Genomic DNA, 60948 nt, shown 5'->3' on the forward strand with positions numbered 1-60948 from the left:
CTGGGGATGGAATACAGAGGCATTTGACCTCCAAGCTACACCCCCTGCCCTATTTTAATTCTTTATTTTGAAACAGGGTCTCACTGAGTTGCAGAGGGCCTCACTAAGTAGCTGAGGCTGGCTGCAAACCGTGATCCTCCAGTCTCAGCCTCCCAAATGCTGGGATGACAAGAGTGCGCCACCACGCCCGGCTTTCCTAGATTTAATAATTTACACCTCACGGGGTTGTTGGGAAGCAGCACAGTGGATCATCAATCAGCTGGGTTTAAATTTATTAAACAATTTAAAAATATATTGGCAAGCTGGGCGTGGTGTCGCACGCTTATAATCTCAGTACTTGGGAGGCTGAGACGGGAGGATCACGCAGGTTGGAAGCCAGCCTCAGCTACTTAGGCTCTCAGCAACTTAGTGAGACCCTGTTTCCAAATAAAACACAAAATAGGTCTGGGAGTATAGCCTGGATTTAGAAAGCCCCTGGGTCCCAATGCCAGTACCACAAAAAAATTATATATATATGATAAAAATCACATATATATGATATATGATAAAATGTATACAAATATATTTAAATATAAAATATATATAAAATATATTAGCATATATTAAATACATATAATATATTTATATATAAAATTATATATAATATATAATTTATATATAGCACATATTAAATACATATATTTATATATAAAATTATATATATACATACATACATACATACATACATACATACACACATACATACATACAAAGGCAGGCATGGTCACACACACCTATAATCCTAGTAACTGGAAGGCTAAGAGGATCAGAGGTAGCCGGCGTGGTGGTGCACCCTTGTAATCCCAGCACTCGGGAGGCTGAGATAGGAGGATCCAGATTCCCAGCAGCCTTGACTACTTAGTGAAGCCCTCTGCAACTCAGTGAGACCCTGTTTCAGAATAAAGAATAAAAAACTAGGGCTGGGGTTGTAGCTTGGAGGTACAATGCTTCTGGGTTCCATCACCAGTACTGAAAAAAAAAAAAAAAATCATAGGTTTAAAGCTAGTCTTAAGCTGGGCGTGGTGGCGCACACTTGTAATCCCCGCGCTTGGGAGGCTGAGACAGGAGGATCGCATAGGTTCGAAGCCAGCCTCAGCTACTTAGTGAGACCCTGTTTCCAAATAAAAAAATATTAAAAATTGGTCTGGGAGTATAGCCCAGAGGTAGGAAGCCTCTGGTTCCACCCCCAGTACCACCAAAAAAAAAAAAAAAAAAAAAAAAATTAAAGCTAGTCTTAGCAACCTAAGATCCTGTTTCCAAATAAAAAATAAAAAGTTGGGTGTGGTGGCGCATGTCTGTAATCCCAGTGTTTGGGAGGCTGAGACAAGATGATCTCGGTTTCTAAGCCAGCCTCGGCAACTTAGCGAGGCCCTCCACAACCTAGTGAGACCCTGTTTCCAAATAAGAAATAAAATCAGGCTGAGAGTTAGCTCAGTAAAATGCCTCTGGGTTCAATTCACAGCGCCACACACACAAAAAATTAAAAGCTGGGTATGATGGCACATGACTATAATCCCAGGACATGAGAGGCTGAGGCAGGAGGATTGCAGCTGCAAAACCAGCCTTCCGTGAGGCTCTCAGCAACTTGGCCACACCTGTTTTCATATAAAAAATAAAGTAAAAAAATAAAATAAAAATAAAGTAGAAGCTGGGCGTGATGGCGCACACTTGTAATCCCAGTACTTGGGAGGCTGAGACAGGAAGATCACAAGTTCGTAGCCAGCCTCAGCTACTTAGGCCCTCCACGACTTAGTTGGACCCTGTTTCAAAATAAAGAATAAAAAAATAGGGTTGGCGTATGTAGCTTGGAGGTAGAATACCCCTGGGTTCCATCCCTGGTACTACAAAAAATACATAAAAAATAAAATAAGGAGCCAGGCAGGGTAGCTCACACCTGTAATCTCACTACTTGGGAGGCTAAGACAGGTTCCCGGACAGCCTCAGCAGCGAGTAATGAGATTCTCATTATCTGAGAGAAACCCTGTTTCAAAATAAAGATAAAATAGCACTGGAGGGTGTAACTCCAAGGCAGAATTATCTTTGGAGTCAATCCCCAGCACCTTACAGATATAAAAAAATAACAAGAGCCGGGCGTGGTGGCGCAAGCTTGTAATCCCGGCATTCTGGAGGCTGAGACGGGAGGATCTCAGTTTGCAGCCAGCCTCAGCTACTTAGTGAGGCCCTCCGCAACTCAGTGAGACCCTGTATCAAAATAAAGAACAAAAATAGGACTAGGGGTGTAGCTTGGAGGTAGAATAGAATGTCCCTGGGTCCCACCGCAAAATAAAATAACAAGCCAAGGTTAAAGGAAAATTTGAATATTTCGATTTCCAGCCCCCTACAGCCCAGCAGTGAATAACGAAGCATCCATGGGGCGTGGGGTGGGACGCGTCTGCGAGGCTCAGGAGATGAGCTTCCAAGCCTTTCTCACTCGCCGCCCGGCCTGATGATTAATAGGACCCAGGAAGAAGCCGCTGTGTGCCTAAGTGTCAATTCCCGCGGCGCAGGCCTCTAAACATCTGAAGGAGAAACAGTTTGTTAATTGCTGTCTAGACAGTTTATTGCGGCAATAAGATCAAAACCCAGAATCCTGAGGTTTGTGGTATGAATCATATAGACTAAACAGTTGTTTTATTGCATTCACGGAGGACTGGATTTATCGCTTTGCTGGGTAATAAAATTCTTTTGGGTGGGGAGGGGGTCATCCGAAATCATTCGAGGCCTTTTACACCCCTCTGTGGTCATTCCGCCTCTTTGGGCTACTAAAATGTGTTCTCTCTCACATCTGAACTCACATCTGAACTCACATCTGAACAGTCCATCGGGCATCTTTTTTTTTTCAGTACTGGGGATGGAACCCAGGGGCTTTGTACCTCTGAGCCACACCCCTAGCCCTATTTTTTATTTTTTATTTTGAAACAGGGTCTCACTGAGTTGCAGAGGGCCTCACTAAGTAGCTGAGGCTGGCCATGAACTGCGATCCTCCTGTCTCAGCCTCCCGAATGCTGGGATTACAAGTGTGCGCCACTACGCCCGGCTCTTACCAGATATCTTGTTGTGAACCAGTAAAGCCCTTGGGCCGGGCGGGGCTCCATGTATCACTTCGGGGAGCTCCTGTGGTGGGCCGGGGCTGGCTGGGGTGGTCTTTGCAGCCCCTGAGGTGGGCCGGGGCCCCAGATGGCATAGCTGTATCCGTTCCCTCAGGGAGGTGATGGGTAACTGGACGATTCCCCGGGCAGCAGCATCTTGTCTGGTTTGTTGGCCGAGACAAGGCCCCGCTTGATGGATTGTTTCTCACCCCATGAACCTGTTTCTGGATGACATGGATTGAGCTGCTGCTTGTAAGGGGCCTCTGAGACCCAGAAGTGGACACCCCAGTTTGCAGCCCCACACCCTGATAGCCTGCAGAGTTAAAAAGAGTACGCCTGGCCACTTGACTCAGTGGTCACAGTGTCCGGGAAAAGAGGCTTTTTTTTTTTAAGTTAAAAATGCATTATTTTGCCTGACCTGATGGTGCACGCTTATAACCCAGCGCTTAGGAGGCTGAGACCAGAGGATCCCTCAGGTTCAGAGCCAGCCTCAGCTACTTAGTGAGACCCTGTTTCCAAATAAAGTATAAAATAGGTCTGGGAGAATAGCCTGGAGGTAAAAAAAAAAAAAGCCCCTGGGTTTCACCCCCAGTACCACATAAAAAAAGAAAAATGCATTTTGTTTGTTTGTTTGTTTGTTCCCTGTGTGGTGGCGCAGGCTTGTCATCCCAGCATTTGGGAGGCTGACAGAGGAGGATCGCGGTTCATGGACAGTGCCAAGTACTTGGCGAGGCCCTTTGCAAGTCAGACCCTGTTTCAAAATAAAGAATAAAAAAATAGGGCTGGTGGTGTAGCTCGGAGGTAGAAGTCCCCTGGGTTCCATCCTCAGTACCACAATTAATTAATTAATTAATTAATTAAAGAATTAAAAAATAGGGCTGAGGTTGTAGCTCGGAGGTAGAACTCCCCTGGGTTCCATCCCCAGTACCGCCACCGCCACCGCCACCAAGAAAAAGGAGGAGTGTCAAAAGTGTTTGAGAACAGGCCGGGCGTGGTGGCGCACGCTTGTCATCCCCGCGCTTGGGAGGCTGAGACAGGAGGATCGCGCAGGTTCAAAACCAGCCTCAGGTACTTAATGAGGCTCTCGGCAACTTAGCGAGACCCTGTTTCCAAATAAAATATAAAATAGGTCTGGGAGTATAGCCCGGAGGTAGAAGGCCTCTGGGTTCCACCCCCAGTACCACCAAAAAAAAGAAGTGTTTGAGAACATGTTATGGTTCAAAACATCATTACTCCCTGCTACAATGTGTAAGCTCTATAGACCAATCCCCACTCAGAGCTCAGGGGAACCCAGTTCCCAGGGAATGGCCCTGTCGCTTCCAGCCACCAGCCAGAGAGGAACAAGACCCTAGCTGGGTGTGGCGGTGCGCACTTGCCAGCCCAGCACTTCGGAGGCTGAGAAAGGAGAATCGCAGGTTTGCAGGGACTAAGGATGGAACCCAGGGGCATTCGACCTCCGAGCTACACCCCGGCCCTAGTTTTTATTCTTTATTTTGAAACTGGGTCTCACTAAGTTGCAGAGGGCCTCACTAAGTAGCTGAGGCTGTCCGCGAACCGCGATCCTCCGGTCTCAGCCTCCCAAATGCTAGGATTATAAGCGTGCGCCACCACGCCTGGCTCGCTCTCTCTTTTAAAATATACTTTTATTGATACACTATAATGTCACGTCATAATGAAGTTCAGAGTGATATGTTTAACTCTCTGTTTTTTGTTTGTTTGTTTGTTTGTTTGTTTGTTTGTTTGTTTTTGGTAGTGCTGGGGGTGGAACCCAGGGGCTTTCTACCTCCGGGCTATACTCCCAGACCCATTTTCTATTTTATTTGGAAACAGGGTCTCACTAAGTTGCTGAGAGCCTCACTAAGTAGCTGAGGCTGGCTTCGAACCTGCGCGATCCTCCTGTCTCAGCCTCCCAAGTGTAGGGATTACAAGCGTGTGCCACTGCGCCTGGCTTTATATTTCATATTTCTTTCTTTTATTTTTTGAGGTATTGGGGATTGAACCCAAGGGCCATGGGCATTCTACTTCTGAAATATACCCCAGCCTTATTTATTTATTCATTCATTTTTTGCTTATTTATTTATTTATTGAACCCAGAGGCATATTACCTCCAAGCTACATCCCTAACCTGATTTTCTTTCTTTCCTTCTTTCTTTCTTCTTTCTTTCTTTCTTTCTTTCTTTCTTTCTTTCTTGCTTTCTTTCTTTCTTTCTTTCTTCCTTCCTTTCTGTGATACTGGGGATGAAAGCCTGGGGCATTCTATTTCCGAGCTACAACCCAGCCCTATTTTTTATTCTTTATTTTGAAACAGTCTCGCTGAGTTGCAGAGGGCCTCACTAAGTAGCCGAGGCTGTCCTGGAATCGCGATCCTCCTGTCTCAGCCTCCCAAATGCTGGGATTACAAGCCTGCGCCACCATGTCCGGCTCCAATTTTATTCCTTATTTGGAAACAGGGTCCCACTAGTATAAGAGTCTCACTACTTGCTGAGGTTATCCTTGAACCTGCGATCCTCCTGTCTCAGCCTCTCCAGTACAGGGATTTCAGGTATGTGCCACCACGCCCAGCCTGATTTTATTTCTTATTTGGAAACGGGTCTAACTAGATTGCTGAGAGCCTTGCTAAATTGCCAAGACTGGCATTGAACCTGCGATCCTCCTGCCTCCGCCTCCCGAGTACTGGGATTACAAGCATGCACCACCACGTCCAGCTGTTTTATTCTTTTCTTTTTTTGTGGCTCTGGGGACGAAACACAGAGGCATTCGACCTCCGAGCTCCATCCTTTATTTTGAAACAGGGTCTCACTGAGTTGCAAGGGGCCTCACTAAGTAGCTGAGGCTGTCCACAAACCACGATCCTCCCGTCTCAGCCTCCCCAGTACTGGGATGACAAGTGTGCGCCATCGCACCAGGCTTGGATTTCATACTTCAGTCTTTGTTCTCCACAACAGCAGTAGTCAGAATTTAAGGGTCACTGACCACTGCGCTGCGCAAAGGCCCGCTCACACTACCTGTGTTCTCTGCCGTGTAACACACACGGATCCACCGCAGGCCCGTTTTAGAGCCCAGCAATCGCAGGCGTGGGGCGATGGCCCAGCTACCCACGTTCTCATAGAGGGAAGAGCAGGGCTGAGACTCAGATCCGGGACTCCTGCAGCTGCTTTTTTTTCTCTATCTTTCTTTCTTTCTTCCTTCCTTCCTTCCTTCCTTCCTTCCTTCCTTCCTTCTTTTCTCTTCTTTTCTTTTCTTTTCTTTTTGTGGTACTAGGGATGGAACCCAGGGGCGTTCTACCAGCTACACCCCAGCCCTATTTTTTATTCTTTATTTTGAAACAAGGTCACACTAAGTGGCAGAGGGCCTCACTGAGTAGCTGAGGCCGTCCGCGAACCACGATCCTCCTGTCTCAGCCTCCCGAATGCTGGGATGAGGAGCGTGCGCCGCCGCGCCTGCCTCCTCTGCCTGACTTCTTAGGCTCCACTTCAGAGAGTTTATCCTCTGAAATTCCAAAGATGGAGAAATCTGAATTGTTTTCCTGAAGGCCACCCACTGGTTCTTCTGGAATAATGTATAGTAATTTCAAAGAGGAGACAAGGCAGAGGCCTAGACAGGGAGCAGAGCCATCGCACACGTTTTTCTTTACCCTCTGTGTTGCCATGGAGATAGTATCTGCCTGCACCAGTCACCAGTCCTGGCCAAACTGGGTCCCGCCAAGGTTGCCTGTTGGGATGCTCTGGAGAGCATATTTGGAAAAATAACAGAAAATGTCATTTTCTGGAAAATAAAAATTAAACAACAAGAAACAGAAGTGGTGGGAAAATTTTCAGAGTCCAGGGATACACAGAGTTCTTAGACTTGGCCCCATCTAAAAGAGAAAAAAGGAGCCGGGCATGGTGGTGCATACTTGTAATCCCAGCATTCGGGAGGCTGAAACCGCAGGATCGCAGTTTACAGACAGCCTCAGCTACTTAGGCCCTCTGCAACTCAGTGAGACCTGGTTTCAAAATAAAGAATAAAAAAATAGGGCAGGGGGTGCAGCTCGGATGTCAAATGCCTTTGGGTTCCATCCCCAGACCCGCAAAAAAAAAAAAAAAAAAAAATAGCCGGGCGTGGTGGCGCACGCTTGTCATCCCCGCACTTGGGAGGCGGAGACAGGAGGATCACGCAGGTTCGAAGCCACCTGCGCTGGCTTAAGAGACCTTGTTTCTAAATAAAAATATAAAATATGTCTGTATAGCCCAGAGGTAGAAGGGCCTCCAGGAACCCCAGTACCACCAAAAAAAAAAAAACAAAAAAACAAAGACTAAAACAAGACAAGGATGGGGGTGTAGCTGGAGGTGGAATGCCCCAGGTTCAATCCCTGGTACCACAAAATATAAAAATAAAACACTGAAAGTATACCCCTGGATTTAGTCCCCAATACCAAACAAAAAGCAAACTAAGCTGAGTGTAGTGGTGCAAATCTGGAATCCAGTATTTGGGAGGCTGAGACAGGAGGATCACAGATTTGAGAACAGCCTTAGCAAGTAGTGAGACACTCATCAATCTAATAAGACCCTGTTTCAAAATAAAAATAAAATAGGACCAGGGTGTAGCTCTCTGGGTTCAATTCCCAAACACACACGCGCGCGCGCGCGCGCAAACCAAAACAAAAAGGCAATCCCAGCAGCTGGGCATGGTGTAACTCCAGCACTTGGGAGGACTGCAGGGTTGAGGACAGCCTCAGCAAGTCATAAGACTCTCATCAACCTAGCGAGACCCTGTTTTAAAATTTAAAAAAAAAAAGGGCTCGGGGAGTAGTGTGGAGGTAGAACAGCCCTGGGTTTAATCCCCAGCACCACACACACACACACACACACACACACACACACACACACACACGCGCCTACTATAGGGTCTGGCACTGTTCAGCCTGATGTGTTTTCCCACTCGGTAGCACCCCAGCGTTAGCACCCTTAGTAGTTCCCGTCGGCTTTCTCATTCCGTCTCCCGCTCGTATCAGCCCGAGCACAGCTGCTTCCAGCTGCAGAAACATAATACCATATGACAGACGACCATAACTTATTCTGACAGTTTCCTCTAATGGACATTTTGGTTGTTTCCATTACAGTATTTAGCTTTTACATACAGTATAGCAATCTATTTCCTTCAGCATCCATCATTTGTCATATATAGTTTTTAGTGGGTCTGAGGATACATGTCCAGAGGAATAGCTGTTCGGTCAAGGGCCATGTACATCTTTGGTTTTAGTTTATGCTTTCGAACACTCCCAAGGAAGCTGGACCAATTTCACTTCCTGCTCGGCCCGGCCATATATGCCAGGTCCTACTTCCCCCAACTTGCAAGGACCGTGCCTTCAAACTGTTTGATACCTGTTAATCTGCTGAGTGGAAAAAAGGTCGGTCTGTCTGTCTGTCTGTCTGTCTGTCTGTCTGTCTCTCTCTCTCTCTCTCTCTCTCTCTCTCTCTTCAATAGGGATCGAAGCTAGGGGGGGTGGTTCTACCTCTGAGCTACACCCCAGACTTTTTTTTTCCTTTGAAACAGGGTCACTGAGTTGCTGAGGCTAAACTCCAAGCCTCCTGTCTCAGCCTCCTAAGTCCTGGGATCACTGGTGTGCACCACCACACCTGGCTAAGCCTTTTTGGTACCGGGAATGGAACCCAGAGCTGTCCTACCTCCAAACCACACCCCGAGCCTTTTATTTATTTATTTATTTTTTCTTCAGTACTGGGGATGGAACCCAGGGGCATCCTTCCTCTGAGCTACACCCCCAGCCCTATTTTTTATTCTTTATTCTGAACAGGGTCTCACTGAGTTGCAAAGGACCTCACTAAGTAGCCGAGGCTGTTTGCGAACTGTGATCTTTTTGTCTCAGCCTCCTGAATGCTGGGATTATAAGCGTGCGCCACCAGGCCTAGCCATTTTTTCTTTTTTCTTTTTATTTTTTTGGTACTGGGGATCGAACCCAGAGCTATTCTACCTCTGAGCTACAAGTGAAGCCCTATTTCAAACTAAAGTATAAGATAGGAGCCAGGCATGGTGGTACATGCTTGTAATCCCAATACTTGGGAGACTTAAGACAGGAAGATTTCAGGTCAAGATTAGAGAGGCTCTCAGCAACTTGGTGAGACCCTATTTCTTTTTTCTATTTTTTCTTTTCTTTTTCTTCTGTGATACCAGAGCTTGAGTGTCTTGCTAGGCTGATGAGTCTCACTACTTGCTTGAAGCTGTCCTCAAACCTAGGATCCTCCTATCTCGGCCTCCCAGGTGCTAGTATAACACGTGTGTGCCACCAAGCCCTATTGGGACCCTTTTCAAAATAAAAAATAAAATAGGGCTGGGGGTGTAGCTTAGAGGTTGAATGGCCCTGAGTTCCTTCGACATATAAATTAAAAAAATAATAAATTTCAAGTGTATATAAACAGCTGTGTATATACACAGGTACAAACCTACACATTACCTGTATTATACCATATAACAAACCTCATAACTGATGGACTATGACAATTCTATCACAGAGTTTGGTGGGCTGCTTATTTCACTGGGGCATTTAGCCTAAACAATGAGACATTCATTGAGAAAGTGTTTACATGAATTTACAAATGGGGATTCCTGACCTGATAACACATGCAGAAGAAAAAGGCAGGCTTCCGAGTTGAACTGAGTAGGACTCAGAGTGAGAGCACACTTTCTTTCCTGGGATCCCGAATGCTAAGTAGAAAGGCGAGGACACCCCAGCTGTGGATTCTCTCCGGCTTCTGGAAAGCTCTTTTGTTGAGGGATCGCATTGTATGCTAAGTTAGGGGGCTCAAGATGATCCCTTCACAAAAGCCCTTTGTTTGGGGTTTCTTTCTATAAACTGGCACTCAGTGAATTACCTCCTTGGAAGCCTTTCTTAGGCGATTATATTTACCTAAGCAACCATTATTTTCTATCTGTTTTTCTTTTTAAATTTTCTTCAGGCATAACTCAGATCTCAGGACAGCATGGGAGAGAAAAGGAAATTACTATCTAAAAAGGAATTTCTGCTTCCACATTATGAAAATGATAGATTATTTTTTGGTGATGCTGAGGATTGGATCCCAGCGCATACTACCACCAAGCTACACTCCCAGCCCTATTATTTATTTATTTATTTATTTATTTATTTATTTATATTTATTTATTATTTATCTATTTTGCGGTACTGGGGTTGGAACCCAGGGGCATTCTACCTCGGAGCTACACACTTAGCCCTATTTTTTATTCTTTATTTTGAAACAGGGTCTCACTGAGCAAAGGGGCCTCACTAAGTAGCTGAGACTGTTTGCATACCTTGATTGTCCTGTCTCAGCCTCCCCAATCCTAGGATTACAAGTGTGTGTCACCACGCCCTCCTATTTATTTATTCATTCACTTATTTATTTATTTATTGTGGTGGTACTGAGGATGGAACCCTTCTACCTCCAGGCTACACTCCCAGACCTATTGAGGAGGTAGAAAGGAAGTAGGCAGATAGGGAAGTGGCCTCCATAGAAAAACTTAATTTCCTGAGGGGCAATGAATACTAATTAACTTCCAAGGCTCCTAAAAGAGACCAGCTCTTCCAAGGTTCAGAGATAAGAATGACCAAAGCTTCACAAAACCATCTGTTTACTAATCAACAAACCCAGGAGACATCACTGGAGCAAGTCTGACACCTCAACTGAAAGGAGACCCCTCAAAGGACATGCAAACACCCTATGCAAATTTTAAGAACTGACTCCAAGTAATAGAAGACATGCAGAGATATATAAACCCCAAGAGCAGCCACCAGGACGGTTACCCACTCTGGGAACCCCTCCCCTTTGGGGAGCTTTTCTCTCTTGCAGGCCGCGTTGGCTTTGAGAGAAAGTGTGCAACTGACGGCACGTGGCCCGGGATACACTCCGGTAGTGCCCTGAAGGCCTCTGCTGGACATCAAGGCCGACCAGGGCCCCTAGGGGTGACCTGCACTTCCTTTCTGGAAGATCGTGTGGACTCTGGGAGAAAGCAGCTTGTAACTGAAGGCATTCGGCTTGGGCTACCCTCAGGTATCGTTCTGAAGGCAGCTGCTGGACTCCAGAGTCCCGACAGCCCTTAGGGGCGTTCTGCCACTTTCCCCTATTCCCTGCTGCTTCCAACAAACCATTTACTCCCTTCGGAAACAACGAGTTTCTTCTCAAGAAACCCCGTTTCATCTTAAGGAAATGCCGTGTTTCTTCTCAAGAAACCTCGTTTCACTATTTTTATATTTTTTATTTGGAAACAGGGTCTCTTAAGTTAGCAAGGTTGGCTTCAAACCTGCGTGATCCTCTTGTCTCCTCCTCCCAAGCGCGGGGATTACAAGTGTGCGCCACCACGCCCGGCTATTATTATTATTATTATTATTTTTTTTTTTTTTGGTGGTACTAGGGGTGGAACCCAGAGGCTTTCTACCTCCGGGCTATACTCTCAGACATTTTTTATATTTTATTTGGAAACAGGGTCTCACTAAGTTGCTGAGAGCCTCACTAAGTAGCTGAGGTTGGCTTCGAACCTGTGCGATCCTCCTGTCTCAGCCTCCCAAGCACGGGGATTATAAGCATGTGCCACCACGCCCAGCTGGGCTATTTATTTATTTCAAACAAGATCTCACTAGATTGCTGAGGACCTCAATAGGTTGATGAGGCTGGTCTTGAACCTGTGACCCTTCTGTCACAGATTCTCAAGGTTTAGGATTACAGGCATGCACCACCACATCCAGTGAAAGTGTTTGTTTGTTTGTTTGTTTGTTTGTTTGTTTGTTTGTTTGTTTTGAGGTACTGGGGATGGAACCCAGCAGCATTCTACCTCCAAACTACAACCCCAGCCCTATTTTTTAGTCTTTTTATTTTTTGAAACAGGGTCTCACTGAGTTGCAAAGGACCTTGCTAAGTAGCTGAGGCTGTCTGCAAACTGTGATCCTCTGGTCTCTGCCTCCTGGATGCTGGTCTTACAAGCGTATGCTACCATGCCCAGCCCTTTATTCTTTATTTTGAAACAGGGTCTCACTGAGTTGCGGAGGGCCTCACTAAGTAGCTGAGGCTGGCCGAGAACCCGGATCCTCCCGTCTTAGCCTCCCGAATGCTGGGATTACAAATGTGCGCCACCACGCCTGGCCAGTAGATGTTTTTAAAAACTCTATTTCCCTAATACTGAAACCACATACAAAGGACCTGTGTCTTCCCCAGGCCTAGAGAAACTAGGAAATGTTCTGAATTTTGACTTATTTTCCCTTCTCCACTGTTTCCGCTTACTTTGTTAATTTTGCTTTGATAATGAAGGTGCGTGTGGGGGATCCAGGTCATTTCTCTTCATAAGCATCACCCTAGAGTAAGCTCTTTATTATTGTTTTAAAAAGAAAGGAAGCCGGGCGTGGTGGCGCACGCTTGCAATCCCCGCGCTTGGGAGGCTGAGGCAGGAGGATCACGCAAGTTCGAAGCCAGCCTCAGCTACTTAGTGAGGCTCTCAGCAACTTAGTGAGATCCTGTTTCCAAATAAAATAGAAAATAGGTCTGGGAGGTAAAAAGCCCCAGAGTTCCATCCCCAGTACCACAAAAAAAAAAAAAGAAAGAAAGAAAGAAAGAAAGAAAGAAAGAAAGAAAGAAAGAAAAGAAAAGAAAGGAAGGAAGGGTAGAAAGTATTAGTTTGTTTTTTTACTTGTTTGTTTTGTGGTACTGGGAATTGAACCCAAGGGCATTCTACCTTTGAGTTATATCCCCAGCCCTATTTTATTTTTATTTTGAAACAAGGTCTCTCTAGGTTGCTGAGACTCTCACTACTTGTTGAGACTGTCCTCGAACCTGTGATCCTCCTGTGTCAGCCTCCCAAGGACTAGGATTATAAGTATGCCCCACCATGCCCACTGATTGAGAGTTTTGCCTTGTTTTGTTTTTTGCAACTGGAGATTGAACCCAGAGGCATTCTACCAGCAAGCTACCCCCAGCCTGACTTTATTTCTTATGTGGAAAAAGATTCTCACTAGGTTGCTGAGAGCCTCGCTAAATTGCTGAGGCTGGCTTCGAACCTGCGATCCTCCTTGTCTCAGTCTCCCAAGTACTAGGATTACAAGTGTGTGCCACTGGGCCCTGCTAGAGAATGGTTTAAAGGCAAAATTATGGAACTTGTTATTTTAAATTTTGGTATTGCCTCTAAAGAAAACTGGTGGGACCTTTAATAAAATAGAAGCTGAGGCAAGGAGGAAGGATAATAAGGACCTGGAAGGCGTGTGTGTGTGTGTGTGTGTGTGTGTTCGTCCGCCCGCATGCATGGAGGATGGAGAGGTCCCCGACCCCCTTTGCATGGGAAAACCAGCCCCTGGATTATTGCGTTCACAATGAGTTCCCCAGATGTGGCTCCCAGGAGGGAGGCTTCTCATAGGGATAAAGAGAATCCCCGGGGCTCCGTTTGTTTTGTTTTGTTCTTGTTTAGGAAGGTTTTGGATAGGTGATACATCCAGGTGGTTCAAGTAATCACGGGGTAACAAATGGTGATGCTGGTACCACCATCCTGCGGGCCTGCGGGCCCTGCCTCCCTGCACATGGTCAGCGTGACTATTTTGTTGTTGTTGTTTATTTGTTTGTTTGGGTGGTACTGGGGGTGGAACCCAGGCACTTTCTACCTCCGGGCTATCCTCCCAGACCTATTTTATACTTTATTTGGAAACAGGGTCTCACTAAGTTGCTGAGAGCCTCGCTAAGTAGCTGAGGCTGGCTTCGAACCTGCGCGATCCTCCTGTCTCAGCCTCCCAAGGGCGGGGATGACAAGTGTGCGCCACCACGCCTGGATTTTTATTTTTATTTTGAAACTTAGTGAGACCCTGTTTCCAAATAAAATATAAAAAAGGTCTGAGAGTATAGCCCAGAGGTAGAAAGCCTCTGGGTTCCATCCCCAGTACCACCAAAAAAATAAATAAATTAATTAATTAATTGAGCTGAGCGTGGTGGCGCACACTTGCAATCCCAGTACTTGAGAGGCTGAGACAGGAGGATCGCAAGGTCCCAGCTGGACCCAGCTCCTCAGGCTCGCTGCAACTCAGTGAGACCCTGTTTCAAAATTAAGAATAAAAAATAGGGCCGTGGGTGTATCTTGGAGGTAGAATGCCCCCGGGTTCCATCCCCAGTTTCGGAAAAAAAAAAAAAATTAAGTCAAGAAACCTAGAAGACAAAAAACCGTTCCCCACTCAGAAGGGGGGATCCCCAAAGGAGAGGGACCACTGAAGCTTTGTGAGGTGAGTTTTTCGGCCTTACTGAGGTTCCCCGTCTGACTGGTCAAAATTGGGTTTTGGGGAGCTGATGCTGTCTGCGCAGTTAGCCCATCATTTGAATTGAGGGCTGGAGAGGCCTGATCTCCTGGTACCCCGCGGGCTCTCTACTCCCTCCTCACCTCCCCCACCTCCCACGAGGTGATTCAGATGGTCGGCTTTATTTATTTGTTTATTTATTTACTCTTACGTATTTATTTTGCTACCGGGGATTCTTCATTTGGAAACAGGGCCTCACTAAGTCGCGGAGGGCCTCACCAGGTAGCTGAGGCTGGCCGTGAACCTGCGATCCTCCCGTCTCAGCCTCCATAAGCCTGGGATGACAAGCGTGCGCCACCACGTCCGCCTGCCAGAAGGCCATTTTGAATCCCTCCTGTTCCAGGCGCCACCTCAGCACCAGGGTTCCCGGCCTGCACCGCCACTCCTGGTGTGTTCTCCTGTTTTTATACAAACGCCGGCACACCGTGCAGGTGCGGGCAGCTTTGACCTGTGGCCATCCCCCTGACCACAGTACACTCTCAGGAGGATCGCAGTTCAAGGACAGCCTCGGCTACTTAGTGAGGCCCTTTGCAACTCAGACCCTAATGAATAAAAAAATAGGGCTGGGGGTATAGCTTGGAGATAGAATGCCCCAGGGTTCATTCCCAGTACCGCAAAAAAAAAAAAAAAAAAGGCACAGTGGTACATGCTTGCAATCCTAGTACTTGGGAGACTGAGACAGGAGGATTGCAGGTTCGAGGACAGCCTCAGCAAGTAGTAAAACTTTCATCAACCTAAGTGAGATCCTATTTCCAAATAAAATATATAAAATAGGGAAATAAGGCTGGGAATGTTGCTTGGGAGTAGAATGTCCTGAATTCATCCCCGATAACACACACACACACACACACACACACACGGCGTAGTGGTACAAGTTTGTAATCCCAGCGCTTGGGAGGAGGCTGAGAGAAGAGGGTCGCAGCTTTAAAGCCAGCCTCTGCAACTTACAGAAAAGCTTTCTGCAACATAGTAAGACCCTGTTTCCAAATAAGAAATAAAATCAGGCTGAGGGTGTAGCTTGGAGGTAGAGTGTATCTGAGTTTAATCTTTAAAACCAAAAAACAAACAAAAAAACCCCCACGTAGCTGATTTCAGGAATTGAAGGCATGTAGGGTTAAGAAGAGAAAACAATGCTTAATTCCAGAGATGGTTAAAGAATCATCTAGGATAGGTGTGGTGGCACACCTGTAATTCCAGTATTAGGAGGCTGGGACAGGAAGACTACAGGCTGAAGGCCGCCAGCCTCAGCAATTCAGTGAGACCATTAATATATATATACATATATTATATTATATACACATGTATATATGTGTATATGTATATACATATATGTATGTGTATATAAATATATATGTGTGTATATATATCAGTATATATGTAAATATATGTGTGTATATCTAAGTATATATGTAAATATATGTGTGTATATCTATGTATGTATATGTATATGCACATATATATGTATGTATATGTGTGTATGTATATATGTATATATATGTATGTATATGTATATATGTATATAAATATGTATGTATATAGCCAGGCATGGTGGCACGTGCTTGTAATCCTGGTACTTGGGAGGCTGAGACAGGAGGATGGCAGGTTTGCAGGTTAGTGACAGCCTCAGCTATTTATTGAGGCCTCTACAACTCAGTGAGACCCCGTTTCAAAATAAAGAATAAAAAATAGGGCTGGAGGTGTAGCGTAGCTCAGAGGTAGAATGCCCCTGGCTTCCATCCCCAGTACTGCCCCCCAAAAATTATTTAAAATTTAAAAAAAAAAAAAGGGCTGGAGGTGCAGCTCAGAGGTAGAATGCCCCTGGGTTCAAGTCCTGATTAAAAAAACAAATACCCACCTGCCCCCGGACGCGATGGCAGCCTCCTGCTTCTTCAAGTAGAGACTGGGCAGCCGCCGGCCCGCAGGCTGCAGTCGCCGAAGGCCATGGGCCGGCAAAGCCGGGCCATTTATTCTCCTTTCTTTACCCGGTTCCTGTGTTTATCCTACTCAGTTTAGTTTAATGCACATCCCCTATACACATCCTCAGGAATGTTTATGGAAATTCTTTATAAGCAAACGGCTTTATTTCCCTTGAGTAGCTGCAGAAACAAAGCAGAGGTCACTTTTTTTTTATTGACAGGCTTAAACACCTCGCCACGGCCCCCACCCCGCCGCGGAGACCCGCGCCCCAGCCCACCCACGCTTCCACGGGCAGCGCAGCCTGAGGACAACCCTTGCCTGCTCCGGACGCCCTGGGATTCCCAGCCCCCAGCCATCCTTCCGACACAGGAATCTTTTTTCTTTTCTCTCTCTCTCTCTCTTTCTTTGTGGTATAACCCAAGGTATTCTACTTCCAAGCTACAACCCCAGACCTATTTTATTTTTATTTATTTATTTTTATTTTTATTTGCAGTACTGGGGTGGAACCCAGGACTATTCTACCCCCGAGTGACACCCCTAGCCCTATTTTTTATTCTTTATTTTGGAACAGGATCTCACTGAATTGCAAAGGGCATCACTAAGTTGCTGAGGCTGTGCGCCAACAACGATCCTCCTGTCTCAGCCTCCCAAATACTGGGATTTCAAGCGTGCATCACCACGCCTGGTTATTTATTTATTTATTTATTTATTTATTATTTATTTTCAGTACTGGGGATGGAACCCAGAGGCATTCTACCTCTGAGCTACACCCCAGCCCTATATTTTTATTATTTATTTTGAAACAGGGTCTCAGTGAGTTGCAAAGAGCCTCACTAAGTAGCTGAGGCTGGCCTCGAACCATGATACCCTGTCTCAGCCTCCCAAATGCTGGGATGACAAGCGTGCGCCACCACGCCCGGCTCAAGGGTGACATTTTAAAACATGGACGTAATAACAAAATGAACCAACTGGGTGCGGAAATATTTCAATGATTGTAGCCTTCCAAATGGAGGAAACATCAAGAAATATGTAGGTAGCCAGGCGCGGTGGGGCACGCTTGTCATCCCCGCACTTGGGAGGCGGAGACAGGAGGATCGCGCAGGTTCGAAGCCGGCCGCGCTGGCTTGAGAGACCCTGTTTCCAAATAAAAATATAAAAATAGGTCTGGAAGTGTAGCCCGGAGGTAGAAGGGTTTCCAGGAAACCTAGTACCACCAGAAAGAAAGAAAGAAAGAAAGAAAGAAAGAAAGAAAGAAAGAAAGAAAGAAAGAAAGAAAGAAAGAAAGAAAGAAAGAAAGAAAGAAAGAAAGAAAAAAGATATTTGGTGAGTCGGGCAGGGTGGCACGGACCTGTAACCTCAGTATTTAGGAGGCTGAGACAGGAGGGTCACAGGTTTGCACCCAGCTACTTAGCGAGGTCCTTCGCAATTTACCGAGACCCTGTTTCAAAATAAAGAATAAAGCCGGCCATGGTGGCGCACGCTTGTAATCCCTGCATTTGGGAGGCGGAGACAGAAGGATCACGATTCTCAGACAGTTTCGGCTACTTAGCGGGGCCCTTTGTAACTCAGTGAGACCCTGTTTCAAACTAAAAAATATGAAATAGTGCTGGAAGTGAGGCTTGGAGGCCCAGTGCCCCTAGGTTTCATCCCCAGTACCGCAAAATACTAATACTACTACTAATAAAAAAGATTAAAAAGTTGGGCTGGCAGGGGTAGCTCAGAGGTAGACCGTCTCTGAGCTCAATCTCCAGTTTTGAGAAGGGCGTGGTGATTCACACCTGTAATCCCAGTACGTGGGAGGCTGAGACAGGAGGATCGCAGGTTCCAGGAAGCCTCAGCAAGTAGTGAGACTCTCATCAACCTAGTGAGACACTGTTTCATAATAAAAACAAAAAATAGGGCTAGAGGTCTAGCTTGGAGGTAGAACGCCTCTGAGTTCAGTCCACAGTACTGAATAAATACAAGTAAGAACCAGGCGTGGCGGCGCACGCTTGTCATCCCCGCCCTTGGGAGGCTGAGACAGGAGGATCGCACGGGTTCCAATCCAGCCTCAGCTACTTAGTGAGGCTCTCCGCAACTTAGTGAGACCCTGTTTCCAAATAAAATATAAACTACGTCGGGGGTATAGTCCAGAGATAGAAAGCCCCTGGGTTCCACCCCCAGTACCACTAAATAAATAAACAAATAAATAAATAAATAAAATTTACAAAATAAAGAATAAAAAATAGGGTAGAGATTGTAGCTTGGAGGTCGAATGCCCCCGGGTTCCATCCCCAGACCCACAAAAATAAATAAATACAAATAAATAACAAATCTCTAGTTAATAATAATAATAATTAATAATAATAATAATAATAATAATAATAATAAGGCTGGGGAATATAGTCAAAGCAGAGGTAGAGTGCCCCTGAGTTCAACCCCAGTAACACAATAAATAATAAATAAATAAATAAATAAATAAGAAAGAAAGAAAGACTGAGAGTTTAGCTTGGAAGTAGAACATTCCTGGATTCAATTTCCAGTACCAAAAACTCCCCCATAAACAGAAGGAGATGTCAGCGGACCAAGGGATGGATGCCCCTCCTGTAAGTCAGCCTTCTGCGGACAGACCAGAGACCACGCAGACTGTACCAGAAGGGGCAAGTTTTCCCCCACACTCAGGCTGTCCCCGAGGCTAGCCCTGCCTAGCGGATGAACCCCATTTCTTAAAAATCATCCTCTCCCTGCTGGTTATTTATGCTGTTACCCTTTTGCAAGAACCATATAAAATATTTTACGTGCTTTTAAAACTCATAAATGTAATGAGGCCAAGATGTCTCAGCAAATGCGCGCAATGGACAAATCCCGCCGAGATCGGCTCTACGCTGACACTGGGATGAAAGCGCCTGTCCTGACCCCCATGTGACGCGGGCGCCAATAAATCCATCCCCCGGCCGCAGGGCTCCCAAGATGTCCAGACTGTGCCACTTGAAAAGGGCCCCGTTCCTTCATTCTCTTGGCTGCTCACCCCTCACAAGCACTGACTGCTGTTTACATCCCCGCTTGCACGCCGGGCACGGTGGGCACGCTTGTCATCCCCGCGCTTGGGAGGCGGAGACAGGAGGACCGCGCAGGTTCGAAGCCAGCCAGACCCTGTTTCCAAATAAAAATATAAAATAGGTCTGGGAGTGTAGCCCTAAGGTAGAAGGGCTTCCAGGAACCCTAGTACCACTAATAATAATAATAATAATAATAATAATAATAATAATAATAATAATAATTAATAATAATAATAATAATAATAATAATAATAAATCCCCGCTTGCAATCCCCGCATTAGAGAAGAGGCTGAGACAGGAGGATCGTGGTTCGTGGCCATCCTCAGGTACTTACTGAGGCCCTTTGCAACTCAGTGAGCCCCTGTTTCAAAATAAAGAATAAAAAATAGGGCAGGGGGTGTAGCTCAGAGGTAGAATGCCCCTGGGTTCCATCCCCAGTACCACACACAAAAAAGTCAGAACTGGACATGGTGGTGCACACCTGTAATCTCAGTTCTTGGGAGGCTGAGACAGGAGGATCACAGGGTTTTTGTTTTTGTTTTTGTTTTGTTTTGTTTTTTTTTGGTGTTACTGGAGGTGGAACCCAGAGGCTTTCTACCTCCGGGCTATACTCCCAGACCCATTTTATATTTTATTTGGAAACAGGGTCTCACTAAATAGCTGAGAGCCTCACTAAGTAGCTGAGGCTGGCTTCAAACCTGCGCAATCCTCCTGTCTCAGCCTCCCCAGCGCAGGGATTACAAGCGTGCGCTGCCACGCCAGGCAGGATCACAGGTTTTGTGGCCAGCTTCAGCTACTTAGTGAGGCCTTGCATAACTTAGTGAGACACTGTTTCAAAATAAATGATTAAAAAAAAAACTCAGCTGGGGTGTCGCTGTGAAGTAAAATGCCCTTGGGTTCAATTTCTTTTCTTTTTTTTTCTTTTTCTTTTTTTTCTTTTTCTTTGCAGAACTAGGACCTTGCTAAGTAGCTAAGGCTGTCTGTGAGCCAGGATCCTCCAGTTTCAGCCTCCTGAATGCTGAGATTACAAACTTCTCCCCCTCCCAGCCCTATTTTTTATTCTTAATTTTGAAACAAAGTCTCACTAAGTTCCGGAGGGCCTGGCTAAGTAGCTGATCCTCTTGTCTCAGCCTCCCAAGTACTGGGATGACAAGTGGGCTCCCCCATACCTGGTCCTGGGTTCAATTTCAATCTCTAGTACCATACATTAGAATAAATAAATACATACATAAATACATAAATAAATAAGGCTGAGGGTACAGCTTGGAGGTAGAATGCCCCTGGGTTCAATCTCCATCTTTATCTCACACGCACGCGCTCGCGCGCACGCGCACACACACACACACACACACACACAAAATAAGTTAATAAAAAGTAAAATTGGCTGTAGCTCAGAGGTCAAATGCTACTGGGTTCAATTTCCAGTACGACCACAAAAAAATAAAAAATAAAAAAATAGAAGTGACAGGTCCTGGGTGCTCCCTGTGGAGCACTGGCCCTGGGTCTCTGGACAGGCTGCAGGAGTTGGTCCTGGGCGATGCAGAGGGGGAGCCCTGGGGAGGAGGGCTAAAGGAGGGGCTTTCTGGGAAGGCGGGATGTGTGGGGCCCTCCTGAGTATCTTGACGCTGCTCAGACGGGGATAAGGGCTGGAGATGCCTGTGGATGTCGCGATAATAGCTGGAGGCCCCTCCGGGAGACAGGTGCAGGGCAGCTTCCGCCGAGGGACGGGGGACTGGAGCGGCCGGCCTTTGATGAGCCAGGCTGTGAGAGGAGAGTGAATGTGCAAGTAGCTGGAGGGGAGAGGGGCCAGCACAGGCACTGTGTTAAAGATGGAAGAGATTTTAAATGCCGGAGGGAAGGATACGATTCAAAAGGGAAAACCAGCCAGACGTGGTGGCCCACGCCCGCCATCCCGGTACTTGGGAGGCTGAGACAAGACGATCTTGGGTTCGTGGCCAGCCTCAGCTACTTAGTGGGGCCCTCCTCAACTTACTGAGACTCTGCTTTAAAATAAGAATAGTAGGAGCCGGGCGTGGCGGCGCACGCTTGCAATCCCAGCATTCGGGAGGCTGAGACAGGAGGATCACAGTTCGCGGACAGCCTCAGCTACTTAGTGAGGCCCTCCGCAACTCAGTGAGACCCTGTTTCAAAATAAAGAATAAAAGAGCTGGGGGTATAGCTCGGAGGTTGAATGCCCCTGGGTCCATCCCCTATACTACAAAAAGAAAAGAAACAAGAAAAAAAAGGAAAGGGAAAAAGAAAAGAAAGAAAAATAGAAAGTAAAAGAAAGAAGAAAAAAGGAAGCAAAGAAAGAAAGAAAGAAAAAAAGGAAAGAAAGAAAAAAAGAAAGAAAGAAAGAAAGAAAGGGAAGGAAAGAAAGGGAAAGAAAGACAGGAGCTGGCGGTACAGCTCAGCAGTAGAATGTTCCTGGGGTTAATCCACAGGACCAAAAAAAAAACAAAAAAACAAAAAAAAAAAAACAACCAGGGGAAACCTTGAGCATGCTGGATCGCACCTGTAATCCCAGTGCTTGGGAGGTTGACAGAGGAGGACTGCAGGTAGAGTGCCCCTGGGTTCAAACCTCAGTTCTGCAGGGAAAAAAAAAAAAAATTGAAGCCAGGGGCATTGTATTTTCAAGCTACACCCCCAGCCCTATTTTTTATTTTGAAACAGGGTCTCAGTGCGTTGAGGAGGGCCCCACTAAGTAGCTGACGCTGTGCATGAACCTGTGGTCTTCCTGCCTCAACCTTCGAAGTACTGGGATTACAGGTGTGTACCACCACAGTCATGAGGCGCATTCTACCCTGACATAGACCCCTTGCCCTATTTTATTTGTTTTACTTTTGAAATAGGATCTTGCTAGGTTGCAGAGGGCCTTGCTAAGTTGCTGAGGCTAGCCTCAAACCTGAGCTCCTCCTGTCTCAGCCTCCCAAGTACTAGGATTACAGGCATGCACCACTGCATTGGGCCTGCTCTGCCGTCTTATATAAAGGACTGCAGCAAGCCGGGCGTGGTGACGCACGCTTGTAATCCCAGCATTTGGGAGGCTGAGACCGGAGGATTGGGGTTCGAGGACAACCTCAGCTACTTAGTGAGGCCCTCAGCAACTCAGTGAGACCCGGGTTTCAAAATAAAGAATAAAAAATTAGGGCTGGGGTGTAGCTTGGAGGTAGAATGGTCCTGGGTTCCATCCCCGGTACTGCAAAAAAATAAAAAGTCACTAAGGGTTCTCGCCCCACCTGTGAGGTCCCTTTAATCAGAGAGTGGGCCCTGGAGGGACTGATGGAGCTGGTTTCCTCTGAGCTCTGGGGAGGTGGCCAGAACCCAGTGACCACCATCTTGCCTTCTCTACACCCTCCTCTGCAAGCGTCCCAGGCAGTCCATTTCCAAGGTAAATCAGGTCCCATCACCCCTGCTTAAGACCCCCAAGGGGTCCCCATAATGACAGTGACAGACCCTTAAGACCACTGTGATCTGCTCATTGGCCACACACCTCGCACGGCAGTCCTCTCATTTATTTTCTTTTTTCTTTCTTCCTTTTTTTTTTTTTTTTTTTTTGCGGTACTGGGGATTGAACCCAGGGACATTCTACCTCCGAGCTGCACCCCCAGCCCTAGTTTTTATTCATTAGGGTCTCACTGAGTTGCAGAGGGCCTCACTAAGTAGGCGAGGCTGTCCTCGAACTGCAATCCTCCAGTCTCAGCCTCCCAAATGTTAGTATTACAAGCATGCACCACCATGCCTGGCTAGCAGTCTTTCTTCCCTCCTCCTCCTCCTCCTCCTCCTCCTCCTCCTCCTCCTCCTCCTCCTCCTCCTCCTCCTCTTCTTCTTCTTCTTCTTCTTCTTCTTCTTCTTCTTCTTCTTCTGACTGAGCCCAGGGAAAGGCATTCTACCTCCAAGCTACACCCCTCAACCCCGTTTTATTTTATTTTATTTTTTATTTGGTGACAGGGCCTCCCTAAGTTGCAGAGGCTGGTCTCGAACCTGCGCTCCTCCTGCTCAGCCTCCCAAGTCCTGGGGTCAGAGGCATGTGCACCCTCAGTGGACTCCTTCCCAAGGTTCCTGAGCTCATTTCTGCCGCGTTGGCCATGCTGTTGCCTACAGCGTTTCTCCACCATTCTCCACCGCCGCAGGTCTCAGCTTGGAGGATCCCTCCTGTAGGTCACAGCTGAGGCCCTGTCACTCTGACTGTATTACCCCAGGGTTTTCTTCACGATTCACATCAACAACTGGCGTTTACTTCATCTGCCTCTTTGACAATTTTCGTTTTCTTTGTGGTAACTGGAGATGGAACCCAGGGGCATTCTACCTCTGAGCAACACCCCCAGCCCTATTTTTTATTCTTTATTTATTTTATTTTATTTTATTTTATTTTTTTTTTTGCGGGTCTGAGGATGGAACCCAGGGGCATTTGACCTCTGAGCTACACCCCCTGCCCTATTTTTTATTCTTTATTTTGAAACAGGGTCTCACTGAGTTGCAGAGGGCCTCACTAAGTCATAGCTGAGGGTGTCCTCAAACCATGATCCTCCTGTCTCAGCCTCCAAGTACTGGGATTACAAGTGTGCGCCACCACGCCCAGCTCTTTTTTTTTTTTTAACTTTTTTGCTTTTTTAACTTTTTTGTTAAAATCTGAGACACAAACATACACATTGGCCTACCTGGAGTCAAGATCATCCTCCTGTGGACGCTCCTCATCTTGTCTCCCTGGGAAGTCTTTGGGGACACCACAGGCGTGCAGCTGTGGTCTCCTGTGATACCCAGGCCCCGCTCAGGAGGCCTCCTCCAGGCCGCCCCAGGCTGCTCTGCAATTAACTTTACATATACACATATGTAGAAATACAGCCGAATACGAAGCACTACATAGTGTATATTAAGTGTTTTGCACTATCTGTGTTTGTGTGTGTATGTACTATCTGTGTTTGTGTGAGTGTGTTACTGGGATGGAACCCAGCGGCCTTCTACCTCCAGGCTACACTCTCAGACCTATTTTATGTACAGAGTCTCACTAAGTAGCTGAGGCTGAAGCCGGGTGCGGTGGCGCACGCTCGTCATCCCAGCATTCGGGAGGCTGAGACAGGAGGATCCAGGTTCGCAGCCAGCCTCAGATACTTAGGCCCTGTTTCAAAATAAAGAATTAAAAAAATAAGGCTGGAGGTGTAGCTCAGAGGTAGAATGCTAAACATATGTATCAAAGTTAATCACCAAGCAAGCATGGGATGGAGGGAGGGGGAGGGAATGGGATGGGGCCGGATGAGGGCCAATTGGATGATGTGTGCTTGTATATCCTCTCAGTCTTGTATTCCAATGTGAGGTATGATTACAATGCACCAATAAAAATAAATTTAAAAAAATAGGGCTGGAGGTGTAGCTCAGAGGTAGAATGCCCCTGGGTTCCAGCCCCAGTACCACAAAATAAGTAGCTGAGGCTGGCTTCGAACCTGTGCGATCCTCCTGTCTCAGCCTCCCAAGTTACTGGGATTACAAGCGTGCCCCACCATGACCAACAAGTGTTTTGTACTATACATTACTCTACCTGCTAGTCTAGTCTGTGTGTGTGTGTGTGTGTGTGTGTGTGTGTGTGTGTATGTGTGTGTGTGTGTGTTACTGGGGATTGAACTCAGAGGTGCTCTACTTCTGAGCTACAGCCTCCCCCCCCCCCGGAAGCCCCTTTTACTTTTTGTTTCAAAACAGAGTCCCACTAGGCTACTAAGGGTCCTGCTAAGTTGCAGGCCTCAGGCCTACGATCCTCCTGTCTCAGCCTCCCTAGTACTGGGATCACAGGCGTGCCCACCACACCTGGTTTCTTCTTAATTTTTTATTTTGAAATAGGGTCTCACTGCCGGGCGTGGTGGCGCACGCTTGTAATCCCCGGTTGAGACAGGAGGATCGCGCAGGTTCGAAGCCAGCCTCAGCTACTTAGTGAGGCTCTCAGCAACTTAGTGAGACCCTGTTTCCAAATAAAATATAAAATGGGTCTGGGAGTATAGCCCGGAAGTAGAAAGCCTCTGGGTTCCACCCCCAGTACCACCAAAAAAAAAAAAAAGAGGGTCTCACTGAGTTGCTGAGGCTGGTCTCGAACCTGTGATCCCCCTGTCTTAGCCTCCCAAATTGTGGGATAATAATCTATGCATCACCACACCTGCTCTTCTTTTTCTTTGTTTTTATTTTTAATTAATTAATTAATTAATTGGCAGAACTGGGGGTGGAACCCAGGGGCATTCAACCTCTGAGCTACACCCCCAGCCCCATTTTTTATGCTTTATTTTGAAAAAGGGTCTCACTGAATTGTAAAGGGCCTCACCAAGTAGCAGAGGCTGGCCGTGAACCTGCGATCCTCCTGTCTCAGCCTCTCACGTATCGGGGTGACGAGCGCCCGGCTGCTGGTCTTTTCCAAGTGGCCACTGTGGCCGGTGTGTTCACACCAGCATCGCTGACTGTGAGCGGCGCCTGGCTCCGCGGCCGTATGACGTCACTGGCCGGCAGGTGCTTCCGGCCCCACGATGCTGGGGTGGACCGCACGGTTCCATGGGGCATAACACAAGCTGGATTTGCAGAGGCCAATGGGATTGACCAGGGTCCCTTCTGCCAGGGAATGTCTTTTCTAGAAGGGAACATGTCCTCAATTACGTCTTTCACGACTCCAGCCCACTCCAGCCCCTCCAGGGCAGAGCCAGTGTACCAGCGGGCGCCATTTCCACTCGAGCCACCGTGATGACATTAATTGTTCACACATTTGAGGCCATGAAACACTTATGTTTTTTCACCTCTAAATTCCCACTACTGGGTGCTTGTTTGTTTTTTTGTGGAACTGAGAATTGAACCAGGGGCATTCTACCTGCAAAGGACACTTCCAGCCTATTTTAGTTTTTGCGATCCTCCTGTCTCAGCCTCCCAAGTGCGGGGATGACAAGCGTGCGCCATCACGCAGGCCTGAGACCCTGTTTTGAAATTAAAAAAAAAAAAAAATAAGCCGGGCGTGGTGGCGCACACTTGTCATCCCCGCGCTTGGGAGGCTGAGACAGGATGATCGCGCAGGTTCGAAGCCAGCCTCAGCTGGCTTACGAGACCCTGTTTCCAAATAAAATATAAAATAGGTCTGGGAGTGTAGCCCTGAGGTAGAAGGCCCCTGTGTTCCAACCCTAGTACCACCAAAGGAAAAAAAATATAGTGAAATTAAAAAAATAATAAAATAGGTCTGGGGCTGTAACCTGGAGGTGGAAGGCCCCTGGGTTTTGTCCCCAGTACCACAAAAATAAAATAAAGTAATAAAATAGCCGGGCGTGGTGGACACGCTTGTCATCCCCGCGCTTGGGAGGCGGAGACAGGAGGATCGCGCAGGTTCGAAGCCAGCCGCGCTGGCGTAAGAGACCCTGTTTCAAAAATATAAAATAGGTTTGGGAGTGTAGCCCGGAGGTAGAAGGGCTTCCAGGAACCCCAGTACCACCAAAATAAAAATAAAAATAAAAATAAAAAATAAAATAAATAAATAAAAATAAAAAAGACTAAAAATAGGCTGGGGGGTGTAGTTCAGAGGTAGAACGCCCCCGAGTTCCATCCCCAGTACCGCAAGAAAGAAAAAAAAAGAAAAAATAAATTAATTAATTAAATCTTTCTGTTCACAGGGAGTGTGCTTTCTAGAAGTTCCTTTCTCTCCTCTCCTCTCCCCTCCCCTCCCATCTCTCTCTCTCTCTCTCTCTCTCTCTCTCTCTCTCTCTCTCTCTCTCTCTCTCTCTCTCTCTCCCCACCTCTGGTTTTTGCCCTTTCTTATTTTCCCTCTTCAAGCCTCCCTGCCTCTCCTGGGCTCCTGGTTGCCCCCTCCTCCCCATCCTCCTCCTGTGCCTCCCTCCCTCCTCCCTCCCTCCAGACAAGAGCCAAGACGTTTGTTTACTTGAGCCTGAGCCAGGGGTTGTGGGGGAGAAGTTAAAATCTCTCCACACATTAAAACAAAGGAAAGATCATTTTATTTTCCCTCTCACGGGGCCAGAAGATGGTCCTCTCTCACCCACACAGGGCGTTTCTAGGCCAGTTATCTTAACAATGATCGCCCTTTGTTTTTCTCTCCGAGCCAATGAACATTCTTAATTGCCTGGCTCAGTGTGTGTGTGTGTGTGTGTGTGTGTGTGTGTGTGTGTGTGTGTGGCAGAATTCTCAGAGACAAGTTTATTTTCAATTATAATTTATATTGCAAAGACAATATTTATAACAGTAAACTTTTCAGTGTGCAGGCTTTTAACTCTGTTATGATGGTGAAGACTTATGTTGAACTTACAAAAGGGCCTACTCAGTAATATATATATAATTTTTTTTTTTTTTGGGTGGGACTGGGGGTGGAACCCAGGGGCTTTTCTACCTCCGGGCTGTACTCCCAGACCTACTTTATACTTATTTGGAAACAGGGTCTCACTAAGTTGCTGAGAGCCTCACTAAGTAGCTGAGGCTGGCTTCGAACCTGTGCGATCCTCCTGTCTCAGCCTCCCAAGCGCGGGGATTACAGGCCCGGCTGATTTTTTAAGGACAAAGTTCACATTCGATACTTTTTCAGTGGTAGAAGGATTTGAGCCTACTGGATTGAAGGGGGACCTGCAGCCTCTGAGCTACACTCTCAGCCCTGTTTTATTTTTTAATTTTTTTTTTTTATCGTGAAAAAGTGTCTCACTAGGTTAATGAGAGTCTCACTACTTGCTGAGACTGTCCTCAACCCTGTGATCCTCCTGGCTCAGTCTCCCAAGTACTGAGGTTACAGGCGTGCACCACCATTCCTGGCAGAGCCTAGTAGATTAAACAATAATAATAAAATAAATTAAAAAGGCGGAGACAGGAGGATCGCCGGTTTGCTGTCAGCCTCAGCAACTTAGTGAGACACCGTTTCAAAATAAAATTAAAATAGAGCTGGAGGTACAGGCAGATATAGAAAGTCCCTTGTTTCAAAAAATAAAAGAATTGGCCGGGCGTGGTGGCGCACGCTTGTCATCCCCGCGCTTGGGAGGCGGAGACAGGAGGATCGCGCTGGTTCAGAGCCAGCCACGCTGGCCTAAGAGACCCTGTTTCCAAATAAAAATATAAAATAGGTCTGGAAGTGTAGCCCGGAGGTAGAAGGGCTTCCAGGAACCCCAGTACCACCAAAAAAATAAAAATAAAAATAAAAGAATTGGAAATCACCTAGTGTGATAGTGTACACTAGAAATCCCAGTACCTGGGAGCCTAAGACAGGATGACCGCAGGTTGGAAGCCAGAGCCAGCCTTAGGAATTTTATGAGCCTCTAAGCAATTTACTCTATTTCAAGCCGGGCGTGGTGGTACACGCATGTAATCCCAGCGCTTGGGAGGCTGAGACAGGAGGATCACGCAGGTTCGAAGCCAGCCTCATCTACTTAGTGAGGCTCTCGGCAACTTAGTGAGACCTTTTTTCTAAATAAAATATAAAATAGGCCTGGGAATATAGCCCGAAGGTAAAAGGAAAAGCCCCTGGGTTCCACCCCCAGTACCAGAAAAAAATAAAAAAAAGATAAAATAAAAAGACTATAAAATATGTCTGGGGGTTTGGCTCAGAGGTAGAATGGCCCCGGGTTCCATCCCCACTACCAAAAAAAAAAAAAAAAGATAAAAAGATTCTATTTTGAAATAAAATATAGAATATGGCTGGGGTGTGGCTCAGAGGTAGAATCCCTCTGGGTTCCATGCCCAGCACCACATAAAATAAGTATTAATTAGGCTGGACGTGGTGGCGCGCGCTTGTAACCCCAGCATTCGGGAGGCTGAGACTGGGAGGACCGTGGCCCTCTGCAACTTAGACCCTGTTTCAAAATGAGGAATAAAAAATAGGACTGAGAGCGGGCGTGGTTTCACAGGCTTGTAATCACAGTGTTTGGGAGGCTGAAATAGAAGGATCATAAGGATGGCACAGGTTCGAAGCCAGCCTCAGCTACTTAGTGAGGCTCTCGGCAACTTAGTGAGACCCTGTTTCCAAATAAAGTATAAAATAGGTCTGGGAGGATAGCCTGGAGGTAGAAAAGCCCCTGGGTTCCACCCACAATTCCACAAAATAAAATTAAATAAATAAATAATAATAAATAGGGCTGAGAGTGTAGCTCGGAGGTAGAATGCTCTGGGACCCATCCCCAGTACTGCAAAAATTTAAAAAATTAAAAATTAAAATAAATAAATAAATAAATAAATAAATAAATAAATAAAAGTAGCAGAAAACTTTGATGAATGGTTTTGGAAGTCAGTATAGAACTATTTCAGAACAAGCCAGAACAAACAGGGAACGGAATGGGAAGCTTTTTAACACCAAAATTGTTCAATCAACTGAACCTTCGACTTGTTTTTGAAAATCTATACATTTCTGTTGGCCAGTTACGCAATCCGCGAGCGGGCTGATAAGCGTGCTTTGAGGATGAGCCCTCAGCCCGGCCATTCTGTCGCCCAGGCTCCGGTCTTGCACAAGAGCTCGCAAAGGGAATAAAAGTCGTATTTAAAAAAGCTCATCGGGGGTCGTGCGTTTGTGCTACACCGGCGCTCACTAAAGAAAAGACTCAAGATAACACGGGCCTTAAGGGGGAGAGGTCCAAAATTGGAGCGAAACTGTAAGAACAAGGGTGTTCATGGAAATGTTATCTATCCTGAAGGAAGAAAGGAATTCAGATGTATTCCCGGAGAGGGCTGAGTGAATTAAAATTCCGTCCACAAGAAAAGTTGTATCACAGGTCTGCAGAGATTCGTTTTATGAGGGGAGAAGAGGCTTACGATACCTCGTTCGGAGGAATAAACAAAATTCCAAAACATTATCTTTCCCTAATCCGCAGGGGAAGTAGATAAATTACTCAAATCATGACACTAGTGAATATAATTGTGCAATTGCACCAATTGTGCAATCTTTGGGAGGAAAGGTCAGAATCCCGAGGTTCCATTTTGTCGGAAGGTTAAGCAGCTCTTTGGAACAGATAAGAGGATTTGATTGTGATTTAATACTTAACATTTTATTGGAAAGTATTTTACTATTTAAAAAATAATAGACTGAGAATTGGGGCGCATACCTGTCACCCCAGTACTTGAGAGGCTGAGAAGGGAGGATTGCAGGTTCCAGGCCAGCCTCAGCGATATAGTGAGACCCTCGGCAACTGAGTGAGACCCCCGTTCCTAAAGAAAAAGTTTGAAGAAAAGGCTGGGGGTAGAATGCCCTTGGGTCCTGCTCCCAGCACCCTAGACATACACAGAGTAAGTGCATGCCAAAGTGGCCTTGAAATCATATTACCTGTAGATTTAGCGTCTCAACTGTGATACTATTGACATTTTGCCAAATGTTCCCTTTGCAGGAAAGGCCGCACCGCCCCCGTGGAAAACCACCCCCGTGAATGTAAGGAACCAGCATTCCCCGCGGCATGTCTGAGCAGGAGAGTGACCTAAAGGCCACGGAGATGGACGCGCCTGGGCTAATCGAGGGACTGAGCCACCGGAAGTCAGAGCATATTTTTTTTTTTTTTTTGGTACTGGGGATTGAACCCAGAGGAATCTACTTCCAAAGCCCATCCTAGCCTTTCTTTTTAGTTCTTATTTTGAAACAGGGTCTCCCCAGATTGGTAGGCTCATCTGGAACCTGCAATCTTTTTTCTTTTTTTTTTTTAAGTATTTGCTTTCTTTTTAAATTATTATTATTTTTGGTGGTACTGGGAATTGAACTCAGAAATATTCTACCTCAGCCGGGCGTGGTGGCGCACGCTTGTAATCCCCGCGCTTGGGAGGCTGAGACAGGAGGATCGCGCAGGTTCGAAGCCAGCCTCGGCTACTTAGTGAGGCTCTCGGCAACTTAGTGAGACCCTGTTTCCAAATAAAAAATATAAAATAGGTGCGAGAGTATAGCCTGGAGGTAGAAAAGCCCCTCGGTACCCATTCATATTCTCTCTCTCTCTCTCTCTCTCTCTCTCTCTCTCTCTCTCTCGTTCTGAAACAGATCTGGCTAGGTTCCTGAAAATCTCACTAAATTGTTCAGGCTGGTCTCGAACCTGCAATCCTCCAATCTCAGCCTCCCAAATACTGGGATTACAGGTGTGCATTGCTGCACCCAGCTGAACTTGTGTGTGTGTGTGTGTGTGTGTGTGTGTGTGTGTGTGTGTTGAGCCCTGGGGCATCCTTCCTCCAGGCTACACTCCCAGCTCTTTTTCTTTTCTGTGTTTGGAACAGGAGCTTGCTAGGTTGCTGACTGTCTTGCTAGATGGCCGAGGCTGGTCTGGAACCTGGGATCCTCCTGCCTCAGCCTCCCCAGCTGAAGAGCCCGCAGGAGCAGGCGTGCTTCCTGGTGGTCCGGCCCTGCTTTGATGAACTTGCTAGAAGACTCTTATTTTAAGGACACAGCTGTAGACTTCACTGCATTAGCTGCAACCAAGATTAAATGGAGCTGAGATTGTTCAATACCAATTTGGAATTGATGAAACGGTGACAAGCGGGGCGATCCAAACGGGGGGGGGGGGGTGTCATCTGTTAAGTGGCGATTATTGCAATTAGCCGACTCAGTAGACATAAATCATGCCTGCAGAAGGGCTTGGGGCAGGACACGCAGACAGTGGACATTTGGCCCCATAATAACGCGGTCCCATTAAAGTACACGCGTGAATTCTGAGGCCACACTAGCGCAGCTTCTAAATCCCCGGCATCGAGCCTTGCCTTGGAAGGAGGAAGATAGCAAATCGATGAAAGTCCGGAGTCTCCCGGAGACTGGACCATCTTGAGAAAAAGGCCACTCGATGCTTCCCGAATCCCAACCTGACGTTTCCCAGACTAAAGTAGTAGCTGCTTCTGGGGGATCGGGGCGGGGCTATGTTTCCTGGCACTAAGAAATAGGACCCAAAGTGGTAGATGGTGATTTATACAGCCCAACTTCACCACTGGGTCATCCCAAGCTGGCGCTGCATCCTCTCTCCTCTCTCCTCTCTCCCTCTCTCTCCTCTCTCTCCTCTCTCCTCCTCTCCTCTCCTCTCCTCTCCTCTCCTCTCCTCTCCTCTCCTCTCTCTCTCTCTCTCTCTCTCTCTCTCCTCTCCTCTCCTCTTCTCTCTCTCTCTCCTCTCCTCTCCTCTCCTCTCCTCTCCTCTTCTCTCTCTCTCTCTCTCTCTCTCTCTCTCTCTCTCTCTCCCTCCCTCCCTCCCTCCCTCCCTCCCTCCCTCCCTCCTGAGGGTTAAATCCAGGAGCATTCTATCTCCAAGCTACAACCCCAGTTGTTTTTTTCTTTTTTTTTCTTCTTCTTTTTTTTTTGCGGGTCTGGGGATAGAACCCAATTGTGGGCCACTAAGCCTAGCTTTTATAATCACATTGTGTGTGTGTGTGTGTGTGTGTGTGTGTGTGTGTGTGAGATGGAACCCAGGGGCTTTTCTACCTCTGGGCTATACTCCCAGACCTATTTTATACTTTATTTGGAAACAGGGTCTCACTAAGTTGCTGGAAGCCTCACTAAGTAGCCGCGGCTGGCTTCGAACCTGTGCGATCCTCCTGTCTCAGCCTCCCAAGCGCGGGGATTACAAGCCTGCGCCACCACGCCCAGTTTACAATCACATTTAAATCCTCTATTATAATAAAAATACATTTAACACTGGGCGTGGTGGCACTTGCTTATAATCCTAGTACTTGGGAGACTGAAAAGGACAATTGCAGGTTCAAGGTCAGCCTCAGCAAATAGTAACCTAGTGAGACCATGTTTCAAAATAAAAAATAAAAAAATAGGGCTGGGGGTGTAGGTCAGAGGTAGCTCCTGGGATTAATTCCCAGTACCAAAAAAAAAAAAAAAAATTATCATCTAGCCAGGTGTGGCGGCCACACTTGTAATCCCAGCCATTTAGGGGGCTAAGACAGGAGGATCGTGGTTCATGGCCAGCCTCAGCTAGCTAACTTTAGTGAAGCCCTTTGCAATTCAGTGAGACGGTGTTTCAAAATAAAGAATAAAAAAATAGGGCTGGGGGTATCGCTCGGAGGTAGAATGCCCCTGGGTTCCATCCCCAGTACTGAAAAAAAAAAAAAAATTGCCATCTTCTCCATTTTCAAGTGTTCAGGAATGTCAAGTAATAAACTGGGTGTGGTGGCACATGCTTGTCATCCCAGTACTTGGGAGGCTGACACCGGAGGATTACAATTTCAAGGCCAGCCTCAGCAAATAGTGCAACTCTCTGTCAACCTGGAGAGAGCAAAATAAAAATTAAAAAGGACGGAGGGTGTATTTTGGAGTTAAAAGTCCCTAAGTTTGATCACCAATATAAAAAATAAAGCCAGGCAGGCATGGTGGTGCACACCTGTAATCCCAGTACTCGAGAGGCTGAGACAGGAGGATTGCGAGTTCGCGATCAGCCTCAGCTACTTAGTGAGGCCCTCTACGATTTAGTGAGACCTTGTTTTAAAATAAAGAATAAAGCCAGGCATGGTGGCGCACGCTTGTAATCCCAGCATTCAGGAGGATCACAGTTTGCGGATAGCCTCAGCTACTACTTAGTGAGGCCCTTTGCAACTCAGTGAGACCCTGTTTCAAAATATAGAATAAAAAATAGGGCTGGGGGTGTAGCTCGGAAGTAGAATGCCCCTGGGTTCCATCCCCAGTACCGCAAATAAATAAATAAATAATTAAATTAAATTAAATAAAAAATAGGACTGGAATGGAACTCAGAGGTTGAATGCCCCTGGTTTAATCCCCTGTACTGCAACTAAATTAATTAATTAATGCATTTTCATTGATTTTTTTTTTTCGGTACTGGGGATGGAACCTGGGTTATTCTGAAGCACACACCCTAGCACTATTTTTTAGTCCTTATTTTGAAACGGGGTCTCACTGAGTTGCAAAGGGCCTCACTAAGTAGCCGAGGCTGCCCAGGTACAGCAACCCTCCTGTCTCAGCCTCCCGAATGCTGGGATTACAAGTGTGCGCCACCACGCTTGGCTTCATTAAATTTTTATTCATAATTTTATTTGTTTGTTTGTTTGTTTGTTTGTTTACGGTACTGGGGATTGAGCACAGAGATGTTCTCTCCTGAGTTATAATCCCATCTTGCCCTTTTTAAGTTTATTACTGGAAAAAAAGAGTCTTGCAAGCCAGACAAGGTGCCCCAAGTTTGTAATCTCAGTACTTGGGAGGCTGAGAAGGAAGATCACAGGTTCATGAGAAGTCTCAGCTACTTCGAAAGAAGAAAGGAAGGAAGGAAGGAAGGAAGGAAGGAAGGAAGGAAGGAAGGAAGGAAAGAGAAGAAAGGTTAAATTTCTGAGGCTTTCGCTCAGTTGCTGAGGCTGGCCTTGAACCTGTGTCTTCCTTCTCAGCCTCCCAAGTACTGGTACTACAGGCTTGGGGCATCATGCCCGGCTGTGTAAAAAATAAATTTTATTGTGTAGCTTTACGGAATGCAACGTGATGTCCTTAGATGCACTTAGGAACAGGTTCCCAAAATGATACAAGTTCGCCTGTCATCTCACATCATCTGCAAACCCCTTTGTTTCTGTAACAGAGCAATCCTTCTCCCTCTTCTCTTTCATCTTGCAAAACCGGAACTTCATACCTACATTAAACAATTACTCTACCCCGCCTGCAATCGCCAATCTTTCTGCCTATGAATTTAACCCCTCTAGGCATCTCCTGTAAGTGCGATCAGACCGCATTTGTTCCTTTTTGGTATTAGAGCTGGAGCCCCGGGGCCTTCTACCTCTCAGCTACCTCCACGCCTGGCCGCCTGGCTCCGTACGTACCGCTCTGTTTCACTTAGAAGAAGGTCAAGCTTCAATCATACATTACAGAATGTGTCCGAATTTTCTTCTTTTATAAGTTTGAATACTATTTTGAGGGGGTTTGTTTGTTTCCGTGGTACTGGGGATTGATCCTCAGGGCATCCTGCCTCTCAGCTAATCCCCAGCCCTATTTCACTTTTTATTCTGAAACAGGGCCTCCTCCCACACGCACACCTGTAATCTGAGTATTTGGGAGGCTGAGATGAAAGGAGGATCACAGGTTCAAGGCCAGCCTCAGCAATTTAGTGAGACCCTGTTTCAAAAATAAAGAATAAACCGGGCCTGGTGGCGCACGCTTGTAATCCCAGCATTTGGGAGGCTGAGACCGGAGGATTGCGGTTTGCGGACAGCCTCAGGTACTTAGTGAGGCCCTCTGCAATTTAGTGAGACCCTGTTTCAGAATAAAGAATAAAAAACAGGGAAGGGGGTGTAGCTCAGAGGTCAGATGCCCCTGGGTTCCGCCCCCAACCCCCCCCCCAAAAAAAAAAGAATTAAAAAAACATAGGGCTGGGGGGTGTAGCTTAGAGGTAGAATGCCCCTGGGTTCAATTTCTAGTACTACAAAAAAAAAAAAAAAGAAAGTAGGCTGAGGGTATAGTTCAGAGGTACCACAAGAAGAAGAAGAAGAAGAAGAAGAAGAAGAAGAAGAAGAAGAAGAAGAAGAAGAAGAAGAAGAGGAGGAGGAGGAGGAGGAGGAGGAGGAGGAGGAGGAGGAGGAGGAGGAGGAGGAGGAGGAGGAGGAGGAGGAGCGGCACATGCCTATAATCCCAGTACTTGAGAGGCTGAGACAGGAGGGTCATAGGTTTGAGGCTAGCCTCAACAAGTAGTGAGAATCTCATAATCCTAGCAAGATTTAAGGAGATCTTGTTTCCAAATAAAAATGAAAAATAAGGCTGGGGGTGTAGCTTGGAGGTAGACTGCCCCTGGGTTCAATTGCATGCTTGTAATCCCAGCATGTGGGAGGCTGAGACAGGAGGGTCGGTTGCAGTTCCTGGCCAGCCTCAGCTACTACTTAGGCCCTTTGCAACTCAGTGAGACCCTGTTTCAAAATAAAGAATAAAAAATAGGGCTGGGGGTATAGCTCAGAGGTAGAATGCCCCTGGGTTCAATCGCCAGTACCACAAAAAAAAAAAAAAAAAGAAAGAAAGAAAGAAAGAAAAGGAAAAGAAAAGAAAGAAAGAAAGAAAAGAAAAAACAAAAACAAAAATTATAAGTCAAACCCCTCGTGGTGGTGCACACCTGTAATCCCAGTACTTGGGAGGCAGAAACAGGAGGATCACAGGTTTGTGGCCAGCCTCAGCTACTTATTGGGTCCTCCACAACTTAGTGAGACCCTATTTCAAAATAAAGAATTAAAAGCCGGGTGTAGTGGCACAGGCTTGTAATCCCAGCAATTCAGGAGGCTGAGACAGGAGAATCGTGGTTCACGGCTAGCTTTAGCTACTTAGTGAGACACTGTTTCAAAGTAAAGAATAAAAATAGGGCAGGGGGTGTAGCTCGGAAGTTGAATGCCCCTGGGTTCCATCCCTAGAACCAAAAAAAAAAAAAAAAAAAAAGAAATTGGTCCGGGGGCTTAACTTGGTAGAATGGTCCTGAATTCCATTCCCATTGCCACACACACACACACACACACACACACACACACACACACACACACACACACAGAGAGAGAGAAAATATAAATGTATCAATTAAGCCTGGCATGGTGGTACATGTCTGTAATCGCAGTACTTGGGAGGCTGAGACCGGAAGATCTCTTGCTGTCAGCCTTAGCAACTTAGTGAGACCTTGTTTCCAAATAAAAAGTAAAATAGAGGTAGGTGTAGCTCAGAGATAGAATGCCACGCGGTTTGATCCCCAGTACTGGAAGGAAAAGAAGAGAAAAGAAGGAGAGAGAGAAGGAAAGAAAGAAGAAAAACATCCTAAGTAAAAAATGCATTTAATCCAGCCGCAGCAGGGGGCTCAGAGGGGTAGAAACATGCTTGGATGTGAGAACAGCACAAAACACCCACAAACACCCGCAACAGGGCCTCGGCTGTCCGGACCCCAGGTGGCTCCGGGTGGTCAGCAGCGCATGCGCATGCCTGGGGCCCACCTGGGAAAGGTCAAGTCCCAGGTTCCGGGTAGAGTTTCCACTCAATGTCTGTTGTTCCTGCATCATTGTAAAGTAGAGAACCCCCCAGTAAAATCCTCATAAATTGGGGATCGGCTGGGCGTGGTGGGCACGCTTGTAATCCCCGCGCTCGGGAGGCGGAGACAGGAGGATCGCACGGGTTCGAAGCCAGCCTCAGCTACTGAGTGAGGCTCTCAGCAACTTAGTGAGACCCTGTTTCAAATAAAGAATAAAAAATAGGACAGGGGGCGGGAGTGGTGAGTCGGCCCGGGCCACCCTCCCCCATCATGCCGTTTTGGCATGGGGCTGTAACTATTTTCTGTATTTCTATTTTCTGTATTTCTATCTTTTTAATAAACTTCTTTACATCTTCCAAAAAAAAAAAAAAAATAGGACAGGGGGTGTAGCTCGGAGGTCAAATGCCTCTGGGTTCCATCCCCAGACCTGCAAAAAAAAAAAAAAAAAAGAATCGCCTTCTAAAAACCTCGACCCTAGCCGCCACATTCTTGTCATCCCAGCACTTGGGAGGCTGAGGCAGGAGGATCGCAGGTTCGCGGCCAGCCTCAGCTACTCAGTGAGGCCTTCCAAAACTTAGTGAGACCCTATTTCAAAATAAGAATAAAAAATAAGACCGGGGGTATACTCGGAGGTAGAATGCCCCTGGGATCGATCTCCAGCACTGCAAAAACAAAACAAATCAAAAACCCTTGATACCAATAAGTCATACCTAATTTGGATGAGAGAAGGCTGGTTTTACAGAGGAATTATTTTTTTTTGGGGGGGTAGGAAGTCGGAGGACTGAACCCAGGGGCATTTTTCCCTCCGAGGTACACCCCAGCCCTGCCTCCTTTCCTTCCTTCCTTCCTTTCTTTCTTTCTTTCTTTCTTTCTTTCTTTCTTTCTTTCTTGTGGTACTGGGGGTGGAACCCAGAGGCTTTCTACCTCTGGGCTATACTCCCAGACCTATTTTATATTTTATTTGGAAACAGGGTCTCAGTTGCTGAGAGCCTCACCAAGTAGCTGAGGCTGGCTCCAAACTTGCGATCCTCCTGTTTCAGCTTCCCAAGTACTGGATTACAAACGTGTGCCACCATGCCGAGCTGTCGGTCTTTCTTTTATTTTTATTTATTTATTTATTTATTTAAAAATTTTTTTGCGGGTCTGGGGATGGAACCCAGAGCTACACCCCCTGCCCAATTTTTTACTCTTTATTTTGAAACCGGGTCTCACTGAATTGCAGAGAGCCTCACTAAGTTAGCTGAGGCCGTCTGTTAACATTGATCCTCTGGTCTCAGCCCCCCGATGCTGGGATTGCAAGCCTGCTGTCTTTCTACTGACTTTTCTTGCAATACTGGGGGTGGAACCCAGGGGCATTTTACGTTCGAGCCACACCCCAGCCCTAGTTTTTACTCTATTTTGAAACAGGGTCTCACTGATTTGCAAAGAACCTAAGTAGCTGAGGCTGTCTGCGAACTTTTCACGCTCCTCCTGTCTCAGCCTCCCCAATGCCGCTTTTTTTTTTTTTTTTTTTTTTTTTTGTGGTACTGGGGATGGAAACTTTCTACCTCCGGGTTATATTTTATTTGGCAACAGGGTCTCTTAAGCCAGAGAGGCTGGCTTCGAACCTGCACGATCCTCCTGTCTCAGCCTCCCAAGTACAGGGATTACCAGCGTGTGCCACCACGCCCGGCTGTTTTATTATGAAACAGGGTCTCCCTGGGTTGCCAGTGTCTGGCTAACTTGCTGAGGCTGGCCTCCAACCTGCAATCCTCCTGTCTCAAACTCCCAAGAACTGAGATTACAGGCATGGGCCACCATGCCTGGGGCTAGGCATTCACTTTAAAAAGTTTCATGTCATCCTTTTCTCTGATTATTTTTCTTTGTGGCCCCACCCAGGTCTTTTGGTTGCTCTAGGAATCCTAAGTAATTAAATGCTAAATATGTATCCTTGGCTTCCTCCAGGGTTTTTGTTTTGTGTTTGAGTTGAGAAATTAGATCAAAATAGTGTTCAGCCGGGCGTGATGGCGCACGCTCGTAATCCCAGCATTCGGGAGGCTGAGACCGGAGGATCGCGGTTTGCGGCCAGTCTCAGCTACTTAGTGAGGCCCTCTGCAACTCAGTGAGACCCTGTTTCAAAATAAAGAATGAAAAATTGGGCAGGGGGTGTAGCTTGGAGGTCAAATGCCCTGGGTTCCATCTCCAGACCCGCCCCCTCAAATAAAAAAAAGTTCAAAGTTCCTATGTCCTTTCATTTTTTCTTTTGGTGGTATGGTTTGAACTCAAGGGCATTTAGCTACCTTTGCGTTCTACTTCCAACCCTATTTAATTGAATTTTATTTTGCGGTACCGGGGATGGAACCCAGGGGCATCCTACCTCCGAGCTACACCCCACGCCGGGCTCGATTTTATTTATTTTTTCTTGGAAACAGGGTCTCACTAGTTGTTGAGGCCTTTCCTAAGTAGCTGAGGTTGGCTTCAAACCTATGACCCTGCTGACTCAGCCTCCCAGGTACCGGTATCAAAGGCATGAGCCGCCACTGGGCTTACTGTGTCCTTTCCTTTCCTACCTTCCTTCCTTTCTTCCTCCCTTCCCCTTCCCTTCTATTTTTCCTTCCTTTCTTCTTTTTTTTCCCTTCTTCTTCGTGTTTCTGGGGATCAAACTCGGGGGGACATTTGGCCTCTGAGTTACAACCCCAGCCCTATTTTATTTTTATTTTGAACAGGGTCTAGCTAGGATGATGAGATTCCACGACTTGCTGAGGTTGTCCTCGAACCTGCGATCCTCTCGTCTTAGCCTCCCACGTACTGGGATTACAAGCGTGTGCCGCCACGCCCGGCTTCCGTGTCCTTTTCTTGATGTGACAATCACGGGGTGTTTCCATTTGAGGGCTACTACTCAAGATCTACTAGAGTGATCTCCAAAGACCCTACATTTCCCAGGTAAATTCTTTTTTTTTTTTTTTTTTTTTTGGTGGTCCTGGGGATGGAAACCAGGGGCATTTGACCTCTGAGCTACACCCCCTGCGCTATTTTTTTTTTTTTAATTCTTTATTTTGAAACCGGGTCTCACTGAGTCGCAGAGGGCCTCACTAAGTAGCTGAGGCGGTCTGTGAACTGCGATCCTCCGATCTCAGCCTCCCGAATGCTGGGATGACAAGCGTGCACCACCCCGCCCGGCTCCCTACACTATTTTTTGAGCTGCCAGCCTACTGTACACTCATTTAGGTCTGTGAATTACACCTCCTACCACGTTGCTGCCTTACACAGACAAGGTGTTGAGAATATCAGTAGATTAGCATGCCAGGTGTTAATTGGCTTTTTACTTAGTAGCAGAATTCCAAACTGTTTCTTTGTATTCTTAAAACGAGTCTTGACCCTTCCCATTTTGGCCAGTGGCTCCAATTTTTACCATATTCGCTTTAGGTGAAATGCAGAAAGCAATCGGAAGCATTCCCCAAGCGTGGCTCCCAAGTGGGAAGGGGGCCTTTCCTCAATGAGATTTTATTGACGGCCCCCAATACCAACAACATGTTCCAGCCCATTTCTCTTCTGCCTCTGGTTGTCCAAGCGCCCAGGTGAACACGTTTACGGGGCCAGCTCTCTACTTTGCCTGCGTTGCCGGGAAGTTCACCGGCAACTCTCACCAGCAGAGAACCCGATGAATAATAAGAAATCAAGAAAACGCCGTGCCCAAATGTGGAGGGTTTATGCCTGCACAGTCCCTTACAATGAAGTAAAATGTCAAATAAAGAGGCATGCCCAGGGGCACCAGGGGAACCCCAAAGGCTTCTTAAGAAGGGTGAAGATTTTATTATTCACGCACCAAGCATTCAAACCCACCAGTAAACATTCGGCCGAGTTCAATTAATAGAGTTTTGGTGCAAATGTACGCAGCACATACACACTTACGCCTTTAGAAAATTCCAGGCAGTTCTAGCATGTTGCAGGCAGTCGAAACTGTCTATCTTTTCTAGAATAAAGTCTGTATTGCAAAAAAAAAAAAAAAAAAAAAATTCCAATGATTGGAACTTTACTAATTCACACTAATTCCAATAACACACAGCCAGGCAGTGCCTGGGATGCTGTTCCGAGGGGAGATAGATAATTAATGTCTTGGTAATAAAATACGTTATCAGACACCCATTTTATGGAGGGATACGCTATCGCCTGCTATTCAGATATAGATATTACCTCCGTCCCTGCTTGCTTTTAATCTGCCTTTTCTATATTTAGTCGCTAGTCATTTTAAGTTAAAAAGAAATCCAGAGACCACGTTCAAACAAGAAACGCGTGCTTGTGAATTCCTATTAATCCTGGGGTATTTACAGGAGGGGACACGTGAATTGGGGGCCACTTCGCCATGGGCGGGAAGGCTGAATAAGCCGCCATTCACCATTCTCCTGTGGTCTCCAAAATCAACAGTTCAATCAAAAAGATGGAAGGCGAGGCAGGTTACATCCAGATTTATTTATTTATTTATTTATTTATTTATTTCTCTTTCTTTCTCTCTCTTTTCTTTCTTTCTTTCTCTTTTCTTTCTCTCTTTTTCTTTCTTTCTCTCTCTCTTTTTCTTTCTCTTTTCTTTCTCTCACTTTCTTTCTTTCTTTCTTTCTTTCTTTCTTTCTTTCTTTCTTTCTTTCTTTCTTTTGGTAGCTGTAAAAATTGCACCAAAGTATCTCACTGTGACAAGACCTCTCTTCTGAGCTGATGGACATCAGCTTCATAAAAGTAGTTTTTGGGAGCGCACTCCCGAAGACTCCGTTTCCAAAACTTTCCTGTGCGTACTTTTTTTTTTTTTTTTTTTACCAATTATACTTTCCCCCTTCCTCTCTGCTGCTCCCGGGACCCGAGGAGTCCCGGCGAGGATGGGTCCCCTCCGATTTCGTCCACGCCCCGGCCAATCGGAGGCCGGATGCTAATGAGCTGCGCTCCCTGGGGAGGCCTCCTTTGTCACAGCAGGGCCGGACTACAAGGCCCAGAATACCTCGCCCTGCCCTGATCAATGAGGGCTTATTTAAATGATCTCTGAGGTCTTGGACCCAGGCCAATCAGCTGTCAGGGCTCATGATAAATCGCAATGCATTATTGATAATAATAATTACCGGGACATGCGCGTTCCGGCCGGAGGGGGGTAAATTTCCCAACTCCAGGAATTTGTGGCGGACCGAGCGCAGAGCCGCGGCGCTCCCGGCGTCCCGATGCCCGCGCAGCATGTCGAGGCGCAAGCAGGCGAAACCCCAGCACATCCACTCGGAGGAGGACCGGGGCGCGCCCGCGGCGGGGGAGCCGGGTGAGTGGTCGGGGTCCGGGGCGCGGGTCCGGGGCGCGGGGGCTCCGGGGGGGGCCCTGGCCCCCAGCCCGCGGCTCCGCGGGTTTTGCACATTTCCTCGCTTCCCTCCGGAGCGAGTTTCGCCCCCGGCTCGCTGCCCCCTCTCTCTGCAAAAGTTGAGCCTCGCTCCCTCGGCGCCCCTCGGCGCCCCCAAGCCGCTCTCCCCGTCCTCGCGCCCCCTCCTGATGGGCGGCACCCCCCGCACCAGCACCCCCACCTCCGCGGGAGCCGGGGTCCCCGCTCGCCCCCCGGCGCCGTCCCCCAAAGAAAGAGACCCCCGGGGCTCCCCACCCTCCGCCGCCCCGCGGGGGCCTTTGTAGGAGGCCGGAGGAGGGGCGCACCCCGCGAGGACCCCCTGGAGGAGGGCGATCTGTTGCACGCGCCCCTCCCAGGCCGAGTGGGGGAGGGGGCGCGACCTCTCCCCACCCCCAGGGCTGGGGGTGCCGGCCACCCGCGCGGCCGAGGCGGGCAGCCCCACGCTGCGCTTCCCTTTTTGCTTTTACAGTCTACCCCCCCCCATTTTTTTCTTTCTCTTTTTTTTGGGGGGGGTGGGATTCTCTTTTTTTTTTTCCCCCGGGCTACGCCGCCTGCCGATCTTCGCCCTAACCTTTCGGGGCCTGACCTCCAGCCATCTTTGATTTCCGACTTCCTAAAAATAACCGCGGCAAACCCGAGGGGCGCGCCCCCCCACCCCGGGACCCGGGGCGCCCCCGCCTCGCGGCCGCCCGCAGGTCCCCCCTGGGGGAGCAGCTCTGCCTTTGCGCCCCGGGGGCTGACCCGGCCCCGGCCCCCGCGGCCCCGACCCCCGGGCGAGGAGTTCGGGACCCCGGCGCGGCCGGGAGGTGGGGTGCGCACCCCTACTGGATCCTTTTATTTATTTTTTTCCTTTTTTTTTTCTTTTTTCGCCCGGGAGGTTTCGGACCCGGCCGGCTTCCCACTATCTCCGTCGCGGCCCGCCAAATTGTCGCCTGATAAATTTTGAGCGTCTGCGTGGGGGAGGGGACGCTTTAAGCCTGGCCCCCTCCCCGCCCGCTTTCTAATTCCCAGCGGCGCAGGGCTGCGCGTGGCCGCCCCGGGCGCTCCGAGTCGATGCCGACTCCCGGGGCACCCCCGAGGGAACGGCTGCAACTTCTTAGCGCCCGTGTACCTGTCCCCCCCCCACTTTTTTTTTTGGGGGGGAAGTGAAGGACTGCAATGTTTTATTCCAAATTTTGTGATTGTTGAGTGAATTCACCGCGTTCTTTTTTGCAAAGTTAACATTTTCCAAGGGCCAGTGAAAATACGAATACCGTCCTGGCTGGAGGGGGGCGGCTGTGAGTTTCCGGGGCGTCAGATGGTCACCGCGGGGCGCACGCGAGGCCCCCCGAGCCCGGAGGGTCTCTTTGTGCCTTCGTTAGGGGGGTGGGGGGGGCGAGCGTGGCCGGGCCCACTGGGAACAAAAGGGTTAACCCTTCGCCCGCCCGCTTCCTCCGGAGAGGAGGGGCGAGCTCCTAGCGCTGACCCCTCCCCTGGTCCTGCTCCGGCCTCCCCTTCCCCCCTCTTTTTTTGGGGAGGTGGGCGCGCGCTACTGGGGCTTTGCATCTTTGCGGATCCCGCGCTGGGAGGGAGCTTTGGGGATTCGCGCCGGCTGCAGGGGATTAACCTGGGCGGGGCTGGGATCCCGGGCGGCCTGGCGGTGCGCTCCCCGCGGTCCGGGAGTGGGGTTAGTGCGGGATCGCTCGCCGGGGTCGCGGCCGGCCTGCGCGCGGGCGCCCCCTGGAGGCCGGCGCCGCCGCTGCCCCCTGCGGAAGGCCCGGCCCCGGGACCCGCGCTCACCTGGGGAGTGGGGCGGGCTGGGGGCGCTTGCACCCGGCAGGGTGGGCGCCCCGGGGATTTCTTACCTGCGCCCACAGCATCTGGGGCCAAGCGTTCCTCGGTCCTAGAATCTATGTGCAGATCCCTGAGACACCGAAGGTAGCTCGTTCTCAAAGCAGTCCGGTGACCAGGTCTCCATTTCGGGTATTTACATTTTTTTTTTTTCAGCCTCTATGTTTCATGATGGGTATGATTTTTAAAGTTACCGTGGGACGGGGTTTATTTGGCCATAGCGTCCTTTTTTTTTTTTTTTTTTTTTTTTAGGGAGGAAAATGTAGTCGCCCAATAATTAGCAGATCAAAAAATCCGCAGGTGGTCGGAGAGGGGGCTAACTCTCCTTACAGGAAAATTAGCATTTCCTCAAAAGGGTTTCAAATGCCTTTTGTGCTAAACTGGATTACAACCGGCGACGATTAAGATTCCCAAGTTTCAAATAACCTCCTACCCCCTATTTTTTTTTCCCCCTAAAATGACTTACATGGGCATCATCTCAGTTCCCCAAGGAGAAAGTGTTGGCCTTCCACGCGCAAACACCTTTTATTCACTAAACACAAACTGCACTGTAAAACTAAGAACCTTACTGCACGCTCGGATGCCCAAGTCAAGATTCCATGATAGAGTCAGGGGGCTTCCTGGAGAGAAGGGCCCCGGGAACCATTTTGGGAGAGGGCTTTCCAAATCTAGTGCTATGGATCTCAGCTGAGTCACCTGGAGGCGCCCTGGATTTTTCTGAGTTTTGGGCTTTTCTTTACTATGATGGCAGTAGAACAGTCTAGATGATTCCATCCGGAGAAGGCCTGTGGTGTGTTGAGGACGTGGTCAGTAATTGATTTTGTTCAGAATAGCAAAATGTTATCAGCGTTAACTCTTGTCAGGATGGTGTTGGCGTTAATTGAAATTCTGTAGAAACAATAGCCTAGAATGTGCTAGGCCCTGACTGGGGACCTCCAGGCTTTATCTTGAATTCTCACGACCCAAATCGCAGCTCCTGGCTCTGATGCTTGGCCCCAAGCACCTCTGCCTGCTGGGGTTCGGCCTTGTGTTGCCCTAAGTCCAAGAAATTGTGCTCATTGGGGGTTTTGGGGCAACTGATTATGGGGTGCTATTTTTTTTCCTTGTCCCCAAAAGGGGGAAGCCATGTTTAATAGTTGAAGCTGGTTGGGGTTTATCAACATTCTAATTTTTTGGGGGGGGGTACAGGATATTGAAACAGAGGTGTTCTACCTCTGAGCTACACCTTAGAATATTTTATTTATTGTTACAATTTTTTTTGTACTGTGGATTGAACCTAGGGGCATACTACCTCCAAGCTGTACCTTCCCGGCCCTATTTTTTTTACTTTTTACTTTTTATTATTTTTGTAGTAGTAGGGATGGAACCCAGGAAACGTCTACTTTCAGGCTATACCCCCCCAGCCCTATTTTATTTTTTATTTGAAAATAGGGTCTCGCTAAGTTGCTGAGAGCCTCAGAGTTGCTGAGGCTGGCTTCGAAGCTGCAATTCTCCTGTCTCCGTGTTCCAAGTACTAGGATTTTATTTTTTATTTTTTTTGAAAGTTTTCCTAAGTTGATGAGAGTTTCACTACTTGCTGAGGCTGCCCTCAAACTTGTGATCCTCCTGTCTTAGCCTCCCAAGGACCGGGATTATAGACATGGGCCGGCAAGCCCAGTTTATTTTTTATTTTGAAACAGGGTCCCTTAAATTGCTGGGGTTGGCCTTCAATCTGCCATCCTCTAGTCTCAGCCTCCCAAGTACTGAGATTACAGGCTTGTGCCACCACACCCAGCTACACCCTTTTAATTTTCTAGATAATGCCTTTTTAAACTTAAATAAAAAACAATGTTTGCATTTGGTTGGTTCCTCTGTTGGGGAAAATGATGGAGAATTAAAACAGTTTTCTTCTTTAACCTATTGTACTTTTGATTATGTAAAAAAAACACAAAAGCTAGCCAGGCGTGGCGGCACACACTTGTAATCCCCGCCCTTGGGAGGCCGAGACAGGAGGATCGTGCAGGTTCGAAGCCAGCCTCCAGCCTCTCGCTGGCTTGAGACTCTGTTTCCAAATAAAATATAAAATAGGTCTGGGGCTGTAGCCCGGAGGTAGAAGGGTTCCATTCCCAGTACCATCTAAATAAATAAATAAATAAATAAATAAATAAATAAATAACACAAAACCTAAACATGTTTAAAAAGACTCAAAATCGAGACATCCACATTACCAAGTCACAACCACGCATTTCTTTTTCCAAGCCTGCGTTGGGCTTGGCTGGGGGGGGCTTCTACAGGAGAGGACAGTCGCCCCCCCACCCTCCTGGGGCTTCAGAGCCGCGGGGCACATTTCCAACTTTGATAGAGAGCTCACCACTTGGAGCTTCTTGGACATGAATCCAAGACTGGTGGAAAGTTTTTTGGGTTTGGGTGTTTTTTTTTTTTTAACTCTTAAGTGAAACTTAATTGCAGGTCTGATTTGCCATCTTCAAGTTGAGTTAAAGGCTTCATGCTTAAGTGTTAAAAATCCAACTGGTAAAAGGTCACTCCCTTTGCATTGGGGACATAATTTCCCTTTGTTTTTTGGCAAGAACCCCTCCCCGGGGTGGGGGAGGGCAGAGATATCCTGTGCCTTAGATAATCTGCTCTCCCGGTCATTCTTTTAATATAGGAACGAGAGGCAGATAAGGGCGAGTCATAATGCCATTATCAAGATAGAACTGGGGTTTTGATTTTGAAGCGTTTTAAGTGTCTCTAGAATGCGATGGGCCTCAAGCAGATTAACTCTCTTCCTATACAATAGTCAGTATTTTCTGTCCATTTGGCAGTGATTGAATCTAGGACCCCTGCTGGGTTTACAGCATTCTTCCAACTTATTGGATAACTAGATGAGAGATAACATTCCTAAAATCGGCCGTGGGGGTGGGGTGGAGGGATGGAAGGACTAGTTGCTGTGTAATCCCTCTGAACTTTGCTTTTTCTTTTCTTTTGGGTTAATTTAAGCAGACCCGGCGATTGTTCCTAACGGAGGCCTCTCTCACTCCTGGGCAAATACGGGTTCAATATTTGCTCGCAGTGTGGATGGCGGAGACGCTTTTTACCGCTCCGGCAAACAGACCCGCTGCAGTGTGCGGGCTGCGGTGGGCTGTTGCTTTTACAGCGAGGAGAGGGGGCTTGTGTATACAGCGCGGGCAGCTGGCTTTCAGGTTCTAAATCACCCCAGAGAGGTGGATCCTGGGCGCGGAGGCGCTTAACCTTTTTTGTGCCAGAGATCCCTTTTGACACAGTGTTGAAATTACGATAGATTGGGAAGGGGGGACATTGCTCTGAAGTATGGTTCTCAAATGTAAATATTTGTGGTACCGAGCTGGCCCTCCCTATCTGCAGGTTCTGCATCTGGGGATTCAGCTAACCAGGGATCAAAAAATGCTTAGACCAGCCCGGCGCGGGGCACGTGTGCCTGTGATCCCAGTGCTCGGGAGGGAGGCGGAGACAGGATCGCAGGTTCGCGGACAGCCTCAGCTACTTAGGCCCCTTGCAACTCAGTGAGACCCTGTTTCAAAATAAAGAATAAAAAAAGAGGTCAGGAGTATGCAGAAGGCCCAAGGATGGGCAAATTATATGCAAATACTATAATTTTTTGGGTGGGTAGCAGGGATTGAGAGGCATTCTACCTCTGAGGTATGCCCCCAGCCCAATTTTTTTCTTTATTTGGAAACGGGGTCTCGTAGGTTTCTGAGAGCCTCTATGTTGCAGGGGCTAGGGTTTTTTTTTTTTTTTTTTTTGCGGGTCTGGGGATGGAACCCAGGGGCATTTGACCTCCGAATTTTGCATTTTTGAAACTGGGTCTCACTGAGTTGCAGAGGGCCTCACTAAGTAGCTGAGGCTGTCCGCGAACCGGATCCTCCAGGTCTCAGCCTCCGGAATGCTGGGATGACAAGCGTGCGCTGCCACGCCCGGCCAGGGGCTAGTTTTTAACCCGTCTCAGTCTCCCAAATGCTGGGATTACTAGCGTGTGCCACTATGCCTGGCTCAATACTATATATATTTGTGTGTGTGTGTGTGTGTGTGTGTGTGTATTTTTTTTTTTTTTTGGGCGGGTCTGGGGATGGAACCCAGGGACGGACATTCAACCTCTGAGCTACACCCCCTGCCCTATTTTTTTTATTCTTTATTTTGATACAGGGCCTCACTAAATTATCTGAGGCTGTCTGTGAACTGCGAGCCTGACTCAGCCCCCAAAATGCTGGGATTACAAGCGTGCGCCACCACACCCGGCTTGATACTGTATTTTTTATAGAGTTTTTTAAATTTTCCTTCTTGGGGACTGGAGATTGAACCCAGTGGCCTTCTACTTCTCATCTACACCCCGGCCCTTTTTGAGACAGTCTCTGTAGTTGATGAGTCTCACTACTTGCTAAAACTGTCCTCGAACCCATGATCTTCCTGTCCCTGTGTTCCAAGTCTTGGGATCACAGGCTTGTGCCACCATGCCCGCCTCTGCCCATGTGCTTTCTAGTACAATAAATAACAAGATCTAGCGTCCTGTCAACTCATCAGTATTTTTTCTCTTCTTTCTTGGCTTTGGGGATGGAAGCCAGGGGCATTCTACTTCTGAGCTACACCCCCAGCCTTATTTTTTATTCTTTATTTTCAAAACAGAGTCTCACTGAGTTGTGGAGGGCCTCACTAAATTGCTCAGGCTGGCCTCAAACCTCCCATCCTCCGATCTCAGCCTCCCAAAATACTGGGATGACAAAGTTGCACCACCACGCCCGCAGCCACCAGCGTTTTTCAAGTCCCCACAACGCCGTGTGGAATATTTGTAATTTCTCTTCGTGACTAAGTGAGTCACAGGTTGTGCTGATAACACTTTGGTGTGCTCTTCACATGGCGCACGGAAAGGTGTTGCCTTTTAAGTCTTCTTGAGAAGATACTGTGATTTTTTTTTTTTTTTTCATAATCTTGATCTTCTCTTTCTGGACTAAGGCTTGAACTCGGCCATTCTACCTCTGGATAGAGCCTTGGCCCTATTTTATTTTGAAACAGGCTCTCGTGCCTGTAATCCAAGTACTTTTGAGGCTGAGATAGGAGGATCACAGACAGGTTCTCGGCCAGCCCCGGCTATTCAGTGAGGCCCTCCACAACTTAGACCCTGTTTCTGGGCTGGGTGTGGTAGGCGGAGACAGGAGGATGGCGCAGGTTCGAAGCCAGCCGCGCTGGCTTAAGAGACCCTGTTTCAAAAAAAAAAAAAATAGGTCTGGGAGTGTAGCCTGGAGGTAGAAAGGTTTCCAGGAACCCCAGTACCACTAAAAAAAAAAAATAAATAAAAAAATAAAATGAAGGCAAGAAAAAGAAAAGGTTCTCTCCAGAGTTAAAGACCTGACTAAATTTGTAAGGTTGGCCTCTAACCTACCATTCTCCTGTCTCGGCCTCTCAAGTATTGGGCTTATAGCCCTGTGCCACCTTGTCCAGTTCTTAATCTTAATTTTATGGATTCTGGTTTAAGAGTGCCCGCTTGGGCCAGGGTTGGTGGAACATTTGGGAGGCTTAGTCCGAAAGATCTCAGGTTCCAAGCCAAGCCAGCCTTAGCAACTTAGTGAGATCCTGTATCCAAGTAAAAAAAAAAAAAAGAAACGGGCGGGGAGCTTGGAGGTAAAATACCCTTGGGTTCAATACCCGGCGCTACTACCAAAAAAAAAAAAAATAAGTTTGCTTTAGGAAGGAGTTGGAGTGTGGTTTAGGGAGAGACTTCACGTTTAGCAAATGCAATTCCCTGGGCTCAGCCCCCCAACTCCACCCTCCTTTCCACAAACCCCCCTGCTTTAGAACATATATTCAGTGAGGCAATGACAGGATATTGCTCCGAAAAGTATAAATCTTTTTAGGGGGGAGGGAAGGGCAAAACATATTAATGAGACAATGGTTTGTGAACCTCTAAAGAAAATAGATAAGCCGGGCGCCTGGCGTGGTGGCGCACGCTGGCAATCCCAGCATTTGGGAGGCTGGGGTGGGAGGATCTCAGTTTGAGGACAATCTCAGCTACTACTTAGTGAGACCCTTTGGAATTCAGTGAGACCCTGTTTCAAAATAAAGGATAAAAAATAGGGCTGGGGTAGTAGCTCTCCCAGAGGTAGGATGCCCCTGGGTTCTATCCCCTGTACTGCAGGAGAAAAAGTGAAAAAATAAAAAACATAGATAGAATATAATCATGATGTGATAACTGAAATTTCATGGAGTAGAAAAATTAGGGGAAAAAACACTAAAAGCCTCTACAGGGTTGAAATGGAAAGAATTTGACAAATGGTTCCTGGAAGAAACAAATACAGCTTATAGCCTGGGTGTGGCGGTGCACGCCCATGATCCCAGACATTTCTTTGAAGCCAGGCTGGGCAATTTAGTAAGACCTGTCTAAAAATGAAAAAAAAAAAAAAAAAAAAAAAGACTGGGAAAATACGTAGCTCAGTGTCTGTAGAGTGCCCTGGGTTCTGCGAGAGAGAATTACAAATTAGCCTCTCATCTTAATATTCCTAAATCTTATTTCTGTATCTGGAAACCAGGCATGGTGATGGACGCTGTAATCCCCATACTTGGGAGGCTGAGTCTGGAGGATAGAAGGCTCTCAGCAAATCATGAGACTCTCATCAACTTAACAAGACCTGTTTCAAAATAAAAATAAAATAGGGCTGGAGGTGTAGCTCAGAGGTAGAATGCCCCTGGGTTCAATCCCCAGTGCCACAAAAAAGAAGAAAAAAAGGGGAAAAAAAAACTCCTGGGGTTTAATCCCCAGTACCCAAAAAGAAAGAATCGGAAATGTTGATTTTGTTCTTGTATGGGGTGGGGGGCTGTTGCTTTGGCTGTCTCAAAAAGAATGGAGTTGCCAGGCGTGGTGGCACAGGCTTGTATAATCCCCGCACTTGGGAGGCTGGGACGGGAGGATCAGAGGTTCACGGCCAGCCTCGGCGACTTAGTGAGGCTCTCTGCAACTCAGTGAGACCCTGTGTAGCTAGGGGGTAGAAGGCCCCCCCTGGGTTCCATCTCCAGTAACAGAGGGAGAGGGAGAGGGAGGGACAACAGCTTTGCAGATACCCGGTAGCTGGGATGGGCAAAGAGATGGGCGGCTCCACTCAAGTGGCTTGAGTGCTTTCTGCTTTCCAGGCGCCAGCTCATCTGCGGGAAGCCTTGGTACAAAAGTGTATACAGTTGAGAGTTTTCTCTTCAGCCCCAGGTTCCCGATTCCATCCCCAGGAGGTGTATTTCAGCCAGTTTCTCTTCTCATGCTTTCCCTGTATATATTTCTGTCTTTATCTGTGCACCCAAATAGAAACTCATCTACATTCTGTGTCCCACCCCCACCCCCGCCGCCCTTTTGTGTGTGGTGCTGGGGATTGAACCCAAAGGCATTCTTTTTAATTAATTTATTTTTTATTTTATTTTTTATTTTTGGTGGTACTGGGGTTCCTGGAAACCCTTCTACTTCCCGGGTTACACTCCTAGACCTATTTTTATACTTTTTTTTTTTTTTTGAAACAGGGTCTCTTAAGCCAGCGATCCTCCTGTCTCCGCCTCCCAAGCGGGGATTACAAGCGTGCGCCACCACGCCCGGCTCTTTTTTATTTTTTAATTTAATCTTTAAAATTTTGCGTATCTGGGGATAGAACTCAGGGGCATTTGACCTAGCTACACCCCTTGCCTTAATTATTTATTTATTTATTTATTTATTTATTTATTTATTTATTTTTGGTGCTGGGTTTCCTGCCACCTCTGGGCTATACTCCCAGACCTATTTTAGATTTTTTAATCTAAAATAGATTAAAGGCTATAGATTGAGGCTGGCTTCGAACCTGCACGATCCTCCTGTCCCCACCTCACCAAGCGCTGGGATTACAAGCCTGCGCCACCACGCCTGGCTTTATTCTTTATTTTGAAACAGGATCTCACTAAGTTGTGGAGGGCCTCGCTGAGAGGCTGAGGCTGTACTTGAAACTGATTCTCTGGTCTCAGCCTCCAGAATGCTAGGTTTGCAAGCGTGCGCCACCACACCCAGCTAATTTTTAATTTTTATTTATTTATTTGTTTATTTATTTATTGTGGTACTGGAAGTGGAACTCAGGGGCATTCTACCTCTGAGCTACACCCCCAGCCCTATTTTTCATTCTTTATTTTGAAACAGAGTCTCACTAAGTTGCAAAGGGCCTCACTAAGTAGCTGCGGCTGGCAGCAAACCGTGATCCTCCTGTGTCAGCCTCCCAAATACTGGGATTACAAGTGCATCGCCATGCTCGGCTTTATTTTATTTTATTTTTTAAATTTTGAAATGGAGTCTCACTAAGTTGCTGAGGGCCATAGCCTTATTTATTGAACTAGAAACTTAACCCGCGGCCCAGGGTGCATCCATTTGCATTGTTAATACGAGAAATTCTTCCTGAAATACGTTTGTACAGGAAGTAATGTGTGTGTGTGTGTGTGTGTGTGTGTGTGTGAGAGAGAGAGAGAGAGAGAGACAGACAGACAGACAGACAGACAGACAGACACTGGGGGTAGAACCCAGAGGCTTTCTACCTCCAGGGTATCCTCTCAGGCCTATTTATGTTTTATTTGGAAACAGGGTCTCGCTGAGAGCCTTACTAAGTAGCTGAGGCTGGCTTCGAACCTGTGCGATCCTCCTGTCTCAGCCTCCCAAGTGCTGGGATTCCAAGCCCAAGCCACCCTGTAATGAAGATGTTCCTGCATCGGGGCCTGAAGAAGCTGTATCCATTTATATAGCACTTAACCTGTAGGAGTTATTTCCCCCAAAGAGAAACTTTTAGAGACATTTTGGATATATAATTGTCAAAGTGGCTTTTCTAGAAATATTATGCTGCTTAACCCCTAACAAGGAGTACTGCATTTGAACTCCAGAAGCTGGGCACGGCAGGGCGCATACCGGCCATCCAGGACTTGGGAGGCTGAGACAGGAAGATTGCAGGTTCAAGGGTAGCTTCAGCAACCTAGCAAGGCCCCCGGCAACCTAGTGAGAACCTTTTCTAAATAAATAAATAAGGCTGGGGGTGTAGCTTGGAGGTAGAATTCACCTGGGTTCAATCCCCAGGGCCACACCAAAAAAAAGTGGTATGGACAGTGTCTGGTCTTCCCCCTCCCCCACTCATGTATACATTCTAAACACAGGTGTCTTTTTTTTGGGGGGGAGGGTTGGTACTGGGGTTGGAATCCAGAGGCTTTTCTACCTCCGGGCTACACTCCCAGACCTACTTTATACTTTATTTGGAAACAGGGTCTCACTAAGTAGCTGAGGCTGGCTTCGAACCTGTGCGATCCTCCTGTCTCAGCCTCCCAAGCGCTGGGATTACAAGCGTGCGCCCCCCTCCGGCTCTCAGGTGTCACTTTTAAACAAAACAAGTCATGGTGGCTATGTAACGTGTTTCCTCTAATTTCTTTAGCGTATAGAACTGACCTCTTTATTTTTGCCCTATGAGCAGATCAAAGTTTACCTTTTTTTTTTTTTAATGTTGAAACGGGGGAGGGTGGTCTCAGTTGCTGAGGCTGACTGGAATTCTGCAGTCCTCTTTTCTCAGCCTCATAATGACTGGAATTACAAGCATGCGCCACCATGCCCAGCCATTTCTGCCTCCCCCCAGAAACAATCATGTGTGCACACACACAGACATACGCCCACACTTGATACGTGGATCCTGGTATGCTTGTGCAAATATGTGTATTGTTTCTGGGTCTGAGATGTGTGTAGGCCTTATCCAGAGCCCTAGGCTCCAGTGACTTGTAAGGGGCAAGCCTACTTGGTAGGAGAGCAGGACCCCATGGCACTAGGGACACAACCCAGGTCTACCTAGTTCTACCGCCAAGCTACACTCCCAGCCCTATTTTTATTCTTTTTTTTGAAACAGGGTCTCAGTAGGTTGATGAGTCTCACTACTTGCTGAGGCTCACCTCAAACCTGCAATATCCCTGCCTCCATCTCCCCAGTACTGGGATTACAGGCTTGTGCCGCATGCCTGGCTAAAGAGCCTCTACAATAAGGTTGGGCATGCCTGTAATCTCAGCCTGAGATGGAGGATGCATGGTTCAAAGTCAGCTTTGGCAACTTAGTGAGACCTTGTTTCAAAATAAAAAGAGCTGGGAGTAGAGCTTGAAGACAGAGATCCTGTGTGTTCAATCTATAATAGCCACACACACACACACACACACACACACACACACACACACACACACCCGCATATGGCCACGTGCGCAGGTGTTGGGATCAGAACACAATTCAACTCGCAGTCTGAGTAGTGCCTTCGTTCAGCCCTTTGATGGTTTTTTTTTTGCGTGGTACTAGGGATGGACCCAGGGTATTCGACCTCTGAGCTACACCCCCAGTCCTGTTTTTATTTCTTTATTTGAAACAGGGTCTCACTGAGTTGCAGAGGGCCTCGCTAAGTAGCTGAGGCTGTCCGCAAACCGCGATCCTCCAGGTCTCAGCCTCCCGAGTGCTGGGATTACAAGCGTGCGTCACCACGCCTGGCCTGATGTTTCCTGTGACACACCCTCCTACCCCTAGAACTCAGGGTCTTAATTGCGGGTTGATTTTCCCAAGATCCCGCCCCAGGCCTTTTTCTGGGCCAAGTTCTTAGCGTATTCTCTTCTGTTGCAGGTGTCCCAATGAACCACCCCGAAAATGGAGACGAGGCCAACGGGGAGAAGCCTGCCGGGAAGCGGCTACGCCGGGAGGAGACTCACGTCTGTGAGAAGTGCTGTGCCGAGTTCTTCAGCCTCTCCGAGTTCTTGGAACATAAGAAAAATTGCACTAAAACTCCACCTGTCCTCATCATGAATGACGGCGAGGGGCCCATGCCTCCGGAGGACTTCTCCCGGGCCGTGCTGAGCCGGCAGACCCCCAGCCCGAGCGGTAAGGATGTCCGCAGGGAGAGCAGCGGCAGCTCTGGCGACGTGAAGGAGAAGCTGGCCACCGAATCTGTCGTGTACTTGAAGACGGAGGCTGCCCCGCCGCCCACACCCCAGGACATGAGCTATTTGACCAAAGGCAGCACCAATGTCACCCTGCAGGCGCTCCGGGGCACCAAGGTGGCCGTGAACCAGCGCAGCACGGATGCGCCTCCAGCCCCCTTGCCCGGCGCCAGCAGCCTCCCGTGGGTCCTGGAACAGATCCTGTGCCTGCAGCAGCAGCAGCTTCAGCAGATCCAGCTCACGGAGCAGATCCGCGTCCAGGTGAACATGTGGGCGGCGCACGCCCTGCACCCCGGCGTGGCGGGGGCCGACGCCCTGAAGACCCTCGGCGGCCACGTGTCCCAGCAGGTGTCCGCCGCGGTGGCTCTGCTCAGCCAGAAAGCCGGCGGCCAAGGCCTGGCTCTGGACGCTTTGAAACAAGCCAAGCTACCTCATGCCAACCTCCCGGCCGCGGCCGGCGCGCTGTCCCCGGGGCTGACGCCCTTCGCCCTCAAGCCCGACGGGACGCGCGTCCTCCCCAATGTCGTGTCTCGCCTGCCGGGCACTTTGCTACCTCAGGCCCCGGGCTCTGTGCTCTTCCAGGGCCCCTTCTCCAGCGTGGCGCTGGACCCATCCAAGAAAGGGAAGGGGAAGCCACCGAACGTGACCCCGGTGGATGCCAGGCCCAAAGACGAGGCGGCCAGCCACAAGCATAAGTGTAAGTACTGTAGCAAGGTTTTTGGGACCGATAGCTCTTTGCAGATTCACCTCCGCTCCCACACCGGAGAGAGACCCTTCGTGTGCTCTGTCTGTGGCCACCGCTTCACCACCAAGGGGAACCTCAAGGTGCACTTTCACCGGCACCCCCAGGTGAAGGCCAACCCCCAGCTGTTTGCCGAGTTCCAGGACAAAATGGCGGCAGGCAACGGCGGGCCCTATGCACTCTCTGCCCCTGGCCCTATAGATGAATCGAGTCTCTCTTTAGACAGCAAACCCGTCCTGGTAACAGGGACCCCTCCCGTAGGGCTTCATCAGAATCTCTCTTCGGGGACTGTCCCCAAGGACCTCGTAGGTGGCCCACTGCCCGGCAACCTGCAGCCCAGGCCTCCTCCAGAAATCGAGGGGGGGCCCGCACTCCCTGGGGTGGGGCCAAGCCATAATTCCTTGAGGGTTGGTGGCTTCCAGGGCAGCAGGACCCCCGAGCCCGGGTCAGAGACCCTGAAATTGCAGCAGCTAGTAGAGAACATCGATAAGGCCACCACCGACCCCAACGAGTGTCTCATTTGCCACCGCGTCCTGAGCTGCCAGGGCTCCCTGAGGATGCACTACCGCACGCACACCGGGGAGAGGCCTTTCCAGTGCAAGGTCTGCGGCCGGGCCTTCTCCACCAAGGGCAACCTGAAGACGCACCTCGGGGTTCACCGCACCAGCACGTCGGTCAAGACGCAGCATTCGTGTCCCATCTGCCAGAAGAAGTTCACCAACGCCGTCCTCCTGCAGCAGCACATCCGGATGCACATGGGCGGCCAGATCCCCAACACGCCCCTGCCCGACAGCCCCTGCGACCTCGCGGGCCCTGAGCCCGCGCTGGCCGCGGAGAACGGCAGCGTCACCGCCACCTCCTGTCACGACGACGTCATTGAAAGCCTCGAGGAGGTCAGCTCCCAGGAGGCCCCCGGCGGCTCCTGCAGGGTCCCCGCGCCTCTCCCTGGCACCGACGTGGCGTCTCCCACGCTGGGGTTCCCGGTGATGGCTTCCTCAGACACCCCCGGCAAAGTGGGTCCCGCCCCTGCGGCCTTGCAGCAGCAGAGCAGCCGAGAAAACGGCTCGGTGGAGAGCGACGGCCTCACCAATGACTCGGCCTCGCTCCTGGGGGACCCGGAGTATCAGAGCCGAAGCCCCGACGCCATGGACGCCATGTGCTTCCAGCCCGTGTCCCCTGCCAATAGCCAAGCAGAAAGCGGGAAATCCAGGTCTCCCGAGGCGGAGGCCAAAGCGGAGAGCGCCGGCCACGGCCGCCCCCAGATGGAAGGTGATACAGCTTTGGATTTAACTTATGTCCATTTTGGGCTCAAAGTCATCTAAAAGAAACCTGGGTTGAACTTTGCAGACCAGTATGATGTGAAGCAGTTGGTCAAACTAGCTTTCCTTTGCTTCTGGGTTCGAGGGACGTCGTAGCCACCTCCGTCCCAGCCAGGGACCTGCTTTTTATTCCTGATGCAAATTAAGTGTGGACAGCAGGATTTTTTCTGTTGTTGTTGTTGATTTTTGTCTTTGACCCCGTGGGGACAGATGGGTAACTTTTAAGTAAATCCTAATAGTAGTGTGCTTGGGGAAGTGGGCATTGCTTTTTATCCACAGAAATAAACCTTAGTTACTCGATTCTGAGGTTCCATGCCCTGATGGAATGTATTATTCAAATGACCCGTGTTGGGGGAAGACTAACCCATTTTAGACAAATGTGTATCGATTGTGGGGCTTGTGTTGATGTCACTGATGGTAAGATAGACTCAAAGAATTCGGGTGTGGTGGCACACTCCTGTAATCCCAGTGCTTAGGAGGCTGAGGCAGGAGGATTGCAAGTTTTGAGGCCAGTCTCAGTAACATAGACTCAGCAACCCAGTGAGACCCCGTTTTTTTTTTTGTTGTTGTTGTTGTTTTTTTTTCAGTACTGGGGATGGTACCCAGGGGCATCCTACCTCCGAGCTACCCCCCTCCCCCGCCCTATTCTTTATTCTTTATTTTGAAACGGTCTCGCTGAGTTGGAGAGGGCCTCACTAGGTAGCTGAGGCTGTCCACGGTTTGCAGGCAGCCTTAGCTACTTAGTGAGGCCCTCTGCAACTCAGTGAGACCTGGTTTCAAAATAAAAAGAAAAAAATAGGGCAGGGGGTGTAGCTTGGAGGTCAAATGCCCCTGGGTTCCATCCCCAGACCCACAAAAATAAATAAATAAATAAATAAATAAATAAATAAATAAAAAGCCTGTTTTGGTGGTACATGTTTGTAATCCTAGTATTAGGGAGGTTGAGACAGGAAGATCCCAGGTTTGTGGCCAGCCTCACAACATAGTGAGGCCTGTAATTTAGTGAGAGCCTGTTTCAAAATAAGCAAAATAGGGCTGGGGGTACAGTTTAGAGGTAGAATGCCCCCAGCACTAACAAAATAAGACTGGGGTTTTATCTCAGGTAGCTGCCCCCGACTTCAATCCCCAGTATTACAATAAACAAATAAATAGTCAAAGATAGTGTCTGGACATAGTTGAAAAAGGCAGAGAGTGGTACTAGAGATTGCATTCTACCTCCAAGCTACACCCCAGCCCTTTTTATTTTTTGTTTTTGAAACAAGCCCTGGATAAGTTCCTGAGAGTCTTTAGAAGTTGCCGGGTCTGGTCTCGAACCTGCGATCCTCCGGTCTCAGCCTCCCAAATACTGGGATTACAAGCACGTTCCACATCCAGGTAAAGGGAACTTAAATACAGAAATATAAACTCGAGTTACCTATGTTCCTGTGCGGCCCTTACCTTCGTACAAACCAGAACGGTCTTCATTTGTGCAGATAAGCAACCCCAGGGGCAGCTGCCGTAAGCTACCCCTCCCTGCTTAGCGGGTGCTTTCTTTGGTTTTGGGAGACTGAGTCGATGTCGGAGGTTAAAGGCTTGGAATTTTTTTTTTCTCTCTCACATACTAGGTCGGAGCAATCTCCCATTGACGTTTATTCGAACTCAGCCCACCTACGTCAAAGTTGAAGTTCCCACCACATTTGCAGGACCCTCCGCTCTGTCCCCAGGCACGACGCCTGCGCCCTTGCTAGCGGCCCAGCCACGCAGACAGAGCAGGCAGCACGGCTGTGCGCGGTGCGGGAAGAACTTCTCCTCCGCCAGCGCCCTTCAGATACACGAGCGCACGCACACGGGAGAGAAGCCCTTTGTGTGCGGTATCTGTGCCCGCGCCTTCACCACCAAAGGCAACCTCAAGGTGCGCGGCTGTGCGGGGAGGGGCTGGCCGTCAAGTGTGCGTCTGGTACTGGGAATTGGACCCAGGGGCATTCTGCCTCCGGGCTATATACTCCCAGGCCTATTTATTTATTTACTTATTTTTGCGGGTCTGGGGATGGAACACAGGGGCATTTGACCTCCGAGCCACATCCCCTGCCCTATTTTTATTCTTTATTTTGAAACAGGGTCTTACTAGGTTGCTGTGGGCCCTCTCATCAGAGCTGGGTGGGGCACACATTATTTGTCATCCCAAGACTTGGGAAGCTGAGACAGGAGGATCCTAGTTATTTATTTACTTATTTTTGTAGTACTGGGGATGGGACCCAGGGGCATTCTACCTCCAACCCCCCCCCCTTTTTTTTTTTTTTGTATTGGTGGTGGAACCCAGAAGCTTTATACCTCTGGGCTATACCCCCAGACCTATTTTTATATATTTTTTTGGAAACAGGGTCTCACTAAGTTGCTGAGAGCCTCACTCAGTAGCTGAGGCTGGCTTCGAACCTGCGCGATCCTCCTGTCTCAGCCTCCCAAGCGCGGGGATGACAAGCGTGCGCCACCACGCCCGGTTCCTGTTTTTTCTTTATTTCGAAACAGGGTCTCACTGAGTTGCAAAGGGTCTCACTAAGTAGCTGAGGCTGGCTGCAAACCTCGATCCTCCTGTCCCGGCCTCTCAAATGCTGGGAATTACAAGCGTGTGCCGCCATGCCCGGCCATGAAACCTAACTTCTAAATACGGGTGCGTGTTAAGGCCACTGTGTGGGTGGATCTGAAACCATAGGTAGCAAGCAAATCTGTTTGCTCAAACCTCTGTCCTGGTCCCCAGGTCCACTACATGACGCATGGGTCGAACAGTAACTCTGCCCGGCGTGGGAGGAAGCTGGCCATTGAGAACACCATGACGCTGCTGGGGACGGATGGAAAGAGAGTGGCGGAGATGTTCCCCAAGGAAATCCCGGCCCCTGCGGTGAGCGTGGACCCTGTGGCCTGGAGCCAGTACACCAGCATGCTCAACGGCGGCCTGGCCATGAAGACCAATGAGATCTCTGTGATCCAGAGCGGCGGCATCCCCACCCTCCCCGTGTCCCTGGGGGCCAGCTCCGTCGTGAGCAGCGCCACTGTCTCCAAGATGGACAGCTCTCAGTCGGGCATCAGCACCGGGGACGTGGAGAAGCCGGGCGTGGCCGAGAGTGTGGGCAAACACCAGTTCCCTCACTTCCTGGAAGAAAACAAGATCGCGGTCAGCTAAGCTTCAGGGGGATGGGGATGGGCAGGGAAGGCGGACCCGAAGGAAACCTAGAATCTGCGTCTTTGGTTTTCTTAAAGAACCCGTTCTCCCGCGTTCTTCCTTCCTTACTGATATGCAACGGATGTTTACGGTTGAACGTTGAGCAGTCCTACAATCACGGTTGTTGTTATGCTGCTGTGCCAAAAAAAAAAAAAAAAAAAGGAAAAGCAAAAGCAAAAAAAAAAAAAAAAGAAATTGATACCAAAAACAGACTAGAATCTTTTTTTTTTTTTTTTTTAATTTTTAATTTTGGAAAGAAGCGGGTTTTGCAAAGTAGCTTTTGTTACTTGCGACAAACTA

General features: G+C 48.1%; 1 protein-coding gene across 1 annotated transcript; it reads left to right on the top strand.

The window, feature by feature from the left end:
- Positions 1-42466: 42466 nt before the first annotated feature.
- SALL4 (spalt like transcription factor 4) lies at positions 42467-60609 on the top strand (the record flags this gene model as incomplete). Its single annotated transcript, XM_080716488.1, has 7 exons — positions 42467-42545; positions 42701-42981; positions 43213-43426; positions 44138-44440; positions 55078-57402; positions 59057-59343; positions 60187-60609. The coding sequence occupies 7 exons, from the start codon at positions 42467-42469 to the stop codon at positions 60607-60609; spliced, it is 3912 nt and encodes a 1303-aa protein (XP_080572614.1).
- Between the last annotated feature and the right edge of the window lie 339 nt (positions 60610-60948).

This window comes from Muscardinus avellanarius, assembly GCF_963383645.1.
Source record: "Muscardinus avellanarius genome assembly, chromosome: 19".
Lineage (NCBI taxonomy): Eukaryota > Metazoa > Chordata > Mammalia > Rodentia > Gliridae > Muscardinus > Muscardinus avellanarius.